Raw genomic sequence first — 64,280 nt, 5'->3', positions numbered from 1 at the left:
GTTGTTGTGTTGGTGCTGTGTAGGTGCTGTGTTGTTGTGTTGGTGCTGTGTAGGTGCTGTGTTGTTGTTGTGTAGGTGCTGTGTAGGTGCTGTGTTGTTGTTGTGTTGGTGCTGTGTTGTTGTGTAGGTGCTGTGTTGTTGTGTAGGTGCTGTGTTGTTGGTGTTGTGTTGGTGCTGTGTTGTTGTGTTGGTGCTGTGTTGTTGTGTAGGTGCTGTGTAGGTGCTGTGTTGTTGTTGTGTTGGTGCTGTGTTGTTGTGTAGTGTTGTTGTTGTAGTGCTGTGTGTTGTTGTGTAGGTGCTGTGTAGGTGCTGTGTTGTTGTTGTGTTGGTGCTGTGTAGGTGCTGTATGATACATTTTACAGGCTTTCTTTATGGTTTGTAGCCAAGAGTAAACAGGTTGGCCCTCTAATGATGAATCCTGTCGCTATGCGCTGACATTTACTTAAAGTGCCACAGCCCTAAACCCCTCAGGACTTTTTTGAACTTTAAGGAGAGCACAATCCTACCTGAGCGTGTTTGTGTTGCTGTGTCAGCTGGCTGTACTGTCTGCACCTGAAGAACTGTAATGGTATATAATATATGCTATTGGATAATATATAAACTGTAACATTATTAAACTGAATTTTACCAAGGGCCTCCCTTCAAGACAGGGCAAAATGACATTATTGATAAATCAAATAAGCTCTCAGTGCCACACAGTAAACCCTGGCCTTCAGGGTCTCCTGTGGGTCTGGGCCCCTGATGTTGGACCACCTGTCCACAAGGGGACATAACCAGGCTCAGATGGAACATGAACAAGCTCTGACAGATGCAAACAGTGTCTATGTGAGATCATTAATCTCATCCCTTTCCAGCAGACTTGAAATACATTTGACCACTTAAATCTCTCTTCATGATCAAAAGTTGAATCGCAGAGCTCTGGAGAAGTTCAGCGACTTGCATCGGGCCATGTGGAAAAGTACAACACAATAATAGATCTCAGATTTGTAAGGTTCTGTTACATTACATTACTCTCTTTCTGCTATTTTTCAGCCAGGATAGCAATCAGGTGTGTTTGTAGAGGTGTACCTGGGTCAGTGAGGGAGCAGCAAAACCAATTGGCTGATGTAGAGTGAAGTGTGTGTGGTTAACTCTGTCCTTGGTATGTTAGTCTGCATGCTTCAAATGGCATGCCGGTGAAAGTAGCTGCTGTCATTTTTGTGTGTTTCAGTACAGAGTTATGTGTGATGATGTAAGATGTTAGAGTATGGAGCTAATTTCCTGCCATAACTCCACAAACAAACTAAACAGGTTTTACAAATGCCTCATGATTCACTAACAACACAATGTGGTTTGCAAATACAAAACACCATCTACAAACCAATGCATTTAGTTTTGCAAAGAAAAAACGTATCTATCAAACAAACACATAAAATGTTTCTAATAAATCATGTTTCAGAGACAAATTCAGCATAGGTTTTACAAGTACAACACTTTTTTTTACAACTACAACACTTTTTTTTACAAGTACAAAACTTTTTTTTACAAGTACAAAACTTTTTTTTACAAGTACAAACTTTTTTTTACAACTACAAAACTTATTCTTCTCACGGCGGAATATTACTGCCAAAAGTCACGTGATTCACTCACGTGACTTTTGGCAGTAATATTCCGCCGTGGCTGGCTCATACACACTCACACATGCTCACTCACACATGCTCCACGGCAGCAGGGGGCGCTACTGAGTCCATTGGGAAGGCGGGAGGTTGAGCAGAGCATGGAACAGCCCTTGCTAGTCTGATGACAGCGGTGTTTCTAGCGATCCAGCGATCTGGGTCAGTGTTATATTGATAATATTATAAACAAGGTGAATTTAGCGATCACAACGAAAACAGCCAAGACACATATTGAGCCCAGAAAATGAATGTTATTAGGGCTGTAAATATAATAAGCCTTTGTCTAAAATGGACAACATTCTAAGGAGGTTTAAACTATACAGCGATTCTGCACTCGGTCAATCAGTCTAATTTAACGTCTACATCCTCTGTTATGCGCGATATCGGACATTGGAGAAAGAAGGGCGGAACCCCACATCACAGCCCCCAGAGAGGAGGAGCGAAGGGGAGATACAAGCGGGAAGAACCAACGTGACGTGTCTCAGCCTCTTCCCACCGGAACCACTGCGAGACAACAGCTGCTCTGTCTCCACTACTACTCATCTGTTTGTTTCATTACCACACTACTTAATTAAAGTACCAAATTGAACCTTTTCAGAGATTCCATCAGTCTCTTTATTTTAACTTCTCTCCTGGACACGAGAACAACGAACACAATTCAACAGTTCCCACTGCAGGACAAATCAGAGGGTCCCCTTAGTCATTCAAATGTATTCTCTGGGCACCCTGAGTATCTGTACCAAATTACTGGCCAACATCCGTCCAATAGTTGTCAAAACTAAATTGTCAACCCAAAATATCAGGCGGTCAAAAGAGTCAAATTGTCACGGCAGCCCTTCCAGTAGTTGTTGAATTATACAAACATTAAAACTGAATGATATGGCACCTCTCAAAAGTGTTCCCTGAAGGCTCTTTTTTGTTTTTCACATTGCAGTGAGGGGAGAAGGGTGTTTTAGTGATGATCTGTTGTCTGAGTAATTGTCTCAAAGAACTGAAAATGTAACAGATGTGACACTAAGACTTAATGTTGCCTCTATATTAGAAGTCCAGTATCAATAATGGTGCTATGGTAAGGTGACCAGATTTTCAAAATTAAATTTTGAAATGTTGAGTTTTGCGGTCAATATATCATTAACATATCCAATTTTCTTTACTGTTAAAGAAAAAGGGGGGACAATTCTGGTTCAATGTAATTCAAACATTTTAACTGCTGTAATAAACTGATGTTTACTAACTAATTACTATAAATGGTAACAACTAATTAATGAAACCTTTCAGAAAATCTGATTTCAATACCATGGTAAGTGAAGTTAGAGTAAAGTATTAACTCACTTATTGAGTGTTCCATAGTTAATAACAAAACATTTTCAAACTACATAGGTTATAGCCTCAAGTTTATTTGATAATTAACATATGTACAAGATATAGAGACAACAGACAAGTAACACTAGCAGAATTACACTTCAACAGAGAGACACAACTGTCAGACACACTGGGACAAAGAGATCAAACTGTTTGTTGAATTTTGGATAACCACCAGGACCTCAGCTGCAATTTCCTCTGCTGTTTCTCCTTTGAGTTCAACAAAATCGAGTAGTTTTGTTTCCACTGATGTGCTATCATTTATCTTACAATATCTTACTAATATTGGCAGCAGCTTTACATGTCCATGATTGGATGCATCAATGGACAGAGACACAAATTCCACCTGGTCTAGGTGGAATCTGTTAACTTTTTCTTCCCCTCCAAACTTTCTCCCTTTTCTTAACTTGTCTTTTCTTTCTTCCTTTCCTTGTCTTTCTCACTATTGTACAATCTCTTTGCTTCTTTATCTTTATTCCGGTTTTTCCCTTCTCATTCTGTTCTTCCTCTCTGATATTTAAAAATAGATAGTACATCATTAGATACACTTGGGTTAACAGTCACATTGTTTTCGTCAATGTATAAATTGACAGGCTCTGTAATTATATAATTACCATTACACTTCTATCCTTTCACATATCTTCCTAAAGTGTTTCTATCTTCTTACTCTCCACGCTACCTGTAAGGATAAGCAAAACTAAATCTTCTGACTGTATTTTATTTATTTTATGAACTGATCAAACCAAGGCCTGAAAACTGGCATTTTATATGGAAGTGACTCATATAAAAAACATTTTTAATATTGGATACAGTACTATCAAGCCTACAGTACTACACGAAATGGAAAGGCACATATAGTTTATCAAAGATGAAGTCTCCCAGTGAAGTAGCACAATGCAGAATTCCTACAATTAAGCGGGACAGTGAAGGCTGTGTTAGGGCGATCAAGAAAAGAGAGCGAGCGGCGCAGTTAAGAACTAGAGAATGCAATTCCTGAAAAAATTGCTAGTGGGAATGCTTTATGCTGAAAATCTGATGCTAAACTGCTATGCTGAAATGTAATGTGTAAGAAGAAAGTAAAGAATTTAGATTGAAATGATACATGAGATGTGAGATGTGATGAGAGAAGAAAAGAGAGTAAAAAGGCTTGGAAAAGCAGCAGAATATTTGAACTGCAAACCTTTGAACTAACTTGATGGTGAATGATCTGTCGCCATGCCAACAGCATTTGATGACATCCCATAATAAGCTTAGATGCGTTGATGGCTGCATCGTTACCAAACCTGTGAAGTTTTAGGCCATTTGGAGCATTTTCACTGAAGTTATGAGAAAACCGTGTTTCATGGCGGGCATTGTATTGCCATGGCAACGGCATGTCCCGTAGATGTCTTCACGGCTGGACTGTTAGCACACATGTGAAGTTTGAGCACTTTTTGAACATTTTCATAGGAGTTATAGCGACATCGTCTTTTATGGCGAGGGATGCGTTTCCATGGAAACGGCATATGGTGAGATCTCAGATTTGGTGTAGAGCTGTTGAGGCATGGACCGGTGATATACAAGTGAAGATTGGGGGACGATCGGACCGTGTCCATTGGACTTACAGCGACATCGTGCTTCATGGCGAGTGGTCTGTCACCATGGCAATGGCATTTGAAGAAACCCCATAATTGACGTAGAGCTGTTGAGGGCTGGACCGGTGATATACAAGCGAAGTTTGGGGGACGATCGGACCGTGTCCATTGGACTTACAGCGACATCGTGCTTCATGGCGAGTGGTCTGTCGCCATGGCAACCGCATTTGATGACATCCCATAATACGCTTAGATGCGTTAATGGCTGCATCGTTACCAAACCTGTCAATGTGACATCATCGTGTTCCATGACACAGGTGTTTATATTTGAGCTAACGACGACAGCTGTGTGTCACCAATAATGTATAAAATAGGTGGAACATGTTGAAGTCAGTATGAAGTCTCCATCAGACAGAAAATAATAGGCTCAGACAGTCTGTTAAACTCCAGTGACCACGTCGTTAGCTCAAACACGAACACCTGTGTGTTATGACATCATCGTGTTCCATGACACAGGTGTTTATATTTGAGCTAACGAGGTGTGTAGAGATCAAAGGTTTCCATTGTTCTGAATGAGAGATGAACCTCTTACATGTGAATGAACAGTTAGAACTGACTGCTGTCAGTTGGAGTGATGACATCATCGTGTTCCATTACACAGGTGTTTATAGTTGAGCTAACGAGCTCTGTAGAGATGAAAGGTTTGCATTGTTCTGAATGAGAGATGAACCTCTTACATGTGAACGTTTTGTGGAAGAACGATAACAGATATCTGTGAAATTTCAAAACGTGAAGCATGTCAAGGAAGTTGAGTATCTGAAGTGTAATTTTTGTGTACTTTCGGGTTAATAATGTGGCCTTTTTGGCAGTTTAACTAAAGGGGTGCGGCTGCTGCTGTGAGGAAATATCTTCCTGAAATTACAATGGGCTTTAATGGAGACATGTTGAACGTTTTTGTCACTTCATGCCCTCAAGAGACATTTTCTTTAATTATTTTTTGCTTAATTATTTGTCATTTTTCAAGCTACGAGATGTTTTCCTACGTTTGTCATGAAAAATGATGTCTCAAGAATGTAGGGTTTGGGAATTATGGCAGTTTTAAAAAAAAATATGAAGGCACATTTCAAGATTTCCTACCCTCTAGCTGTGACATCACGCACTCTAGTTAATGTTAAAATCTGAAGAAAACCTCTTTAACAAGGTCTGAACAATGTTTAATATCTCTAAAAGTAAGAATCAGATTTAAAAGTTGTGTTACACGAATAATGTCAGAAAGATGTGTAACATTTTAAAGTTGGAATGAGGTTTCTGAGTGAAAGTATGAATGAACAGTTAGCAGTTGAAGTCGCATGAAGATTTGTTGAAGTCTGAAGAATGTCTCCATTGACTTCCATGTTAAAAATTGGATGAATTATGAGATGTATCTCTGGAATTATGAAAGTTATGAATGATAAAGGTAATAGCCATCGATTCCCGACTGAACGTTTTGATGTTTGATGTTTGAACGGAGTTTCTGCGATGTTGAATGTGGGAGGAGAAGACGGACAAAATAACTGGACGGAATAATAATAAGAATTTTGTCCGTAGCATAACATATAGTTGGAATGCTGTATCAGCATTCCCACTAAATGAGAGAGTTTACGGAGCAGATCAAGAGAAACAGGAAGACAAAAGAAGAAGAAGAATAATGAGCAGTATACTCTGTTTACCCAGTGTTTCATGACATTAAACGTTTTATTTCACCTTGCTATGTGATTTTAAAGTATATTAAAAAACGGGGACATTTCCAGGGACAGTTTCAACCGGGGACAGGCCAATAAAAACGGGGACTGTCCCCGGAAAACGGGGACGTCTGGTCACCCTATGCTATGGGCCCTGGGACCTGAGACCTTCAGAGAGGCCCCTAAAGTCCCTTGTTAACTGAGAATCAGATGGTTTTGGTCATTTGAAAAGGCCCACGGGGTTTGGGAACACGCACAACTAAATCTAAATACTGTATACTGTAGAGAGCTGATTCCGAATAATGTTAGCATTGCTGTTGTTCTGGCTAGCAGGAGCTAACTGGCTACATTTGGTAGCAGTTGTTGAGCTTCCTAGCTTAAGATTGGCAGGGGGTACGTCAGTGGATGGAGCGTCATGATTTGGGGCTGCTTTGGTGACTCAGGGCCTGGACAGTTTACCATCATCAAAAGAAAATGAATTCTCAAGTTCATGGGCGGTGCCAGGATTTTTTTGCTGCAGTAGCTTAGCAGTTGCTATATGACAGCACGGCGTTGCTAGTTAATTTTCAAAATAAATAAACAAACAATACCAGTGGGCCAAGCACGAGCCTGTTCATATTGTAGCGTTCACCGCTATTCAAGATCACAGATCACAAGCCTTCAATGTCGAAAACGTTCTCTTTATTTTATGGTATTGACGGCCACAGCCACGCCTTACAGAGCCAATCAATAGTATAACACTCATTATGACTTTTCCCCACACTCGAACACAACTCCTACCGTCTCGTACTCCCTACACACACACCGGAAAACGCACACACACACCTGGAAGGGGCGGTCTCTCCCTAACTCCCACCAACAACATTGCCTAAATAACTTTACAAATGTACTAAACTGTGCACATCTGATAACTGAAATAACTATTAACTTGGACACGCAATATTATCATTAATATTTACATTAAAACATTCCTTTGACACTTATAACATTACTTTGCAAGGTAAGTACAACCAAAATAAGTTTGTAAAAGCAGAATTTGAACACTGTTTCTGTGCTCCTACAATATTTGTGTATAATACCATTACACCCTAAGCGTACACAATAGCGATCGTTCACTGTTTCAACTGGCATGCTGTGGCATTTAACCTCATCACCACACCGCAAACAGACAGACACACACACACAAACACACACACACACACACACACACACACACACACACACACACACACACACACACACACACAGGGTTGACCGGCTCCGTTGGAGATCGCGGCCGTTTACGCTGAGAAATCTTTCCATTTTCGATCTGTGTTCACATACTGAGAATTATAACAACATTAGCCAAGTAACAGTTTGCGCTTTAACTTACAATGACCCCTGATAGATCTCGCGAGAATGTGTATAAATATATATAGATACATTTTCATAACAAAACAATGGGGTTGCTAAGCCGTTGCTAGGCCAATTGTTGGAGTTGCTATAGCAACTCCAAGCTACCCCCTGGCGCCGCCCCTGCTCAAGTTCATTATGATATCCTGCAGGATAGTGAGGGACTGGATGTCCGCCAGCTGGAGCTCAGCAGAAGTTAGGTAGAGCAGCAGGACAATGACCCTAAATATCCAAGTTAATGTTATACAGATTGGCTTAGTACAAATAAATTGTGCCTTTTAGCGTGGTTTAGTCCGAGCCCAGACTTTATCCCATTAGAAAAACAGTGGAATGACCTCAAGAGGGCCGTCGACCCCAGACATCCTGAGAATATGGCTGAGCTGAAGCAGTTCTGTGTGGACGAATGGTCCAACATTTCTCCTGAACATCGTCCAGGTCTGATCTGGAGCTACCAAAGTGTTTGTTTGAGGTGATTACTGCAGAACTAGGTTTTACCAGTTATTAAATCCAAGGGTTCACTTTTTCCACCAGTGCTCTGAATGTTTAATGGGTGTGTTCAATAAAGACGTGAAAGATTATAAATGTTTGTGTGTGATTAGCTCAACATTGTGTTTCTCTATACTTTTTATGAACTAAAGAGTTCTCATGAACTAAGTTCTGATGAACCTTTGTGGGAAAAGTACTGCGGTGTGAAAGCGCCTATGGTGAGGTGTGTGTGGACGTACTGGAAACGCTGAGATGCTGACTTTAATGAAATGTATTATGTCAACAAATTTCACAAAGCTTATGTAAACAGATACATCGATTACATCTGTTGCATGGATAAAAGAGGTGTAATTTATAATCAGGAGGGTTAATCATTTTGATAATAGATACAGTAAGAGAAAGTAGAGAAACATTCAAGTGAAATCTATGCAAACTAGACCTGGGACTTGTCTTCTCCACATACACATGAGATTTGGGGTTTCCAGCAGCCTCCATCAGCACAGAGGTCAGTCACACTTAAAGGGTTCTGTTCTTTCAATTGTTTAATTTTAAGAGGAACCCTTTGTTGTTCGAGTACGAAACATTTTCATTAGGGCCTGAGCACGAAGTGCAAAGACCTATTGTTCACTTTGAAATCCATCATGCCAAATATTATTATTTTGTATAAAAAAGACAAGCTAATATTTTCTCTCCCTTTTTGATGGAAATGCATGTTAATGAATGTGTGTGAGGTGTATATATGATGGGATGTTCCGTTATTCTGAAGAAAGCCAACTTAACATTTACTAAATGTGTCTTTTTGTTAAATAAAGGTTAGTATCCTGACATCTGGAATACTACAGAAAAGAGATCAAGGTTACAGTTGACCACCGGGGTTATAAGGGTGTGAATTATTTCCATTTGATAATTTAAGGTGAACAACTACTGTATCCAGCCATCAGGAGAGCAGACAGCAGACAGCACCATGTTGAACAGTTTAGAAAGAGCTCTTTGAAAAAAGGCAGCATTTCCTTTATGATGCAATCTTAGTCACAAGCATTTTTTTTTATTAAAATGTTTCAGTGTGTTTCTTACCTCTGTTGTGTACTTGGTTAGTTTAAACAAAGGATTCTGGTATTCCTGATGCCTGATTATATTGTCTAACTTTGTTTTTGAATCAACTTGATTTACTTACTTTTGTAGAGGTCTTTAAAATACTTTTCCCCAATGACCCGTACTTGTTTTGCCTATTGTTGTGGCTTTGGAGTTTTCCACTTGTCCCAGAACTGACAGAACTGGTCTGCTGTGTTTTAAACGGAGCGCTTCGTTGGTGTGGGGGAATTTACTTTGTTTAATAGTCTCTGTGTCTTTTTTCTGCCCGTCTACCTTCCTCTCTCTGTCAGTGTGTCTATCTGACAAACTGTGAGTGTACCTTCCTGGTGAAATACTTTGGGTTGTTATCTCTTTTACCAGACTGAATCTTTTTCTAAAGATTATGAACCTGTACTTGTTTGCTCAGCTGGAAGTAGTACACCTTGTTTCTTAAACATGTTTCTTTAATGTGAACATCTGTTTCAGGTAGTGGGTGGCTGTGGGCGGCTGTGGCTCAGTGAATAGAGTGCTGGACTTCGAAACAGGGGGTAGCAAGTTCAAGTCCCACTGCAGTCAGCATGTCGTTGCTCCTGTGGGGATTGTCCACAGTACTGAATGTATGTAAGTCGCTTTGGATAAAAGCGTCTAACAAGTGAAATGTAAGGTAGTATACATTGATCCAAAAAACACACCAACTACTGCTTATAATAGATATAAGAGAGACAAATAATAATCAGACACAATATCTGAAGTATAATTAAGATGTCTCAGAAATAAAGAGCCGTCATTACACTTTGGGGACTTCATCCGCACAATACCAGCAAAACTGAGCAGATTTGTTGTTTAATAATACTTTTATCCATGAGCTGTGCCTAAAAAACTAAATATCAAGTAACTACACTGAATTGAAGCAGAGGGAGACGGGTTAAATAAATCCCAATCATTGCATGGGCTACAGCAGATAAGCCACGCCAAGGTCAGAGACAAACAGCACAGCCCTGACTGAGCCACACGTTCTGTTTCATTCAACAACATTTGAAAATAAAAAATACATTTTAGGGGCCATGAGTCTTATACGTTTTGTTGGCATTGACAGAATGAAGTCAAAAAGTCAAAAAGAAATAGAATAGTATTGTGCATGGCATTCAGTCACAGCAGGCTTTTGCTACATATCGCAGAATAAAATGTACTGTCATTGAAAAGTAAACATGTTTTTGCTTTACTGCACTTTGTACAGGGTGTACTGGGGGAGAGTGGGGTAAGATGAGCCAGTGGATAAGTTGACCCACCCCCTTTATCTAGGGAACTGTGCTCATTTGTTGTCATGTGACCATCAATTCAGGAAGCACGCATGATTTCTATTTAGCTGTGATGGAGAGAAGCACATGGTAAAGTGGTGTAAACTTTCAACATGTGACATGTAATTACTGTTATGTCAATGCAAATGTATCCAGCTCTGAAAATATGTATCATACATGTTGGTTATTTAGCAAGGTGTAAAGCCATGTCAATCATTTAGCTTAAAGGTAGGGTAGGTAAGTTTGAGAAACCGGCTCGAGATCGCTAGAATTTGAAAATACACGGCCGGAAAAAATCTGCCACTTCCTTACAGAGCCCCTCCTCCAACACACACGAACGCGCACATGACCAATGAGGGCACGAGATAAGTTTGTGCACAGATGGAAGGCTGACAGGCAGGTTGGCCATCCAGTTATTTTAGCCGGGCTGGCTGAAATGATTGGTCGTACTTTTTACAGTCCTACGGCTTCCACAGATGATATTTTTTTATGGATTTGTTGTCAAAGCACTTCAGATATTCATTGCTATCGGGATGTTAAGAGCATTCCATGGAATATAACAAAAAGTGTATCTCGAGCCGGTTTCTCAAACTTACCTACCCTACCTTTAAAGGTGGGGTAGGTAAGTTATTTCAGAAACACTTTTTGTTAATTCCATGGAATGCTCTTAACATCCCGATAGCAATGAATATATTAAATGCTTTGACAATAAATACATAAAGAAAATATCATCTGTGGAAGCCGTGGCGCTGTAAAAAGCACGACCAATCATCTGAGCCGGCCCGGCTAAAATAACTGGATGGCCTACCTGCCTGTCAGCCTTCCATCTGTGCACACTCTCCCCTACTGCATTTCAATCAGGAGAGACTTAGTTTGTTAGTTTGATAACATATGTATTGCTGTATGAACAAGGGGTAATATACATTTTGGAGATTAGACCCCATCATACTGTGGTGGATTTAGGGGGACCCCCCCGGGTCTAGACACTGGTGGTGGTGAAGTGCTGAAGAGAAATTAAAATCCTTAGTGATGTGGGTTCTTCTGGGCTTGGCCTGCATCTGATGAACTGGGTGAAGGAGGGTTGCATCGATTCTCCTGAACGATGCTGGCAGGGGAGAAAAAGAGCAGATTCAAACATTTGCCGGACCCTTGCTTATTGAAAGAAAGGGCGAGTGAGTGAGAGAGAATTTGTGAATGAGAGCGTGGGAAACAGTCTTCCTGTAAGAACTTGCGCTGAGCTTCATTGGATACTGTATCTTGCACATTTCACTTTGGTTTTCAAGCAGAGTGAATACTTTTCATACCCTTTGTCCCATCTGTCTACTACCAAACATGTGATCCTGCAGACTGCAGGGGGGCTGCAGTCAACATGTAGAAGTGTCCATGGGCAAGATACTGAACCCTAAATGGCTCCCGTCGGCACGCTTAGATAACAGCTGAATAACGTGTAATGTAATGTACAAAATATGTTCAAAAGTTGAAAGTTAGAGGCGACCGGAACTGAAGAGAAGGAGACAGGGAACATCTGGATTTGTGCGTGAACAGGAACTTTGTTGTTTACCATGGATGCCGGAGACCCATCAGCCCCCAGGTGAGCCACAAATACAGCCAACATGCACACAGTGGAGAGATCAGCCATCCCTCTGATATATGAGAGAGCAGGAAGCAACACGCTAATGCATACACTTCTCTCACTTGTGTGATACTGGCAGACCTGGAGGTGAAGGATGGACCAAGTTGTTTGAGGTCATCCTGAAGGATCCCAGCCTCCTCCCCTGAGGAGGGAGGTGTAGAACTCAGAAGAGGCTGGAGGCTGCTGAAGAGAGGAGGAAGGTGAGCAGATACAGTCATCACAGCATCTGATGAGGGAGCTGATAAACGTACTCAGTCTGATTCATCAGCATCGCCACTGAAGCTCATACACCTTCCTTCTTTCTTTCTCAGAGGACATTCATCTGTACGCTGTTTTGTACTGATAATGCAAAAGCTAAGATGTGTTTTCTTTACACACATTTATGCTTAAAATTCACTATTTACATTTGTAAATGTTATTTACACAATGATAGTGATATAAGAAATAGTAATGCTATGTAAACCTATTATTTCCTTCTATAGACACTTTCTGATGATTGTTCTATTTACGTCTTTATTATGGCCTTCACATTCTTACTTGATTTTCAACTAATTCTGATGTATCTTTGGAGAATATTTACTTTTGATAAAAATAGGTATGACATTTTAGCTAAATAAATGAGTTAACAATATTTTGACCAGCTCTTCTCTTCTCTCATCTGGAACAGAGCAGTGAGATAAAGTGCTCGGATAGACTAGGTAGTCTTATAAATACTAACAGTATAGTTAATAGTGTCCTCTGCACTGGGGATCCTCGGGACATGTCTCCACCTCCTATCATTTGTGGAAAAAGTTCTGAAAAATAGCGTGCACAAAGAAATGTTATAAAAGAGCACACTTTGTGAAAAGATGTATTTACACAAGAGAACATGTACGATCCGAGAACAGTTTGTCTGTTTACACTGGTTGGGTGAATTCAAAGTGGTGGAATTTGGACATGTGACACATTTATTTTAAGTAAACATTCAAATAGAATAGCACACATAGTTCCAGCTTTGCACAAGTTGTCCAAAAAAAGGATTGTAAGCTAAAAATACTTTTCCTTTAGCCAACTGATTCTAAAATGACCCACAAATGTGCAAGCACTGATTATAAACTTTACCAAGTTCTTGAAAAAGTGTCTTCTTGTCCAATTAGTCATTCTGTCTCTGAGAACATGAGGTCATGTTTGCAACATTGAAAAGTGAAGCCACTCTCCACTGTTGCTAACATATAGTTGCATGCATTGGCTGTGCAATACACTAGTTGTTTTTGTCATCTGAAAATAGTTAACAGTAATATTACTGTCCGGCAGTGGCTCAGTTAGTAGGGGCTTGGACTGGGAGTAGACCCAAATATGGAGTGTGGACTACTGCTTGGAGAGGTTCACCTCCTGGGCCCTGCCGTGGTGCCCTTGAGCAAGGCCCCCACTCCCCATTGCTCCCCGGCAATGTACAATAGCTGCCAACGGTTAAATGCAGAAGTCAAAAGTGTGCTGTGTGCATGTATGTGTGAAAATGAAAGAGGGTTGCATCCTCCAATTCTTAAAGAAGTTAACACATCATTTGAAATACATAGGTAGATTATGTACATGATATGGCAGGGCTGGCAGTGGAGGGATCCACACAGAAACAACTGAAGCGTTGACTTTAATTCAATGTATTATATCAACACATTTCACATAACTATTAGGTTAGTTGAAACAATGTTGAGCTGAACCTAATTTAAACTGGATATTATTGCTTTTAACTAACCTATTACAGTAATGTGTCATCTGTTGACATTGTTGACAGATTTAAGTGGCCGTGACAGTCCTCACCTAACTCTATGAAATGTACCATTGCTAAATAAATGTGTAATTGGCTTTAGTTTGGTTTAATGCAAAGTAAGTATTTATCAGAAATGTCTCACCAGACATCCGAAACCAGACTTGATGCCTACTGAACTTATGACGTCTCGATTTTGAGAAAGCCTAAGTTTCCTTTCAAATGTTCAGAATGGGGGGGCTTTGTGCTTTTGACACCTTGGCGGTTACAGTCGCGGCGGAGCCAGATGGCGAGAGAACGATGCACACAGGAAGAGAGTGAGCTGTGTACAGACATTATGATTTATGTTCTAACATCCGGGGCATCAGTTCTTAGTGATAGAAGTTGACAGTTTTAAAATGTTTAATACTGAAAAGAAATCAAATAAAAAAATAACGTTTCTTGTTTTCAATTGACTTAAAATAAGTTTATTTTCACATGTGACATTGTTTTAGCATACTGTTTTCACAGTTATTCTTGTATTCATGTTTTGTTCAAATTGATTATCATTCCTATAATCTTCATTTGTTTAATTTATATTTTATATTTGTAATTGTTAATTAGTCAAAGCTGAAACTATGTAAACTCCGTCTTGCTCAAAGACAGAAAAGGGCAAACCACCTGAATAGAGGGAGGAGGGGGGAAGGTTATAAAAGATGTTGTGAAGAAAATAGGGGCCTTCTTCGGGTCCTTGGCTTTTTGCTTCTTCAGGCTTGTTTTAGACCTTTTGGGGGCCTTTGCCTTTTTGGGTTTGACCTTATGCCTGACTTAAACTTTTGTATTTTCTTGTATATTTTTGGATCTTTTAATCCTCTATTTTTGTGAAAACCAATAAACCGGTTTGTCCTTTGTACATCTCGACCCAATTCCTGGTCTCCCTGGTGGTCTCTGAAGGTATCTGCTTGGTCTTGACAGGCTGACAGTAGTTCATCACTTGAATTTCCAATTGTATGGGAAGTAGAAACCATACTTAGGATAAGCTGTAGTTTCATATTGGTAACTGTGGCTGATTTGGTTTTGATTGATGCTGAAATATGATTTGTGCTTTGCTGGTATTATGATATCACACCTGTGATATCTGTGTGTTTGACTTTGGCTTATGCTCAGGTTTTAAATTATTAAAATTGGCATAATTACATTTCAAAAAGGGGGTTAGGGATTGTGGGTCCTGAAACTGCCCTAAACCGGGTAGTCTCTGCACCGTTTTGATACTGCTGGAGTTCTACCAGCCCAGCTGTGAGTGGCCTCCCTAAACAGATTACAGGGTCTTGTAGAGTTTGGGGGGTTCGTTCTAGGTCGGAGGAATTAGGACAGCCGTTTTCCGGTGCCGGATCAGCATCGGAGCTCGGTATCGGACACGACTTAGATATATGGTTATATCGAAGTTAGATATTTTTCAACATAATACACTTAAAGGTGGGGTAGGTAATTTTGAGAAACCGGCTCGAGTGCGCTAGAATTTGAAAATACACAGCCGGAAAAAATCTGCCACTTCCTTACAGAGCCCCTCCTCCAACACACACGAACGCGCACATGACCAATGAGGGCACGAGATAAGTTTGTGCACAGATGGAAGGCTGACAGGCAGGTAGGCCATCCAGTTATTTTAGCCGGGCCAGCTAAAATGATTGGTCGTACTTTTTACAGTACTACGGCTTCCACAGATGACATTTTTTATGGGTTTTTTTCAAAGCACTTAAGATATTCATTGCTATCAGGATGTTAAGAGCATTCCATGGAATATAACAAAAAGTGTATCTCGAGCCGGTTTCTCAAACTTACCTACCCTACCTTTAATTAATGTTAACGTTTCAATTTTTTCAGTGAATAAAAAGGTAAATAAAAAAAGGTAGACAACAGACTAATATCCATTTTCTTATCTCAGTGTGAAGGAAAGCATCATTCCCAACATGCTAAAATACTGTACTGTGGTAGAAAACACAGTCTGAGGAAATATTTGTGTTATTCAAATCATCTTAAACAGGTCCACACCCTGAGGAAGTTAAGGCATCTTCCATAGTTGAATGTATTGAGCCTGCAGTAACCTTGCTGTGCAGCTGTGTAACCTTGGCACTGTGTGGCACAGACAACACATTCATTGTGAATCCCTGAGCTTCAGTACTGGAGCAGACAGGAGTCCTCCAGCTCACCCTCTCAAAGACTGCAGTCAGGAGCTGTCCAGTTTTCTTCAGGGCCTGCATGCTCACAGGCTACACTTACCTTAACATGAAATATAACAACTTCATTTACACTAGCTTAAAATGTGTGAAATGCCGCATCTACTGCGTGTTTGGTTTGTCCTTTCTGGGCCACTGTAGAAACCTGACATTGCAACATGGAAGTAAAGAGGAACCCCTCCCTTTGAGTCATTTGCACAAAAACAAAATGATTCTTGGTGCAGCTGTGTAACCTTGACACTCTGTGCCGCAGACAACACATTTTCATTGTTAATCCCTTAACTTCATAACTTGACAAGACATGAGTCCTCCCAAAGACGTGTTAAGAAATATCTCTTCTATAGAAGTCTCTCTCAATCCTGTAAGCCAGGTGATGAGCCTCACATCCTGCTGACATTGTTTTAGCATACTGTTTTCACAGTTATTGTTGTATTCATGTTTTGTTCAAATTGATTATCATTCCTATAATCTTCATTTGTTTAATTTATATTTGTAATTGTTAATTAGTCAAAGCTGAAACTATGTAAACTCCGTCTTGCTCAAAGACAGAAAAGGGCAAACCACCTGAATAGAGGGAGGAGGGGGGAAGGTTATAAAAGATGTTGTGAAGAAAATAGGGGCCTTCTTCGGGTCCTTGGCTTTTTGCTTCTTCAGGCTTGTTTTAGACCTTTTGGGGGCCTTTGCCTTTTTGGGTTTGACCTTATGCCTGACTTAAACTTTTGTATTTTCTTGTATATTTTTGGGATCTTTTAATCCTCTATTTTTGTGAAAATCAATAAACCGGTTTGTCCTTTGTACATCTCGACCCAATTCCTGGTCTCCCTGGTGGTCTCTGAAGGTATCTGCTTGGTCCGTAAGGTAAGAACACCCTTCCTTGGAAAAGGCTGACAGTAGTTCATCATTTGAATTTCCAACCACAATGATTCTTGGTGCAGCTGTGTAACCTTGACACTGTGTGCCGCAGACAACACATTTTCATTGTTCATCCCTTAACTTCACAATTTGACAAGACATGAGTCCTCCCAAAGACGTGTTAAGAAATATCTCTTCTATAGAAGTCTCTCTCAATCCTGTAAGCCAGGTGATGAGCCTCACATCCTGCTGAGCAGGTTTGCTGAATGTACAGTATTTACCAGGCTTACTGTACATTAAGTACAATTCCAGACACTGTTGAGACTTTAAATGAGTGGCAGCCCAACCACCGCCTCTTCATCTAAAAGCAAGAGTTAACCTCATGATGTGTTTATGAAAAGCTCTTATCTGGCTCTAAAGGAAGACGGTGTCCTCCATCCGGCTTTCAGATCTGCTGTCGCCTAGTCTTCTACAACAGTATCCCCTCAGAATCATTTTTTAATGTCAAAATCGGAGTAAAAACTTGAAATCTGTCCTAGTATATTGGTCTAATTTGTAGTCAGAACATGTCTTTACACTTGAGATAAGACATAATAACTTCATAAGTAACAATGCAGTGAGATATGCGGTCCTGTTTTTAGACAATGCATCAAAGACTCTTTAAAACATGTTAATCTGCTGTGGTATCTGTGAAAGATGGATCATCTTGTTTCAAGAAATACATCTTACTTTATTTAACCCATTTTTATTGGAAAATCACAAACTAACATCAGAAACAGAAAACTTTGGAGCATTTCTGGCTTATTTTGTAACACATTTCCTGATTCTGGTAAAGTATAGTTCAGAATACATTTTCTCTGCTGATTACAATATCTAATTTATCTAAATATCCCATCTTACTTCCAGAAACCTTACCAAGCTAATGTGCACTTCTATTGGCATATTTTCTTACTCATTCCAAGCAAAAAACACCTTGATTTTTATTATACTTTGACTTGATTTTGGAGCAGCAATATAAAAGATGGTTGGAACACAATTTCACCTGGCACTAGGAAGTGTGCATTGGGTTGACAAAAGGGGTGTGCAGGACCACAGTTATGCAACACTGAACAGATTGTGCAGAACAAGTGAAGCCTGTTTGTTTCTCTGTGATCTGAAGAGAATCAGTGACTAGGCAGCAGATGAGCGGATGGGCGTGGGGGAGGGACTGTGCTGAAACCTCTGTGCTTTTATTTCAAAACCGCTCGAGCTATTAAGAGACTTTTGAAATGTGAACCGCTGCAGATGTATCACGGTTATTTTGGGTTACCCTGCAGTTAACGTCTTATTAGTTGTATCATTAAAGGAGATTCACTTCCTCTTGGGTCTACATGTTGTTGTTTTGGGGCTTTTATGAATCCCCAAGTGTCCTTTTATGTAGGAGAGGCTTCATTTCTAAATTGACATGTGCACAAGATAAATGAAATGTGAATACTCTCTAGCGATTAGACCAAATATTTTTTTTTTGGACATTTAACTAGTTATTTGAAGGGATTACATTTTTAAAGTTTCCCTCCCAAACCTGCTCCTAAGTGTCTGAGGACAAAAGGTCCAGCAAACTATGGACAGGGCAGAAGCAAAAACAGTGAGAGGTTCAGGCAATGAACAGTGCAAGAAGTCATGGAAACAAGGTGGCTGGAGACATGAACACTGACCATCTGATAACATGTTGAGGAAGACTGAGGCTGGAACAGGAATGCCGACTGGCTGGAAGAGCAGCTGATGGATCCCTGATGGCAGAGAGCAGTCTCCTCAGGAGACAGGCAGGGGACAGGTCAGGCTGAGACAAAACACACGTCTGGAAACAGAAACATTACCAGGAGCATCACGACTGCCTGAGATACTGAGTTTCTAAATCTTAACATTGTGTTTCTGGAAGAGCTCAGGGGTCCACCCTGTTTCTGGCCTTCAGAGATAAAAAACAACAAAACGTTGTGCCTTTAAGTTTTAAGTTTCCTCAGAAGTCCCACCTCCTGTTTTAGTCATTAAGTTTCATTTTGAATCATGTGCATGTGACATTTTATCACTTTTTTTCCAGGAAGAACAAGCTGTGAGGGTTCACAGGAACACACAGCTTCAGGCTGAAGATCATTTCTACACACAGTTTGGAAACCTTTTCAGTGTGTCAAAGTTAGCCTGTTTCCTGTTTTGTATTCTCCAACATCCTGCAGTGCCCTTTGACCACCCAACGTAGTTGTAAATCAGCATTAAATACTATTACTTATCTATCTCATTTTTGTTTAACCACACACATTTGGAAAGGCAGATACATGTTCTGATATGTCAAAGGTACAGCTGGAATCAACTCTGAGCCATAAAAAGCCGGTTTGGTGTATCTTGAAAATGTGTTGGGCAATATGTCTCTAATTGTTCAAAACATTCTAAAACTGCTTCAGTAAAGCAGCTTAACTGTCAAATATGCATATGTATAATAGTGGCCTGATGTTTGTACATCTCTTGTATGTTTGTAGACTGCAGCAAAGAGTCACTGAGAGAGGTTTGGTTTCTCTGTTCTGGGCTGCTTCAAAAGGAGACAGTGCAGCATGGAAGTAAAGAGGAACCCCTTTGTTTCAACCAAAACACAATGATTCATCATTTCACATGATTATACAGTAATACAAAGTTCCATGTAACGCATGAAGTCCATTGCAGTAGATAAATGCTGTATATGCTAATAGAAATGTGCTTGGATGCCAACTAACAACTATTGGATTTGAACGTGCTGATGTGCATCATCCAACAGTTGGCATATCAGAATCAGAATCAGGTGTATGCCCGGCCCGTTTACACAAACAAAGAACTTGCTTTGGTATCTGGTGGTGCTAACATAACAATCTAAGAAAATACGGGGTTTTTTGTACCTTATGTTATAATTATGCATAAGGATGTGCAGGCAGTACAAATGCTAACATGCTAACATTTAACATTAAAGTGTGACGAGGGATTCGTCGTGGCATCATGGATGTGTGCCTTCTTAGGACACTCTGCCACCAACACCATCACCTAATCATTTGAATGTATAGTTAATGATTTATTTTTCATTCAACTGATATTTGAATGGACCCAAGCCATGGAAGAACAAACCACTCTTTGTGTGTCTGAATGTTGTGCTGTGTGTGGTGAGTGTGATGTTAGCCTATTAGCCAGTGCCAAAGACACATTTCCATTGTATGTAAATGTAAAGACAATAAAGTCATCTGAATCTGAATTTCAGAGCAGGGAAGTAACTAAGTACATTTACTCAAGTACTGTTTTTAAGTACAATTTTGAGTACTTGAGTATTTCCATTTTATGCTATACTCCACTAAAGTTCAGAGGTAAATGGTGTACTTTTACTCAACTACATTTAATACCTTTAGTTACTTCACAGATGTGGATGAATGATGTGAAATATAATCAAGTGTTAAATCAGACTTTAGTTCCACCTGGAGTAAATCCACAAGCTACCCTGCAGTATACAAAGTCATTCAAACTAGCTGCACCTTTACCAGCTTTGAGAACACTTTCATGATCAATCATTATAAAACATATCATATATATTATTCTGAAATGGACCAATCTGCACAATCACTACTTTTACTCTCGCTACTTTAACTATATTTTGATGATCATACTTTTGTACTTTTACTTAAGTAACATTTGCAATGCACAACTTTTACCTGTAACAGAGTATTCCTACCCTCTGGTACTTCTACTTTTACTAAAGTACAAGATCTGAGTACTTCTCCCACTGTGTGATATCTTTTGAGAGTATGGGACAGATTATATAACAACCCTATCCTTTGAAAGCTCTAACTGTTTATCTGTGAAATGTCCTGCTGATGGGATCCTTGAGTCCAAAGACAGACACTGGTGTAGATAAAGATTCAGAGAGATTCAGGATGGTGGAAGAAATAATGGTGTCTTACGTAATGGAGAAAGTCAAGATCAAAAAGGAGAGCCTGAGACCTGAGACCATCCCATACTCCACTAATTAGACTGTTACTGGGATGAAAGAGAAGTATGCTACACACACACACACACGCACACACACACACACACACACACACACACACACACACACACACACACACACACACACACACACACACACACACACACACACACACACACACACACACACAGAGACATATAAGAAGGCGAAACAACTGATAAGAGATGTGTATGAGTCACTTCATGAACTGACTCATGTTTGCTGTACTTTGTTGAATCTTCAGTAAACTATATTCTATTGGAACTCTTTTGACTCTGTTGATTTTTTTGAATGTAAAATATGTGTTAACTTGGTGTTGTGAAGATCTCGAAAACATCCGGCTCAACTTCAGAGGTTTCTCCACAACACCGCCTCTGCTTATTTAATCTTATTTGCCAGTGCCAAAGACACATTTCCTGCAACACAGTATGCAGATTCACAAACTGTTGTTCACATGAGGAAGAGGAGTGATGCGCGTGCACAGAGCGCATGCCTGTCATCTGAAGCTGTGACGCAAAGCATGGGAAACGAAAGTTAAGTCTGCAGACAGAACACGGTCACCGAGAGAGACAGAACCCGGTCACCGCGAGAGGAGCTGCGGGAGGTGAGTGCATGCGATCATTGCGAACATTTACTTATTCATATTTCAATGAAGCGTTGAGAGAAATGATTTGAGATAACATGGAAGATCCTGCAAATACACACTTATGAGGAGCTGCCTAATTACGCTCATTACTATTATTATTGTTGTTGTTGTTGTCACTGCGATTATCATTGTGATTATCATATTTATTTATAGGAATAGTGGTAGTAGTAGTAGTAATAGTAGTAGTAGTAGTAGTAGTAGTAGTGGAAATCCCAGTAGTTGCAGTAATCCTGTTGAAATAAACTCGTCAGACAGTAAAGGACACATTTGTAGACATGTTTTTTTGAATCAGTAATAACTGAATCGTCTTTAGGGGCATATTTAAAGGCATATTTACCGGTAGAAAACCTACACCTCAAACCATTGTTTATTCTCTTGTCGCTGACATCATGCTGAGGGTGTGGAGGCGTGTGGCGCAGTGGATAGAGCGTTGGTGTTCGGATCAAGGGAGCACAGGTTCAAACCCCACAGTGCAGTCAGCATGTCGTTGTGTCCCTGAGACACTTCACCCCAAATTGCTCCTGTGGGGATTGTCCACAGTATTGAGTATGTAAGTCGCTTTGGATAAAAGCGTCTAACAAGTAACATGTCATGTAATGGTGTGCTGCACCAGGAACATGCTCAGCTGCGCCCTCTGGTGGACTGACGCTGGAAGCTCCATGCAGAGGCACCTCCTGACATTTAGAGGCAGAATACTGCTCATCAGACGAGGGAGTAACAGTAGAAGTACCCGGCCAGACCTTGTACTTCAGTAAAAGTAGAAGTACCAGAGTGTAGGAATACTCGGTTAGAATAAAAGTCCTGCATTCAAAATGTAACTCAAGGAAAAGTAGAACAATATCCGCATCAAATTATACTCAAAATTCCAATAGTAAAAGTGCAGATTGGTCCATTTCAGAATAATATATATGATATTTTTTATAATGATTGATCATGAAAGTGTTCTCAAAGCTGGTAAAGGTGCAGCTAGTTTGAATGACTTTGTATACTGCAGGGTAGCTTGTGGATTTACTCCAGGTGGAACTAAAGTCTGATTTAACACTTGATTAGATTTCACATCATTCATCCACATCCAAAGTAACTAAAGGTATTAAATACAATGTAGTAGAGTAAAAGTACAACATTTTCCTCTGAATCGTAGTCGGGTAGAAGTATGAAGTAGCATAAAATGGAAATACTATATATTTGAGGTAAGTCCCTCAAAATTGTACTTGAGTAAATGTATTTAGTTACTTCCCACCTTGTCAAAGTAGCAATGCTAAAGTATAAAAATACTCTGTTACAAGTGAAAGTACTCAATTTAAACAGTACTTAAGTAAAAGTACAAAATTGTCAGCATCAAAATATACTTCAAGTACCAAAAGTAACAGTACTCACCATGCAGAATGGCCAATTTAAGCACTATATGTTTTAAATTACTTTATCAAAATGATTGGTGCATTTATGTGTTATCACTTCAGTAAAAGTGGGGTTTATTTGAATGACTCCATCTACAACTAGGTAGCTGGACGTTTCATAATATAGGATAATGTATTAGTTGATTTATATTTTGTATTAAGAAGAACCTAAATCTGCAAAGCAACCAGGACATAAATATGTAACATAAATGCTCACAAAATATAGTGGAGTGTATAAAGTAGCATAAAATAAAATAAATAATTGAGTAAATGTACTTATTAACATTATACCACTGCTGCTAATAATATAGTGCTGTTAAATAGGAGTAATAATACAACATAATATGTGTTCCTAGAATAAAAAAATATATTATTTATTTACACTATTTTAAAGTGTTGTTATGGTGGATATTATTGAAATCAGTATATGTACAATTGTTTCTTTCTTTTCATTGTTGGTATGTTCGGCCTCTGTGGGTGACGATGGATTCCTACACTGAAGACTTGAAATTATCTTTTTATCGTTTTGGGTTGGAGCATGTTTATCATAAGTTTGTAGTTATTTTGCCGTGATATCTGAGGTCTTTGACCAGGATGATAGAGTACCCCACAGGAAGGCTCTCTGCATTATAAACTGCATTCTGACCTGTTGCCTATTGTTTTCCTCCACCTTGTCTGCATCATTTATCTGTCCTAATATTGAATTATTATATAAAAAACAATAAGCCTTCTATCTATTTTCCTCAATGGATAAAAACAAATATAAAGTGTAATGTGTGACCCCATTTACACCTGGCTTTAAGATGTAATCTGTACAGATATCCTATCAGGAGGACAGCCATGTAATGCAGGTGTAAATTCAAGCAGAACTCTTTGGATCGGAGCAATGAGAAGGTCTGGCCCATATTGTAATCAGAATTCAGACCACATTGCAAATGCCAAGAAAAGAAAATATTTGTTTCGTTCATTGGTGTCTAGACTTTAAATTTGAAAGCCAGACTATTTAAATGATTCAGCAGATAAACAGACTAAGTGGTTCTATAATATTTGCCGGAAATATACGTGACTAAATGGCTTTCTGAATTGAATTGAAGACATTGAGCGCTCTTCTCATCATGCTGTCTTCTCTTCTGTTTTATGTTTCAGACATATTCAAGCTCAGCTCCACATTTCTTCACTTTGGCCTTCGGTTTGACATTTATGAAGTTAATCCTCCCTCATTCTCTCAGAGGCCCGTTAGTGACTTTGTTAATCAGGTCTATTGGGACTGAATGCAACACACATGAAAACATAGAAATTGCTTAAACTCTGGGCATATTTCTACAATGTGCAAGGTCATGACACATGTTGACTGCAGCTGGTGACTCAGTGTATCACCATGTCAGCCGCCAACCTTGCTCCTCTTACAACAAAATATGACCTCAAACTTGTATGCACTAAATGCTCTGTCGAGGAGAAAGAAATTACCTACAGGTTAAAACCAGTTCAACACCAGTGTGCACGCAACCTCCTGCTCTGCAGAGCCAAATGTGGCAGCAAATGGAGGCCTGTGTCAAAGAGGCCCACGTTTCCCAACCCCGTTCGGTATGAGGTGTGTTACTTCTTTAAGGAGGGTCAAGGCTGCTCGTACCACAAGAATCGGTGCACCTTTGCCAGAAGTGATGAGGAAGCTGATGTTTGGACATTTGAGAAGTGTCACAGGATCAACCATGTGTCGCTCTGTAACCTTGTAGCTCAGTCTGAGGGAGGAGCGGATCCGCCTGATCACTCTGAGTCTCTGAGGGACCTGCCAGCTCTAGATCTGAAGGCTGTGTGTGATCTGTGTTCTGTCAAAGAGAAGGAAATATCATACACAGTTCAGTCAGTGAGTCACAAGTGCAGGAGAAATCTTCTTTTAGCCAAAGACAAAGCCTGTGACCTCTGGAGGCCTGTCTCTGAGCGGCCTACATGTGGTCGAAATGTCTTTTACCAAGTGTGTCAGTTCTTTGTGGAGGGCTCTGGGTGCACAAAGCACGGGCAGACATGCACCTATGCCAGAAGCGATGAGGAGGCCACTCTGTGGAACTATGTGAAGGACAAACACATTGGTAGAGAGGAGTTCATCCGACTTGTAGTTGAGTCTGAACCGATTTCAATCTCACCGGAGAGTACAGCTGAGAGGGTTCTCCAGCAGTTTCCAGGTGAATTCATCGAGCTCTGCAAACGCTGCTTCAATGACAAGCCACAACAACTAACAACCAAGAGATGGACTCCCTCTTGCTCAGCAGATGCAGCGCACCCCTGGGACCCAGTCCTAGTTCATCACCTGTCAGAGAATAAGAGGAAGCACGTCTACAGCCAGGTGCGCCCTCTCCCCCAGAACTGTCACTTTGAGTTCTGCAGTCATGTGACGGAGGGGAAGCCCTGCTGGCACCAGGCGGGCCGCTGCCAGGCTGCGCACAGCGAGGTGGAGATGGCCGTGTGGAGGGTGGAGCACGGCGGGGTCTCCGTGCGACCTTATGTCCTGCAGCTGAGCCGGCAGCAGCAGGCGGAGCAGCGGCAGGCGGAGCGGCTGAAGGAGCAGCTGACGGAGCAGCAGCTGACGGAGCAGCAGCTGACGGAGCAGCAGCTGACGGAGCAGCTGACGGAGCAGCAGCTGACGGAGCAGCAGCTGACGGAGCAGCAGCTGATGGAGCAGCTGACGGAGCAGCAGCTGACGGAGCAGCAGCTGACGGAGCAGCAGCTGACGGAGCAGCAGCTGACGGAGCAGCGGCCGGTCTCCATGTACTGCAGAGTGTGCCTGCTGGTGCTCTCCTCCCCAGAGAGCTTCTTCGAGCACTGCTCCTCTCTGGAGCACGCCCGGCTGCTCTCTGAGGACACCACCACCAGGTGGAGGGGCCGGCAGCCCCCACACAACCACCGGGCTGAGTTCTGGCTCTGCGAGAGGTAAACAAACACATGGTAGATCAGGGGTGTCACTGAGGGGAGGGTACGGGTAGTCTGGGTTTATTTGCACCTTGAGTTTTTTTTAATATGATTTATTTTCTAATCGTTTTTATTTAAGTTTAATTATATATATATTTACACAACTTTTTATGATTATTAGTTTTGTATTTTTTCTTAACCTATGTTTTTTATTATTATTATTATTATTTTGATATTATATATGATTTGTTAGTATTCCTGTCATGTCTGGTGTGTTTGTTTTATTTATTTTCTCCTTTTTTTGGTTGTTCTGTACGTCTTCTATGCTGGAAAAAAAGAGACACATGTTATCCATATAACTTTAGTTTGTGGTGTGTCAGGGTTACTACACAGATGTGGAAATGAGTGTAAAATCATTTCTAGATCTTGACAACATTTTGACAAGAGTTTTGATCATAAAGTAAATACTATATAGTTCAGTTCCAGATACCGGGGACTAAATGTTTTTGTACACTGTGATCTGTAAGCTGTAATGCACATGTGTAAATGATCATCTGAGGCATACAACTGTTCACATTACACTTTTTTGTCTTAAGAAATGTCAGGTTGTGTTAAACAATCAGAACTCATTTGTTTTAGCAAAAATGCCTTACATTACCAAAACTATTTATCGTTTTTTGGGGCTTTCCTACTTTTGTCTGTTTTATCCTGTAACAAATAAGTAACTATAATTCACATTAGTATAAACCTCCTGAGAAAAATGTGCAAAATATAGCCATATTCTTTTTATAGTACGATTAAAAAAAGTCAATTTCATCCTAGACCACAAACATGTGAGTACGGCACCAAGTGCCCCAAAGCTCACTCTGAGGAGGAGCTGAAGGAGTGGCTGATGCGAGCTGCAGAGGAGGAGGAGATCAGACAGAGCATCGGAGACCAGGGTCTCATGAACTATAACCTGGAGCTGCTGGAGGAATACAAAAACAGCAGTAATGAAGTACACATAGTGAGTATAAGTATTTGACACATTATCTAATTCTGTTCAGATTTTTTCAGTCATCTAAAAGTCTTTAAATCCAGCCTTTAATGCATTAATACAGACTGCCAGACTGTTGTACCTTTGCACATAAGACACAACACAGAAATAAACTGGACAGGATTAGGCGTTTCCTTCAAATGCTAAGGGAGAGATAACACAGGTCATACGCAGTCGGTGTCTGGTGCTTTACTGAATTTGAACCTGGTGCATTATGGGTATATATAGACCTGCCACAGACAGTAATCTAAGGGTATCATGTAATTATAGTGATGTGCGCTTCCCCAGGACTCGCACCACTGTAGAATGCTCCCTTTCATTTCAGGAACAGAGATGCCTAGACTTCATCCAGTTACAACAAACAGTTGTACAAATGAGTGACTTAGTAAGAAATAAGAAATGCAATTAGATAATTCACTTCATACATGTTTTGTATTTATTACTATATATTCTCAGTTCCTTAAATACCATATTTGTAATTCACCATCTCGAACGTTACAGTTATCAGAGCAAGTCAACGATGTCAGCATCTCTTGTGACGGAGATTTAACTGTGGAGTGTGAGCAGATCAATGAAACACTGCGATGGAACTTCCAAGTTGAAACAGAGGTCAGATGTTTACCATGTTTTTCAATGCATTGAGGTTGGTTTGTTTTCCTATGTGAAATGTCTGCTGCTTTATACAGACACAGCAAACTGTGTTTTTGTGCCCTTTACACATTTGCTGTAGTGTGTGTGCGTGTGTGTGCACTGTGCAAAATAATTAGTTGCATGGTATTATTAATATGTGAATTATCACGATGAATAATGAACTAACCGCCATGCAAAACAGTGTATATTCCTGAATGACACTGAGATAGCAGTGATCATTGGAATGCAGTAATGGGCTTGGAATAAAAGGTGTATGAGTGGAACAGGATGGTTCCAGTTTACATTGAAACCTCTATATATAGCAGTGGCGAACTGTGTCTATCACAACTGGACCTTCTGTAGACACACACACCCCCCGCCGCCGCCGCGGATATTCTACCCAGAGACCCAGAACAAGATCTGATTGGTTGCTTTGTTTTCTAACACAAAACCACTGAAATGCGTAATGCATGGTCCGAGAAGGACAAACAAATCAACGTAACACTGTGATATTACAGATCAACAACACAGATACGATTCTCATTTATTCATTTTATTACATTTTATTTATATAATTAAATCGATTTTTTGTTTGTTTTATCTGAGTGTTCCAGGGTATTCTCCGAATACCTTGAAGGCCCTGACGGTTCGCCACTGATATATAGTATATCTCTAAATTTAAACCTTGTGGTCCAGTTGAAAACTAATTATCAGGAACTACAGCCCATTGTGAGCTATAGCTATACAATATAATATATAAAAAGCCCTTAATCAGAATGCTGTGTTAAACTATTACCCTAGTTACTCTTCTTAGTATCTTTGTAGTATTCACATAATCTTTATCCTATAGAAATGTGTATTCCTTCATGTCTGAGAAATGTTGTTCGTAGTTTGCTTACTAGCCACTTTCTGTATGTACAGAGACAGCTCGTGCACGTGGCGCTGCTAAAGCAAGAACCAGGAGCTTCCTATACGCTCGGCGACATCAGCTCAGTGCCCTGCATCTACTCCCCCGGTGAACCCTTTCTCACTGACGACATGACCTATGACATCACCGTGTCTTTCACATCCATCAACCCAGGCCTGTACGACCAGTGGTTAGTACTAGATTTTGACATGAGACCAGTGCTCTTGAAGAAACTCCGGGTTAGAGTAGGCAAGCTGTCATTGGATGACGTTGAACAACCAACAGTGACGTTTGGATACACCTTTCAAACTGCTGAGCGCTGGCATCGAGGAAACCGGGTTATCATCCCATGTTCGTCCAGGACAGAAGAACAGGAGAAACTGTTAAAGAAGTACAAGCCTCCTCAGATTAGCTTTCTGTATAAATCCTCCTACAGCAGCCAAACACCTCTGAACAGTGACAACTACAAAGAAAGAATGCACCAGTTCCTGTACGATGAGGAACGGGCAGAGGACCAGATTGTTTCAAGGTAATGTGCTTTCCTGTAGAGCAGGGGTGGGGAACCTTTTTCCTCTCAAGGGCCATTTCAATTTTTTCAACATCCTCCGAGGGCCGTACAAATTATTGACCTCTGCTTAAAAATACTAAAATCACAGCCCATTCATTTCACCTTTCTTTCATGCTGTGCAAAGAAAAAGCAACCTCTTAATCCAGATATCTTACCATGACTCGCGCATGCATGCACGTGCACGGTGTGGCATGACCACCACAACAGAAAGATATGGACACAAGATGTGTGCAAATGTATTTAGTTTCCTATCCATGTGGACAAGATTTAAGTGGGGGGGGGACCTAACCTCCTCTAGGGGGGTCCGGGGGGCGTGCTCCCCCGGGAAGATTTTTTTTAAATGTTGAAGTTAAAAGCATCAATCTGGTGCACTTTGAGAGCAACATTAGGAGATCTATGGATACATCTCTCAACACCCATATGAAACAGAACTGTAAGCAGATTTTCTTTATGGATATTTTACAAATCACTCCCCTTTCAAACTGTATTCTTGTTTATTAATAACAACTTTGTTTTACTGTCATATAGTATTTTATACCGGTTTACTTTATTCTCTTATTTTTTTATAACTAATGATCATATATAGATGTGCCTTTACCTCACTGGTTGGAGAAAAAGCTTCTTATATTCGTTAGCATAGCTAGCTAACCAGATGCTAATAACAACAAAGTTATTGACTGTATGATCAGTATGACAGATGAACAGATCGCCACTGGGCTTTCAACTAAAGACACAGCCACGCACAAACTGCGGCATGTGTATGGCTTATGGGTACTGCAATTTTTGGAAGTGCCGGAGCGATGTTCTGGTGCTCTCCGTCAGAACTGCACCCCTGTCAGACCAGACATATATCACGTGATGACACGTTAGGCTCGTGTTGTGTTCAAGAACCCTGACCGTGGCCAGGAAAAACAGGCACTCGCTTGTTTAATTTTTTTGCGGTCTAGATTTCTTTAATTTTTTTCTTTTTTGTGTGTGTTTATAAATTACCTCGAGGGCCGTACCAAATGGTCTCGCGGGCCGTATACGGCCCGGGGGCCGGAGGTTCCCCACCCCTGCCGTAGAGAGTTCCTTTTATCATGTTTGGATTTTGCAACTATTTACAAATTCTAAGCTTGTTTTCTGATTTTCTTTAGGTTAAATGTTTGTGGAGAAATTACAACATCGGAGACGTTGAACAGTACAAAGTTTGGCATGATGGCTCCTCGGGGAGAACTGTTCTGTGCTGTCTCCATTCCTTGTAGGCTCACTCCAGACACCCCTGAGGGACTGGCACTGAAACGCAGCATCCAGTCTGCCCTGATAGCCCCTTTATCTGAAAGTAGTCAAAACTCCAAGGTCTATGAAGCCAGCATACTGAAAGACAAAACAAGTGAGAACACCATGTATTTGCAACTGTCTAAGAAGTGTTGCTCTGATCTTACACTCAGAAGCAATGAGTCGTATCAAATGGAGGTGCAGTTCCAGCTCAATCGCCACAGCTTCTGCACCATGCACAAGGCCATAGATCTCCTTCCTGATACAAAAATAGTGTTGCCAGACCTTAAACACTGTGGAGTTCCTGTGAATAACATCAAACATGAGAAGCTCAACCCAAAGCAGCAGTCAGCAGTTGACTTTATCACAGGAAGCTCCAATGTCCAGAAATATTCAGCACCACTCCTCATCTACGGACCATTTGGAACTGGGAAAACATTCACCCTTGCTTTAGCAGCCCGAGAGCTGTGTAAGCTGCCTCACAACAAAGTGCTTATTTGCACCCACACCAACAGGTAATGACAATTATTCTAAATGTTTGAATAATATACTGATTCCTTAATAAATTAAAACAGATTTTTGTGGACCTTTTATTACTTTCAAAGTGTTAATCGAGTCATGCTCATTGCTCTGAGCTGTACTGCCTAAAGTATGTTTTCAAAAAATAGCACCAACATTAACTTTTTTTTCCTTTCAGTTCTGCAGATCTGTACGTCAGAGATCACTTCCATCCATTCATCAACAAGAAAGATGATGGAACGAGACCAATTCGAATAAAAGTGAACAAACAAGGGAAAGCTTTGTTTGCCACAGATGAGATCACTTTGAAATACTGCTTGCTTTCGGAAGACAAACAGTCTTTTTTACCACCTACAAAAGCTGCTCTTGATCGCCACAAAATAGTTATAACAACCACAACAATGGCAAGACATTTTCATGACCTAAATCTCCCAGAGGGATATTTTACCCACATACTGATTGATGAAGCCTCTCAGATGCTTGAATGTGAAGCCTTGATGGCCCTTGGCCTTGCTGGTCCACAAACCAGAGTTGTTTTGGCTGGAGATCACATGCAAATGGGACCCAAGCTTTTCTCAGTTGATGATCATCACCGTGCAAATCACACACTCCTTAATCGCCTCTTCCACTACTATCAAGGCCAAAAGTGTGATGCTGCCCAGAATAGTAGAATCATTTTCAGTGAAAACTACCGCTCAACCAAAGAGATTGTGGAGTTTGTGTCCACCAATTTCTACGTCGGTAAGAATGACGTTATCAAAGCTAAAGGAAATGTTCCGCCTCCTGCAAATGGCAATGCCTTAAAGTTTCACCATGTCAGGGGAGAATGTCTCTTGGACACTGGGTCTATGTCTTGGTGTAACAAAGAAGAAGTTGTCAAAGTGGCTGAAGCAGTGAAAGAGGTTCTCGAACAGTGGCCATTGACATGGGGGCCAAAGGACCCAAGCTCAATCTGCATTCTATCAGACGGATGTCAGGTAACTTTTAAGATTGAGATGAATATATTGTTTACATAAAATATTTATCAAAGACTTCTGCATCAAGTAATATCTCAATGTATTTTTTCGTTGAGTTGTAATTATTTAATTATCTGACTTTTTTCATGTGATTCATAGGTCTGGCAAATGAGGAAAGCACTTTCAAAAAGAGGCCTCAATGAAGTCCATGTTGAGAATCTTGCAAATGTCCAAGGTAATTTAGTTTCGCTTTAAGAACTCCTGGATGATTATCCTTTTTTGTTAGACATTGATTGTGCCAACCCTGCACACCTGTTTGACCGTTATTATATACCGTATATATTTATATTACCCTTTCCATATCATTGTCATTTAACATAAAACACATCGTCTTCATGTGTTTACAGGTAAACAGTTCAGGGCAGTTATAATGACAGCTGTGCAAACACGTGACAGCCTGAAAACATCTCACCTACCTGGTCTGGAGCTGTTCAATGATGCACGTGTGTTGAACACTGCAATGACCAGAGCTCAGTCCCAGGTGGTTGTGGTTGGAGATGCTGCTGCCCTCTGTTGCTTTGGGAACTGCTCAAAGGTCTGGAAGAGCTACATAGATCATTGCATCAGCAACAACAGTGTCACACCAAAGCATTTCACCAAGGATTTCTTCATGAAAGATGTCATGGAAACTACAAGGTTTCAGAAGCCTGAACATGTTGATGAGAGCAGCACTCTCAGTGATGCAATTCTTCAAGAGTTGAAAGATGACTATGAACTCCTGAAAAAAGACAATTTGGATGAGGACAAGTGGAAATGTAAAGACTTCAACAACCATAGGTCAAGATCATCATACAATATCAGTGATGTTGATGCAGATCTTTTGAAATATCCAGGGATGTACAAGCACGGAAAGTTGGTCAGGGAGTCATATAACAAAGGTTATGTTGTACCATTTGACAAACCCCACCTCAAGAATACGCATCAAAGGAAGAGATAACATGGGTAAGACCTTCACTGGAGACGAAGTGGTCTTACAAACAGCGAAGGTGATCAGCATCACCAAGCAATCTGAATCAGCCCGCGTTCTTGTGTGTCTGCTTGAGGATGAGGATCACAGCAAACCAAGACAACATTCTGAACAAACATTTATCAAAAGAACGATGATACCTATTGCAAAATCTGCCCCTAAAATATGCATACTGATCAGCAAGAGAAAACGTAACTGCATTCCAATATGGGAGAAAATGAATGGTCAGTGGACGACTGCAGCATTTGAACATCTTGATGAAAAGCTCAAACAGAACAATGTATTTGTGGTGCAAATAATTGGATGGAAAGAAAATTGTTATATTCCATTAGGGAACGTCATAGATATTCTTCCTATTGGAAGTTCTTTGGTTGACGGACTACGGATCCTGAATGAAGAATTCAAAGTTGAACCCAATACATGTAATCCAGACGAGGGTCTCTTTTCACAAGATGAAGACGGGACACACAGAGAGGACTTAAGCCATATGATCACTTTCACGGTTGACCCCAAAGAAGCAAAAGACTTGGACGACGCCATCAGTGTTAGGGAGATTGGAGAGCATGAGTATGAGTTGGGAGTCCACATTGCAGATGTGGCAAGCTTTGTGATCCCAGGTTGTGAATTGGATAAGGAGGCAGAACAACGTGGTACTACATATTACTGCGGCAGTGTAGACCCTGTGCACATGTTCCCCAAAGAGTTCAGCACTGGAACCTTCAGTCTTCTGTCAGATGGCAAACAACGCAGGGTGGTATCATTAATGTTCAAAGTAAACAAGAAAACAAATGAGATCATTGGAAAGCACAAACTCCAGCTGTCAGGGATCAAGTCTAACAGGCAGTTGTCTTATGACGAGGCAGAGGCCATAATCACTGACCGGTATAGAGAGGGACCTGCATTTGACTCTGTAGAAGACTGTGTCACAGTGGCTTATCGTTTTGCAAAAGCTCGAAGGAAGGACAGACTGGGCTCAGATTGGGCTTATTCTCAACCTGATGATAAGAGATTGCCAGGAAAGCGTAAAGCCAATATGATGGTTGAAGAGCTGAGTGTGTTATTTAATACACTTGCATCAAAGGATTTGATTGACTCAAACAAAACCTTGGATTGCACACCCCTTCGCTGTCAGTTAAAACCTGATTGTGAAAAGATAGAAGATTTCAAGGCGAAATGCGGAGAACTAATTCCTCTATCCTTTCATGTGCGGCACAAAGTTGAAGGAGTTGACGAACAACCCTCAAACTGTGAAAACATTCGCATACTGACAGAAGTGTGGGAAGATATCCAGTCAGCTGCCAGAGCAGATGATATTGACAAGATGGTGGACCTTATTGCGGCAGATGACATCCATCCTCCTCTCCAACCAGTCGTTGATCAGTTCAGAAAATGTTTTAGTAAAGCTAAAGTCATATGTTCCAGCTCCCACTCCAGAGAAGTGTTTAGGCATTATGCTCTGAACGTAGATTCTTACACACAAGCAACCTCCCCAATACGGCGGTACATGGACCTCATCTCGCAGAGACTTTTGCACTCCGTCATACATGACCGGAGAGCGCAATACACTACTCCCGAGATTGCAACTTTGTGTAGTCAATCTGAGGACAACGTCAAGAATGCCAAGGAGTATGAACAAAAGGCAGAGCAGATCTCCTATGCAGTGAGCATGAAAAAACAAAGTGCTTCAAAGCTAGCCTTTGTTGGGAGTCCCAGCAGAGACAGTGTTCCAGTGGCATTTCCTTTTAACAAGAACATATTTAGAGAAAGTGTATCAGTTATGTACAAGGATTTACAATTGTGTGACCAACCCATTTTTGATGAAGAAAATGACTGTGTCACTCTTACATGGAAAAGGCGGGTCTATGCAGTTGACAACATGCAAATCCACAAAGAGTTGCAAATGACAGACTATGGTCCTTGCGTTGAGCTTCCACTGACAACATGGAAAGCCACTGTTGAAGCAATTGACCAAGGAAACTGGGATCATGCAAAGTCTCTCACAATGGAAGCTAATACTAAGCAGCTGGAAAAACAAATTATTCTGCCACAATCGTCTGAAATGCCACCTCCCAAATCAAAGTCATGTGACTCTGAGGAGCAGGAGGAACAAAGTGAGCATGAGGTCGACATCGCTTTGCGTTTGCAGAGAGGGGACACCCTTCAGATCCAAATGACCACTGAGGTAAGAAGAGGTTACAACTCGCCTGCTGTTCAGCTGGTGCGCATTAAACCAAGGTTTGAGATCTGTGTGGACCATGTGCACAGCGCTATCGCATGCTTCGCCAAATATGCAGAGGAACCATCAAAAATCTTGTATAGAGACACCAATGAGTATGTACAGATCTGGAAACCGTTATGTAAAATGGAATCTGCTTCCACTGCAGTGGATGACAGTGACAGCATAGTCATTGAGAACCTGGTGGTAAACTTCCGTCAAAAGCAGGAAGGTCGCCTAACAGGAAGCTTCTTCTTACCTATTGCATGCATCACTGAATGGGCCATTGAATGTAACCTTTCAAAGTGCTTACTGTGCATACGGAAAAGAGGTTTGACGCTACCTTCAACCCCGGAACATTCTGCTCTGGCGGACCCAAGAGTGTTCACATGGGTGGCCCACGGTGTCACAGTAAAAGCAGAACAAAAAAAAAAAACCTCCAAATGAAGGAAGTGAAGTGGAGTTCTATGTCCATCACCTGCCGATGAAGAACATTCCTGATTGTGTCTTTCAGAAAAACACTTCTTTCACAGTTGAAATAATCCCAAAGTCTCTGCCTGACATGTAAGTGTATTTCATTTTGACTTTATCTGTGTAACATGGCTTAGAGTTTGGCTTTTCATCTGTTATTTTCTTGCATTGACATTGCGGTTATATGCTGTTTGACAATTTCTTCAGCTTTAGATTAAACTGCTGACATACATTTTTATGTTTTCCTTTTGTAGCCGGAAAGAAGAGGCTGTGGAAAACATTCCGAATGCATGTGACCTTGTCAAGGCTATAGCACTTGGAAAACACATTCCAAAAGAGGGTATGTCCATGAAGAAGAAGAAGAATTGGGGAGGGATGAAACCCTCTTTAATGGTCACACATGCAGAGCACACACAGTGAAATTTGGCCTCTGCTTTTAACCCATCCTAGTACCAGGAGTCTAGCACTAGGAGCAGTGGGCAGCTATTGTACAGTGCCCGGGGAGCAATGGGAGTGAGGGGGGAAGGGGGATGTCCGGTGCCTTGCTCAAGGGCACCACGGCAGGGCAGGAGGTGAACTGGGACCTCTCCAAGTAGAAGTCCACACTCCACATTTTAGGTCTGGTCGGGGACTTGAACCGGCGACCCTACAGCTCCCAGTCCAAGCCCCTACTGACTGAGCCACTGCCGGACAATGAGTCAGCAGTACATAGTTGCATAGACTTTAACTATTTGTCTCAAGTCAACCATTAGAATAAATAAACTGAACACACATTATACTTTGCGAAAAAGTATAATTCAGTAGCTTCACTCGTGCTTGCTAAAAACAATTCATTACATTACATGTCACTTGTTAGACGCTTTTATCCAAAGCGACTTACATACTCATAATGTTGTCTTTGCAGTAAAACCAATGTGGAACCACCAGAGGAAAGAGCTACCGTATGGACTGCCGCAGTTTAACCAGAGTCAGCATATTGCTGTGGAGAAAGCTCTAAATAATACCTTCACAATTATACAGGGACCACCTGGTAAGAGCTGGAACTGATACTCACCCTGATGCTTCATCTTTTCTGTAAAGTGTTAAGCCATTTTCTCATTTGTCTCTTAGGGACGGGAAAGACAGTCGTTGGTGTGAAGATAGTGTTCGGTTTCTTTGAGCTGAACGCTAAGAGCCCACGGACTAATGTTGACCCAAGGGATGAGAAAAAGAAACAAGTTATTCTCTACTGCGGCCCATCCAACAAGTCTGTTGATGTTGTTGCAGGCAAGTTCCTTTGTTTCTCTGCTGATTTTTCAGCAAACATTTTCTGTTAACTTGAGCCATGTTTTTTCTACTGTTCCACAGAGTACCTACTGAGGTTTGGGGACAGACTAAGGCCCCTCAGGTTCTACAGCCAACAAGTGGAGATGCTTGATTACCCCTATCCAGACTGCGCTCTGCAGTTTTCCCGGAGGTCAACCCGCCAAGAGCGTGCCAAACCAGAGCTCAGGTATTGTAATCATACCAAAACATTTTACAAAAATAATCTATTACTAGTGACTAACAATGGCATATTTATATGGTTCTAGGAGCATCACTCTGCATCACCGCATGCGGGAGGACACTAACCCTTCTTCAGGTCAAATAAAAGATTTTGATCTACGCATTAAACTTGCCCTGGAAAAAGGAAAAAAGCTGCCTGCTGAAGAAGTGAAAGAGTAAGTTCAGATGAAGATTAGTTTCTCATATGAACAAGCCTGATTACTAACAAATATTTATATGAGTTAATATTAGTCAGAATATTAATTTTCTATAATATTAAATAGGGGTTGGTAGTTATTTAGTTGCATTAGCTCAAAAGCACATTAAGATGACTATCAGAAGAAATTGATAATCGTAAACATATTAAAACATTAAAATGAATACCTTGTACTGTATCTGAGGAAAATGATTAAAAACAGAGTAGCAATGCACTAACTGTATCTATTATTTTCCCTCCAAGATACAAAAAACTTCTGGTAAAGGCTCGGAAATATGAGTTTGAACAGCATGACATCATACTGTGTACATGCTCACAGTCTTCCACCCCGAATCTGACTAAGACCGTCAGTGCACGGCAGATCCTCATTGATGAATGTGCAATGGCCACTGAACCCCAGGCCTTGATTCCATTAGTCTGCAACCGGCCAGAGAAGGTGGGTTTTCATTTACATGTAACAATAATGATTCTGCTCTGGCTCTCCGCTTACACTGTCCTTAATGCTGTATGTATGATAATGATGAATGTGGCCTTGATTCATGAAACTGCCCTTAAATTACATGTCAAAAGACAATGTGTCTCACTTCACAAACAAAATGACAAACTACCAGGGCAGATTGAAACAAACGGAATAATATCATATATATAATATAAGGCTGAAGCTTAGACTCAGGTTATGGGGTTTTACAATACATATGTATACATACACATGTACCTATATTATATATACATACACAAATACACATATGTATATATTATATACTGTATATATACATACACATACATACACTCTAGTTCCCCCACCAGGTATTCCTCTTATCAAAATAAATTGGACAGATTTGAGCACACTCGTGCCCCCCTCAGCCCCAAGCCTTTCAATTTCGTGACACTAGTTATTCACTGTCAGATCTTCTCTTTCAGATTGTTTTGATCGGGGACCATAAACAGTTACGACCCATTGTGAAGAATGTGCATGTGAGGAGGCTGGGGATGGCCAAGTCTCTGTTTGAACGTTACCATACGATGCATAAGAAGAGCGCCGTGATGCTGGACACCCAGTACAGGATGGTGAGAACATTTATAAACACCAATACTGTACATGGGAAGTACAAATACACACAGCACCACAACAATCATTCATTCATTGGTTGAAAATAAGAATGTTTCCACCAGAAAATATAGTTAGCATCAAGCAACACACCCTGAACAACATGCAGGACCTCCAATCACCCTAACATTATGAGAAAGAAAACTTCTAATCTTGTTGCAGTTACATTATAACCAACATATGTATGCCCACCAGCAGTTATTAATGTGCGTCTGCCATGGGGAAACCACAATATGCCGTACAGTGGACTACTGTCAGCGCACCTAGATATTTTGCACCGTGCGTTCGTATGGTCTTGTTTTATGCAGGCTTTATGGACGTGGACAACAGTGAAAAATATATTCTTCAAGTGAAACTTGTTGTCACCCTCCGGTCCACACGTAATCATCCACATGATTGTTTGAAAGTATTTTAAAATCAATACAATTTTATTTATAAAAACGTTTTAGGCCTTCACATCTATAACTGTGTATATCACCAAGTTTCAAAGCTCCTTTCCTTTCCGGCAGTGGCTCAGTCAGTAGGGGCTTGGACTGTGAGCCGTAGGGTCGCCGGTTCAAGTCCCCGACCAGACCTAAAATATGGAGTGTGGACTTCTACTTGGAGAGGTCCCAGTTCACCTCCTGCCCTGCCGTGGTGCCCTTGAGCAAGGCACCGGACATCCCCCTTCCCCCCCTCACTCCCATTGCTCCCCGGGCGCTGTACAATAGCTGCCCACTGCTCCTAGTACTAGACTCCTGGTACTAGGATGGGTTAAAAGCAGAGAACAAATTTCACTGTGTGTGCTGTGTGCTCTGCATGTGTGACCATTAAAGAGGGTTTCATCCCTCCCTATTCTATTCTTTCATCTAGAGAATTCAAACAGCTCTTATCATGGCTGCCACTGAGGTACTTCCGGGTCATTTCACTCCGTCAGGAACCTTCCTAAACTAAACTGACAATACGACCGTAACCTAGATGTTTTTTAGCTTCCTCTGTCTCTTCCATTTTGGGTTTTATGACAGGTTGCAATCATTATTATTAATAAGGTGCATACGCCACCTACTGTAGAGGATAATATATTTTCCCAGGATAACTTTATATCTTTTGCGTCCTCCTCTACCCTATCCATCTCTTCATCCACTTATCACATGAGGTGACTTATTTAATACAGTTAGTATTAGCCCCATCCATAACCATGCCCCCTAGCTGTTGTAAAATCACCATAAATTACACTAACTATATGTACTTACTGTTTTATTACCCAACTTGAGTTTTTGTGTTATAAGTGGCAATCACCAACTAGCAATTATGTGCCTTTATAGCATAAGGAAATATGCGAGTTCCCGTCGCAAGAATTTTACGAGGGGAATCTGTTAACCGGAGTGGAGCAGCCGAGCAGCGTCCTGCGTGTTGACAATAAGACGATGCCGATCGTTTTTGGGGACATCAGAGGAAAGACCGTCAGCCTGGTGGTCAACACAGCTAAGGGCAACGAGAACTCCAAAGCCAACGAGGAAGAGAGAATCAAAGTGGTACTGTATTGGGCACCCCATGTTTCCCTGTTGATTTTAAACAGCAATATAAAGATATAAGGGTAAAAGTCACCTGATAGTAATAGTTAACATTATTTATTTTTGTTTTACTGGTTTCTTTTGCAGATTGACATTGCTGAAAAGCTGGTGACTAAAGCCAATATCGAACAGCAAAATATTGTGATTCTGTCCCCCTATAACGCGCAAGTGTCAGAAATCCGAGATGGGCTGAAGAAGAAGAAATTGGATGGAATCACCGCTACCACAATCACTAAAAGCCAAGGTGAGAGTCCCTTTAGTAGCTAAACCCCAATGAAGGATATTCCAGAGTCAATTCTGAAGAAGGTACTAACTGTAGAGTGTAACCAGTAACGATGGGTCTAACTACTTCCTGTCCTGATGGGTTGTTTGAAGCAGTGTCTCTTAATTTATGGCCATATCTGACATTTGAAATTTAAATCATAATGTGTAAAATATAAATACTATGACTGCCCTAGGATATTAAAGATTTTCCTGGTCGACCAGTCGTCATCAATTCAGGAGATTAGTCGACTACGTTTATGATACTGTGTATTATGATTATTATTTTAGGGCTGAGAAACAACATTATTAGTAACATCACAGTACGTTGTGATGAATATAAAAGATAAAATAAAATGGTAATAATGAGCCTTATAATTGAGAATAATTGACATATTACACGCGAAAAGCGCATGTGAGTGACAGCGCACGGACAGAGCGGTGATGATTCTTATTGTGTGTGTGTGTGTGTGTGTGTGTGTGTGTGTGTGTGTGTGTGTGTGTGTGTGTGTGTGTGTGTGTGTGTGTGTGTGTGTGCAGCGAGCACACACACTCAGCATTTAGTTCATTTATTCTCTCAACACAGTATAACATGACTTACACCATCACACACACAACTCTGTGGATGTGTAGATGTAACGGCAACAATAACAAATGGTTATTTAAAAAAAGGTGAAAATGAATATCGTTCTTTATATTTAAAAATAAATATAACAAAGAAAATTAACACTACACAGCAAACCGAAACACTCTTAAATATGCGCCTCAGCAAAAATACCTCCGCACATTACGCCCACATTGTGGAATTAAAGCTTTAATTTATCGTTTTCTGAGGTCAGAATTATTATATATTATAGGTCAGTGGCGAGCCGTGACTTTTATACCTAGGCCCCCCTTCCCTCGAAAAAAAAGAAGAGTTATTACGTCACAGCGTATACTTCAGCGGAATATCAAAACAACGGCCCGGGGTGCAAAACGCATCAATGACAGCGACCCTCTACCACACTAAACAACACCATTTATATAAACACCTATCATGACAGGGCACCCACAGCCAAGTAACAATTACAAATGAATTAAGTCGGCACGGGGGCCCACGTTGAAAATGACTTAGGCCTACCTTTGATGATCATATCACTTAAACACAAAGTCCATCCTCCAGTCCTTTTGGATGAAGCACTTGATGGCGGGGTCATGCAGCTGATCCTTTGCCACTCCAATTTATCATTGTAACTCAATCTTGAAAATGACTCGGTTAATAATTTCGCAACGATGTCATCACTATCACTGACATGAGCCATCATGAACGAACTTATGCTAATCATAAATCTATCGATCATAAATCTATCGATTAGATTTATGATTAGAAAATTATAAAAGTAGGGTAGACATGTGGATATTATCCGGCTGAACAAAACGTGCATTCATCTAACAGGTTCGTTTTCCACAGACCTTATTTCGAGCTATTTTCCAAAATCCTATGGAGAAATCCCATTGCTTTTTTGTCGATGGAACCCATGCGCAGCTTACTTCCGGGTTTTAGGACGCGTCACTGCAGCACTATAACTAGTCTTGTTGTGGAGGACAACAGTTGAAAATTAGCCTGCTCATTTACAGCAATGTGGATTAATGTGCACTGTCCTTTAAATAAATAAACAAACAAAATAACACACATGTATAAACCTCACAGCGGGCGGAACTTGTCATAAAGTCCGCGAAAATAAAGCCCACCCAAGATATGATTGGTCAATTGTACTGTCATTTGACATTACTCTCTCATTGAGTTACTATAGCTGGCCCTCTGTGAATGTACAGAGGGACCAACAAGCTCTCTTCACATAACTCGCAGAGACGGCATTTAACCCTTCACATTCCAACAGAAAGTGAACAGGCTGATTCGAAGGATTTATTTCTTTGGAAATGTTATTTTAAATACAATTAAATCAAGTTATTTTTGTAAAACGAATGAAAAATGTAACAACAACAAAAAATTAAAAAAAAAATTTTTTTTTTTTTAATGTTTTCAAATATTATTTTTTAGAATATCTTAGGCCCTCACAGAGGGCCTAGAGGGCCCTGACGGCTCGCCACTGTTATAGGTCTTATGAAGTCTGAGGGGATTCTGGCTGAAAGGACAGGCATTTTATTTCTCATTAGACTACAGACTTAAATAGACTAAAAGTTGCTCGACTAAAGACTTTTTTAGCCAACTAACGTTTTGGCGACTATATGGTATGCTATATGGTAGCTAGTAAACACAGACAAATGTATACAAATATTATATATTTCAGTTGAGAAGGACAGATTCAGATCTTTTTTCTGATATATAGAGACTGTTTTGGGCTTGCAGACGACAATCCCACAACTCGATCTGGTGTTCCAGTGCTGGACAGAAGAAACCAAACAACAACCTCTGTTGTTTACTGATGGCTCGACATGTCTTATTTGTCTTCTAGGAAGTGAATGGAGCTACGTCATCATATCTACAGTGTGCTCTCTGCCAAGCGAGGAGATTGAGGTAGAACAGGACGGAGGTTGGCTGTCCAGACATCTGGGCTTTGTGGCCGATCCCAACCAGATAAATGTGGGCATCACCAGGGCCAAGGAGGGACTGTGCATCATTGGTAAGTTAAAGATAAGATGAGAAATAAGTTAAGATATACTTTATTAATCCCGAGTTGGGAAATGTTTTCGTTACAACAGCATGTTAAAACAAGGCATTGCACATAATTAGAAATGAAAAAGACTAGAAATTAAACACATATAAAATATAAACTGGAACTAAAAATGGCATATTAAATTAAATATAAATGTAAAATGTACAGTCCAAGTTTCTGCTGCTCATGAATGAATTGTACTCCCTAAAGCTCCTCTGAAGCTTCTTAACTCCCATGTGTCCTCTCAAAGGGAACCAGGAGCTGCTGAACTGCGGGCGGACTTGGAAAAAGCTCCTGGACCATTTCAAGCGTCACAATGCAGTGACGGACGCAGACAAGATCTCAGTGTTGGCTTGCACATAGCTGAAGGCATCTATCCTCTGTCTGTACAAGCAGCGCAACAGAGCGCTGCAACAGCACAGCTTCACAACAAAAAAAGATTCTTAAATGTTGCAGCAACTTTTATGCAATCTTTTACACTTTTATAGCCTATTCTGAACTTTTAACATATTTGACAAGTTTTTGTTGGGCTCTGATTTACATAACGTTTTTTCTTCAACGTGTACGTGTAAAACTTATTTTATCAACTTTATCTATTTTTTTATTTTTAGGTGTGGCAATTTCATTTTCCAAGTTCAAAGACTGTCTGTTGTTTTTTTTTGTTTTTCCTTTTGTTACTTCAATGAAAGAAAGTGCATCTCAGTAACATTTCAGGCTACAATACCACATGCTAATGTTGACTCTGGGCAGAATGCAGAGAGTTCAGGTCATGTGGATGGATCTTTTAATGAATCTGCAGGTTTCAAATGTGTTCCACTCTATTAACCACGGTAAAATCATTGTTCCTGTCAAGAGAGTTGACATGTATGTTTTAATGCTGGTAAGTCCTATCACTGTCTCATCATTCAGGGAGAGTAGTCTGTCGTTCTTTTTACGTTAAACCTTCTGATATTGTTTTTGATACTTCAGATATTGTATATTCAGGGGTAAGCTTTGGCAACACAAAAGTGAACTAAACATTTTCAGATATGACTTGTAAGATGTTGCAAAAGAGCTATTTTTTTACTTTTACATTTGAAATATAAAATGCTATGTTGACTTTAAAGTTCATTTTTAGGAAATTATAGATTTTGTAAAATAATCAGTTTCTCTTTAAGACTTACTTCAGTGATATGTGTGTACAAATTTAAAAACAACATTAAAACATTTTCTATTCAGAATGTATCGTGCTTTTTTTCAGATATGCAAATCAGCGGTGGACAAACAAAATGAAAAAAGACAGCAATAAATAAAGGAAACAGACGATCCTCATGTGGGAGAAATCTAAGATTTAAACTAGGTCAGAGGATAGGTGAGTGAATTACTACAGACCACATGAAGCAAAATAAATAAAGATCAGGCGATGACCTTTGAATGATAATTACTTTTTGGAGGTCGACCCAGAAGTTAGCTTTGCAATAGCTTTCACAACAAAAAGCAAATGTGATGTTTCCTTTTTCCATCTGGAAAATGTACTCAAAGTATCAAAAGTAATCAATTCAGAGGAAATGTAACTGCAATTCTTTTTCAATATAGTTTTTTAAGGTTTGTAAAAAAAGTGAAAATATTGAGAAATGAAAACGAACCCAGTGCTCAAAGTGACAAGTGTTTTTTTTTAATGCAAATATAACTTTGAATTGCTCTTATAGGCAAATTCTTTGTATGTTTTCTGTGCAAAAATCTTAATTTTTAAAGTAACGAGTAACTAAAGTTGTTCGATAAATGATGCTTCGATTAAAGAGCAATATGTCCCTCTGAAGTGAAGTGGGTGCAAGTTCAAAGTGAGACCACAATTAAGTAAGTACCTCAAAATAGTACTTAAATACAGTACTTGAGTACATATGCTTTCTAGTTTCTGTAGTGCTGCTAATGAACACCAGGGGGCTGTGTCCCCTGCGAGAGAATGAGCAGCAACAGAAAAGATGATTTTCCAAGAAGAAGTAATGAATTTGAAAAAATGTGAGTTGTTGCAAGTGCATAAGATCATGTATGTTGTTAATAATATGGATTTGAATGTTTTCTATTAAAAGACACTCAAGCTAGTCGTTTGCGCCGCTGTGAGTGTTTCAGCCGCTCTCCTGTGTTTCTACTGCTTTTGTCTTTATTTTTTTCATCTTATTATACCTATTATAATATTACTATTATTATACCTTCTAATGTGACATATTTACTATTATTTTTCATCTCTCATATTTATTCTTATTATTCATCTGAACTCTTCTGTTGCTGCTTGAACACCTGAATTTCCCTACGGGGAGCCATAAAGGTCCATCTTATCTGATCTTATTAGAGAATGTGGTTTCGAGGGTCTCTTCACCCCAGCTGCGGCGTTATGGGTGGGACTACTGGGCCTAGGCCCACCCAATCTGGCACTGGGCCCACCCATTCATTGATCAAAAATGACTGGGCGAAAACATAGTTTCCAACATGTTTGATCAAAATTAACAATTAAATAATAAAATAAGAGCAAACATGTGTTTCCCTTTCAAAAAAGAATACAATTAAAAGCTACATTAAAGGTGGGGTAGGTAAGTTTGAGAAACCGGCTCGAGATCGCTATAATTTGAAAATACACAACCGGAGAAAATCTGCCACTTCCTTATAGAGCCCCTCCTCCAACACACACAAACACGCACATGACCAATGAGGGCACAAGATAAGTTTGTGCACAGATGGAAGGCTGAGAGGCAGGTAGGCCATCCAGTTATTTTAGCCGGGCCGGCTAAAATGATTGGTCGTGCTTTTTACAGTACTACGGCTTCCAGATGACATTTTTTTATGGATTTTTTGTCAAAGCACTTAAGATATTCATTGCTATCGGGATGTTAAGAGCATTCCATGGAATATAACAAAAAGTGTATCTCGAGCCGGTTTCTCAAACTTACCTACCCCACCTTTAACCGATAGGTTAAAACCAGCAGGCTTCTGCAGCGAGCCCTGCTGTCTACTAATCAACAGATTGGTGGCAGCTGGCTTAATTAGCGAACTCTGCAGTTTATTAACAGAGAGATTAAAAACTGCAGGCTTTTGCAACGAGCCCTGCTGCCTATAACCTATCGGTTAGTATACTAACCGATAGGTTATAGGCAGCTGGCTTACACAGAGTGGGGGGTGAGAAACACTTGATACTGATGACTCAGACAAAAAGTTGGAAAATGAACTCTCCTTTTATTTTCCACACAACCCCCCCCCCAGCACGTCAAAAACGGCTCTGCTTCCTCGGAGGCTCTGGTGGAGCAGACCAAGAGCGGGAGTGCCTCACTCCAATTGGGGGCTGTCCGGGATGATCTAGCGTTGCTGCCTGGTGAAGTTGGTGCTGAGACGACGTGAACCTGTGTCCAACGCTTCAGGGAAGACTGCAATCCAGTGTGTCATCCAGAGAGCGGAGGCCACCTGTGTAACATCATCATGGCCACTGTCACCCCACGGCGAACGCTGGTCTTCGAGATCCAAAAGAGACTTTCTGGTTTGAGTGCAAGTCAGCTATTGGCAGTTGCAAGTGCAATTAGTGACGGCAGCGAGACTTTGATGAGCTGAGTGAACCAGAACTGTATGACCTGATCATTGATCACATCAGAAGTGAGAAATTGAGAGTCCTGGAGAATGAAGGCATGGTTCAACTCCTCCTCCTCGACGACATGCTGAGTGACCTTCTGGCCAAAGACACCAGAGAGGTTGGAGCTAGCCAGGCTGCGTTCCTTGAGAGGGGAGATGAAACAACCCATCATCAGGGAGGATCCACTCCATCTCATCCTGACCCCGACCATCCAGATAGACATCCAACTACGTCAACCACAGACATTCCAACACAGCCATTGAATATGAACAGAGACATTCACATCCCGCCAGCACCGATGGGAAGACATCCTGGTATGCCAGCCAGTAACCTCACCACTTCTGCATCGGCCAAGTCACCCACAACAGGTGTGGGGAGTGCTCCCCGTGGTAGGGTGAGTCTATCTTCTAGTATGGGAGATCAGGTACTGAGGTTAAATGATGTGGCAGCTCTGCTCCCCTGCAGAGAGTTTAAGTTACATGGTGGACACATTTCTGATGTTGGTTCTGACATGTCATACAGCAGCCTTTGTAAGCAAATAGATGAAGGTTTGCAAGAAGGTTTTACTGAGTCAGAGGTAATCCGCACTGTGATTAAGATCATAAAACCTGGTACATTCAGGGAGATGTTCACTAACAAAAGTGATTTAACTGTTGATGAGCTGAAGCGGTTTCTCATCAGGGACAAAAACAGTACTGAACTTTTTCAAGAGTTAAGTAACACTAAACACCAAGACAAAGAGAGCCCACAGCAGTTTTTGTGCAAAATAATGTGTTTAAAGCAGCGTGTTCTATTTGAGTCACAACAGCCTGGTGCAGAGTTTAGCTATGATAAAAGGCTTGTTCAGGGTACTTTTCTCCACACGCTTTACCAAGGGTTAAATGAGAAAAACAACCATGTTCGACATGATCTCAAACCACTTCTCACAGATTTGCAGGTTAGTGATGACTTTCTCTTAGATCAAATCACTAAGTCTACCTCACTAATTGTGAGGAGGCAGAAAGACTAAGACGCTTTGGCACAGTGGCTAAAACCAGACCAGTGACTGTAAGCACAGCTCAGGTTGACAGTAGTGACTCAGCTAAGCAAGACCAAGTTGACACTGAGTTACAGGCTAACCGTGTTGCTATTAGAGAACTAACTGCACAGGTGTCCTCACTGACCAAACATATGGCTCAGATGGTGAAACCAACTGACAGTGCGACACCTGGGGACCCCATCTGTTGGAGTAGAACACTTCTGCTACGCGCCGTTCGTTGAATGAGGCTGGCCTCTATTAAATCAGAAAGGAATTGAAAACACCGGAATCAAAAGTTATAACAATTTTCTGAGTTTACTGGTAGGAAATAGAACAAGTATACAAGTTATACAGAGTACTCCGGGTACTCCGGGATTTCAGATTTGTGATGCGATTCGGATAAATGCATCGGGATCAAACCAACTCATCAAACCAAAAAGAAATTGGACTTCAGGTTTGTGATGCGATTCGGACACAGATATCGGGATCAAACCAACTCACCAAACCCAAAAGCATTTTTACACACACAAACATCAGTATTTCTATCTATTTTTGGGGCGGAGATTTGTCGAGTCTTCCTTCCCATTTTCCTCCCAAGCGAATTAGAGAGCCCCTGGGGAGGAGCTGTTTAAACTGACCACCTCCCCCAAGTGCCCTGATTGGCTGGATTCGCTTCTGGCCGAGGTCAATCAGAGTTCCGAACAGAGAGTGAGATCCCAAGCCACACCAGGTCAAAAGTCAATGTTTATCTTTACCTTATCTTACTTTACATTCCTTTCCCAGGGGATCTTTTCACCTAAACTATCCTCCTTCAGACATTTAAACTCTTCTCCACCTATTTAACGATGTCTTTAATGACTTAACAACCGCATCTGGCTTTTAGGGATGATAAGAAGGATGTTGGTGTGTGAGACACAGAATCTCTGGATCAGTGAGTTTGAAAGTAAGAATAACATTCCTATTCTAAGTGACTTATCAAAACCCGTTTGTGATTACCTAAAACAGTTCAAACAATACATGTTCACTAAAATACAGTGTAGAATCATATCTTTTTACTTCACATCTCACCAGCAGCCCGTCCTCAGGCAGGGCAAACTGCCCTCACTGCTTTGTTTGTGGCCAAGCTGGACATCGCGCCATCGGTTGTCTGAAAAGAGCGCACTCCCCGCCAAAAAAGGAGCACCGGATCATTTGAAAAAAGCGCATTTGCGCACCAACATTGAGAGAGAGAGAGAGAGAGAGAGAGAGAGAGAGAGAGAGAGAGAGAGAGAGAGAGAGAGAGAGAGAGAGAGAGAGAGAGAGAGAGAGAGAGAGAGAGAAGAGAGAGGAGAGAGAGAGATGAGAGAAGAGAGAGAAGTAGAAAGCGCTCCTCAGAGAGATCTACCCCCGAGACTCTCTTAAAAGAGAGCTGAGAGAGAGAGAAGATCTCTTCTGCTCTCTCGAGCGAGAGCAGAGAGGATATTTGCGAGTTGCATAAGAACTGGTAAGATAGCAGGGTTTCCCACACATAGACTTTACTTGGGCGGGCCGCCCAGGTATATTAACGGCCGCCAAAGTATAATTCACGAGCCATTTAGGTTTAATTTTTTTAATCCGTCCGCGAGCACGACGGCATCTGCGATCCCTCGCTCCACCCCTCGCTATCGCGTGAAGGGTCTGCTTTATGCGCTCTGCACAGTAACCCTGCTGCGAGGCACGGGCAAACAGTTCATGAGCGTGCTCACTAGCGCACCGCACCTCCCCCCCCCCCCCCCCCCCCCAGAGGGTCCGGTTTATTTCATTTTAAGGATGCGCACCAAGCAACATCTCCAGGTGCTCCTTTGAGAACCAGGGCAAAAAAGTTATGTGCATAGCACAACTAATTGGAAAGCTAACTAATTGGAAAGCTATCAACAAAGTCCCTCTTCAAATGTTGCTCGACCCCTAGATTCCACCGGGTCCGTCTGCGCCGCGGTTTTGGTCCGGCCTCCTCCAGCGTCATACCCTACCAGGCGCGTTTCAGAAGCATTTCAGAAGCGGAGAGTCTTGCCTGCCGGCTCGCAGTTTTTGTTGATTTGGGCATATTTCCTGGACAGGCTACTTTGTACAGACAAAGTTAATAATAACTGTAATATTCCAGTTATAAACGACATGAATCAAAGATGTGTTGCTGTATTTTAGTGGTAAAAAAAATGCATTCATCATCATAATTATTCTTTATATATAATTTACACAGTGCCTGTAAACCGGAGGAGAACGCTGGCATTGCTCCTCCTACTTGAAAGACTACGGAGGGATAGGGTCTGCAAAATTAGTTTGTGTGTGTGTATATATATAGGTCTATATAGCTCTGAACGTTCCACTTCCTGCCTGCCCGACCTTACGTTACGGCTGCGCCGCGACAAAAATAGGATTCGATCCTAATTTTAGAAAAGCACTGCGCCGAGCCGCTTCTGGGACGCTTCTGGGACGCGTCTGAGCCGTAACGCGCCGCGTGTGGTGGAATAGCACCCATTGACTAGAGTGGCCGCGATCACCTTGAGCACCGCGGCGCAGCCGTAACGCGTCCGTAACGCGTCCGTAACGCGTCCGTAACGCGTCCGTAACGCGTCCGTAACGCGTCCGTAACGCGTCCGTAACGCGTCCGTAACGCGCCGCAGACGGACCCGGTGGAATCTAGGGGTCAGCCCCTAGTTTTGCTGCTATAGGCTTACCCCTAGATTCCACCGGGTCCGTCTGTGGCGCATTACGGCCGCGTTACGGCCGCGTTACGGCTGCGCCGCAGCGCTCACGGCAATTGCGGCCACTCTAGTCAATGGATGCTATTCCACCACACGCGACGCGTTACGTCCCAGAAGCGTCCCAGAAGAGTCTCGGCGCAGGGCTCCTCTAAAATTAAGATGAATCCTATTTTTGACGCGACACAGCCGTAACGTAATGTCGGGCAGGCAGGAAGTGGAACGTTCAGAGCATATATAGCATATATATATATATATATATATATATATATATATACACACACACAAACTAATTTTGCAGACCCTATCCCTCCGTAGTCTTTCAAGTAGGAGGAGAAATGCCAGCGTTCTCCTCCGGTTTACAGGCACTGTGTAAATTATATATATAGAATAATTATGATGATGAATGCATTTCTTTACCACTAAAATACAGCAACACATCTTTGATTCATGTCGTTTATCACTGGAATATTACAGTTATTATTAACTTTGTCTGTACAAAGTAGCCTGTCCAGGAAATATGCCCAAATCAACAAAAACTGCGAGCCGGCAGGCAAGACGCTCCGCTTCTGAAATGCTTCTGAAAAGCGCCTGGTAGGGTATGACGCCGGAGGAGGCCGGACCAAAACCGTGGCGCAGCCGTAACGCGGCGCAGATGGACCCGGTGGAATCTAGGGGTTAGACTGTCGGGGGACACCTTACTTCTTCCTTCTCTCTGTCTGTACCTGTGTACTCTCATGTTCCGAATAACCCAGCTTCCCCAAATTTCTTTTTGGTGTCTATCTAAGCCGGGATCCTGAGTCGTGGCTGATCCTGTTGCTGTGGTCCTGAGTCCTGGATCGCGAGCCCTGTATCCTGAGTCGTGGCTGTGCCTGTTGCTGCGGTCCTGTGTCCTGGATCCTGAGTCTCTGCGGTCCTGCCTGACTCTCATCATACTACTTCCCTGATGGCTCCCACAGGATTGTTGATATCCTCGTTGATTAATCTTCTTATTATAGACACATGCATTTCCAAACATGTGGTCTACCTATGCTGTAAATGTATTATCTTTTCAATTTACACACGGCATCTATTGCACGTGTGTCCGTCCTGGGAGAGGGATCCCTCCTCTGTTGCTCTCCCTGAGGTTTCTCCCATGTTCCCCTTTAAACTGTGGGGTTTCTCTGGAAGTTTTTCCTTGTACGATGTGAGGGTCTAAGGACAGAGGGTGTCGTATTGTCATACTGATATTCTGTACAAACTGTGAAGCCCACTGAGACAAATTTGTGATATTGGGCTATATAAATAAACATTGATTGATTGATTGAATGGTGGGGAGAGCATGGATAGAAAAGACACTTCCGAACCTCCAAATCCAGCCACTCCAAACCCTCCCTTGATACCCCCCTTTGGAGATTTCTGCAGCGAATGGCACAGATGTTCCCTCTGATGCATCCATCAGAGTTCAACATCGGCAGAGGTTGAACTCCGCGTCCGTAGTGAGAATTATGGACATGTCGCAATACAAGTGCCAGTATTAATCAGCAAAAACGTCTTAACTGTCCTATTTTCGGCAGTAATGTCATAGCTGAGATAATCAACACAAATCAAGAACAGAAAGGTGAGGCTGATATTTCTGCTTTACTTAAAGAAGCTTTAAGTATCAGTGACAGTGCAGTGGAAGCCCTAGTTTCTGCTCTGCAGATTTTGACCCCCGATGAGACCGCCCCTGAGTGCAGTGTGAGAACAGGGAAGAAAGGTGTCCCTATTCCAGCAGGACAGATCTGTGAGGTTAGGTGTAGAGTCAGGGAATGGCCAAGGGGCGGGACAATGCTCTTTCAACCCGACCTAGTGAGTAACTGTTCTGAGGGTTTAGAGCTGTTTCCAGCTTTAGTAGATGTTCCAAGTGGGTCCACTAAAATGGTAAAAAATCCTATTCAGAACCCCACTAAACATGATATCTACCTCACAAAGAGAACAGTTCTAGGCACATTGGAGGAAGTTCTTGAAGTGAAACCAGTGAACTGTTTTCCAGATGGTGGAGAGCCAAAGTCCCATGCCACTGTGAACACATACTCAGCTCAGCTAAGCACAGACAAGCCGAGAGAAACAAGTGACAAACAGGAGAAAAAGGAAATGGAAAAACTAAAATAGCACCCGCCTGTTGATGTCTCACACCTGCAAGAGGATGAACAAAAGATAGTGAGAGACATGTTGTATGAAGAGTCAGATGTCTTTGCTAAGGACGATTCTGACATTGGTTGCATTCCAAACTTGCAGCTAAAGATCCACCTAAAAGACGAAACACCAGTCCAAGCAGCCTACAATTCAGTTCCTAAGCCTTTGTACAAAGAGGTGAAGGAATATGTCCAGAACCTGCTCGACCATGGCTGGATCAAAAAGTCCATCTCGTCTCCTGTGGTCTGCGTCAGAAAAAAAGATAAGAGTTTACGCCTGTGTGTTGACTTTCGGGGCTTGAACCGCAAAACCGTCCGTGATCGCCACCCTCTTCCACGCATCCAAGATCTGTTGGATAACCTGGGGGCTATTCATGGTTCTCAATACTCGACCAAGGCAGTGCTTACCACCAGGGCTTTGTTGAGGAGAGTTCAAGACACCTGACCACCTTTAGCACGCCTTGGGGGCTGTACGAGTGGACCCGCCTCCCATTTGGCCTTACCAACGCCCCAGCGGCATTTCAAAGGTGCATGGAGGGAGTCCTTGGCGAGGCTCTCTTTAACACATTTGGAGGGCATTGGGTCAAGTGTGCAGGTGGAGTTAATTCCAGTCATGAAGTGGGACAGTTGCACGGGGGTCACAGGGGAGAAGTGGGACAGGGGCTGTCAGGTGAAGGGGGGGAGCCAGGAGGGGAGGTGGGGGGTGCTGATATGGGGGTCAGATTGCTGTAAATGTTGTTGATTTTGGTTTGGAAAAGCGAGAGGAAGGAGTTGCACCGGTAGCGTAGGCAGAAATGTACTTTATAAAGTAAAAAATATAAAATAGGGTGGGTATAAATAGGTATAAAATAGGTATATATAAATATATATATATAAAGGTATATATAAATATATAAAGGTATATATAAATAGGTATAAAATAGGGTAGGCCAGCAAAAATGACTTTAAGGTAGGCCTGGCCCATAATAATAATATATAATAATGCCCATTGCCAAGCATCGTTATGTAACTCTTTTATTGCACTATGGTAACAGCAACAATAGGTTGGAACAGATGGAATGACTGTAAATTAATAAATATAATCATTCTATGAACAGCTCATTCAAGGCAAAGCTAGTAGAGAGCCCCCTAAGAGCTAAGCATGGAAAGTGATACGCGTGCTGATAACATATGATTGTATGTAAAATGTAAATGCTCAATATGTTGTGTAACAGTTGTACTAGGGTTTAAACTTTGTACAGTAGGGATGTTAAGATTCACCGATTCGCATCGGTGCACCGGCATAAACGTTCAAGATGCGAGTGCACCGGTTGAAAGAGTGCACATCGGCTACAGCTTGGGTTGAACTCGCGATGCATCGATTGTAGCGTCTTTGCATTGGTAACGATTCATTCATCCACTTACATATCACACAAACAGTACAGCTATAGCCTACAATCTCAACATTACATCACTCTGTCCGTCCCCTCAGTTCGCACGGTGCTTGGGAAAAAAGCCATATCATACTCTGCCCCCTCGACCTGGAACACACTTCAGCAGGAACTTAAGCTGACCAGTTTGATACCCATCACGGATTTTAAACTAATTTTAAAAAAGCTGGAGAAATCATCTGTGGGTGTTTGCACCTGCTATATCTGAATACTTTATATGGATTTCAATGACTACTTTTTTTACGATGTTGTATTTTCTTGTTGCCTCTGTGTTTAGTGTCCTGTCTGTCTGTAACTTTGTGTGGTAGTGTTACCACTGACAGGTCTCTCTTGCAAATGAGACCTTGTGTCTCAATGAGATTTTACACCTGTATTAATAAAGGCTAAATAAAAAAAATAAAAAATAAAATCATATAATATCCTCTCATCCTGTCAGCACTCAGCAGAGACGATCTTTGATCTTTGCTTCGCACTACGGAGGCCGAGAGTCTCAGTTATCAACACACATGGAAGTCGAGGAGAAAGAGAAACTCAGGGTGTTTCTCAATCACGAGTAAAGCTGCTCCAGAGCCACTATTTCAAGCATACTCCGTCATCGAGTGCCGCCGAAGTACTGTTCCAATCTCCAGCATACTTGGAAATCTACCGAGCCCGGCGTACTTCGTTAGGAGAAATTTAGAGGCTGCACATGTGTAGACTCCGCGGTCTTAAAATCCCCACAATGCTTTGCGCACGGACCAATTTCCCCAAATCTGTGGCGGAAAATGTAAGGCAGGGCCTCTCATATGACGCACACCTGCACACTTGCTCGCCTGTTCCACTCTTTGTTTTCCGAATGCCAGGAAGTATTCTTGCCTCGCTTCTGAAGCAAGATGCTCGGCAGACATGTGCTACCAAGCAAGCGTACTCGCGATTGAGAAACACCCAGGGCATACCGAAAAATACCTACAAATCAAACGTTTGGCAACACTTCGGATTTTTCAAGAAAGACGGTCAACTTGAAAAATCGCTCGCAAATTGTAAACGATGCCGTGCCGCTTTAAAGTACACAAGTAGTACGAGGAACTTAGCGACGCACATAAAGAGGCGAGATGGGGTCTGCGGCTGAAAAGAGAAACCTGAAAGTTAGACATATGAGTTAAATCACTCAGTGAGGTGTTCTGTCAGAGAGAGTGGTGTTTAGTTTACAACAGCCTGTGACCAATAATAATAGTTTAAATGTCTTCCTTACAATTGTAAGCAGTTATGAAATACCTGTTTGTGAAAGGTTATTTGTATTCTTTATTGTTCCTATAGAGACCACTGCTTTCTGCTCACTGGTGAGTTAGCCTATGGATGAGTGTTAAGCACTCATCCATAGGCACACCAGTGTGAGCTGGCAGCTGTATGGGCATTGCACTATGGTAGTTGTTATTTGCACATTGCAAATTGTTAATCCTGGGCAATGCATCCTTAAATTGTTTAACTTTGAGGTGTTATACAATTGTACTGTACTCTGGAGAGTTTTTTAAAGGACACCTATCATGCTATATTTAAATGATATATTGTAGGGCCATACCTATATAAGGTATATTTATACGTTTCTGTTTTCAAAATACCAAACAGATCATGCATTTTAGCCATGCCTCATTTCGCTCTATGTGCTGTTCTCCAGCACTGTTTTTGCAGGGGGCTGATTCTGTGAGCTGCAGCTGACCACGCCCCCCTGCAGGAGAGGGGAGCACGCTCTGAACAGCTGCTGGGCAGCTGGCGGCCGGCACCGGAGGATTAAGAGGCCGGAGCCAGAGTCTCGATCTCTCTCCCCGCAGAGGACCGGACCTCGGAGAGCAGCCACATCGTGTATTCTTTTTTGCCTTGCCCTTTTGTTTGTCTTTGGCCACATTGAGTTTTGCCAAGTAAATACCTTTTTCATATATATTCTTGTCCTTCCCACGCTTTTTGTTATGGCCAAGAGCCAGGCCATGACAGATGGGGGCTCGTCCGCTTCTCTTATCTGTACTACAGCAACAGATATGTAAGATTTGTGTTAGGAGTGGTGCGTGTGTGTAAAGTGTGTTGGGAGCGCATGCAGTGCGGCCGGTTTCTGTGTTTCGGCTCATTAGACCGCATGTGGGAAGGACATTATATTTCAGATCGTTGTTTGGGGACTGATTAAATTACTTTGTGAGGCTTTGATTTGTTTGGTATTATATTTCGGGAGAGTGGTTGCTAGTTGTTCTTAGCCGTGGTCAGCTGTTTGTTTTTTTCCCTTTCTCTCTCGTTGTGGGTTTGTTGGTGCGTTGTATGTGGAGCAGTGCGGAGTTTTCCCTGGCAGGTTAAGCGGCGGTTCCCTTGGGATTGTTGAGCGGGGTGTGTAGTGTTGCGGAGAAAGTGGTTGAAGCTTCGGGTTGGGAGCATGGCCGTGGTCTCAGTAGTGTTGCTAGCCTGCTAGTCACTTTTCTGGACCAGCGGTCTCCAGTGCATAAATACCCACCACAAGTAACTGCATGAAGACTAGGGAGGAGATTAGTCAGTGGGATGGTAAATAGTTAGTGGGGAAACTCCAATCAAGAAGTTAGTATTTTTCCACTAGGTACGTATAATAAATGCTGTGGTGTCTGTTTAGTTTAGTTTTGTTTTTGCTTTTCTCTCGGCTTAAAGGTCCGGTGTTGTGTTCCAGTGAGGGGTTGTTGCAATATAGTATGGCTGACGTAGAGGCATTCATTAAAGCTCCGTCTCAGGAGTCTCTTGGCACTTTTTCAAAAGAGCAGCTGCTCTTGATTGCTGAGCATTTCTCTGTGTCTATTGCCGGTGATAAAAGGGTGATAGAGAACATAAAAGACTCTATAGTGTCAACATTACGAGAGACAGGAGTGTTTGCTGCAAAGGAAGAGGGGGTTTTGTTAAAACCTCTTTTTCAGGCTAGTGCACTTTCGTTTGAGCAGCAGAAAGAAATGTTGTTGTTGCAGCAGGAACATGAAAAAATAAAGTAGGAACATGACAGAGTAAAGTATGAACATGACTGGGAACATGACAGAATAAAGTGTGAGTTGGGAATTGAAAAGGAAATAGCAGTGGAGCGGATGCGTCAAGAATCTGAGAAAGCCAAGCTAGAGATGGAGGGACATCGTCTGTCTATTCTCAGAGATGGCACGTTGTCCGGTGAGGGGCAGGGTGGACAGGTGCCCAGGTCTCCTCATCGTTTCGATGTTAATAACTTGCGCTTGTTACCTCACTTTAATGAAAGTGATCCTGACACGTTTTTTTTGTTATTTGAACGTGTAGCCAGAGCTAGAGATTGGCCTGATGCAGACTGTGCTCTGATGCTTCAGTGTGTTCTCACAGGAAGAGCACAGTCCGCATATTCCTCTTTATGTCTAGAAGATAGCTCTAGCTATATTAAAATAAAATCGGCGGTGCTTAGAGCATATGAACTCGTGCCAGAGGCCTATCGACAGCGTTTTAGGTCCTTTGAGCAGAAGCAAGGTCAAACATATGTGGAGATGGCGAGGGATTTGTCTGTTCATTTTAAGCGTTGGTTAACTGCTCTTGATATCGCTTCCTTTGACGATTTATGTGACCTGATGATTTTGGAGCAGTTCAGAAATGTTCTTCCTGATTGCATTGCAACATATGTCACTGAACGAAAGGTCATTTCCGCGGCTGAAGCTGCTGTGGCAGCTGATGAGTTTGTGTTGCTTCATAAGAGCAGGTTCGGAGGGCGCTCTGGGGCCCTAACTGTTTTTGAAGGAAGTAGAAAGGCTGTTGATGTTGGTTTGTTTGGGATGGATCCAAGGAAATTGGGTTTGGTCAAATCTGAGGTGGACAACATGGATAACATTGATAATTGCCACTACTGTCGTGAAAAAGGCCATTGGACGGCAGAATGTCCTGCCCTTAGAGCAAAATCGGAGGGAGGAAAATATTTTGTTGGGCCTGTTGCATTGGCTGCTCCTGTGAAAAGCTGCTGTGTTGCCGATGTGCTTACATCCCACTCATGTGGATCTGAGGTTTTGGCATCTTATGCTCCATTTATACGAGGCGGCTTGGTGTCATTGGTAGGTAGTGATGTCAGAGTTCCAATCAAAATCTTGCGGGACACAGCGGCTTTTGTCTCCTATATTGTTGACTCTGTTTTGCCTTTGTCTGATGAAAGTGACACAGGTGACACAGTTCTGAGTTGGGGGATGGGATTGAAAGTTCTTCCTATTCCTGTTCATAAGATGTATGTTGACTGTGACCTTGTTAAGGGTGAAGTAGCTGTCGGTGTACGTCCAGCTTTGCCAATCGAGGGGATACATTTCATTCTGGGCAACGGTTTGACAGGTAGCAGAGTCTGGACTGATGTTCCCCCTGCGCTCTTAGTGACTGGTGGCCTGATTGAGTCTGGGTTTGAGGAGAGCTCTACAGTGGTGCCAGGGGTCACGTCCTCCTGCGGGGTCATACGTGCTATGGCCAAAACTATGTTGTTTAGAAACCAGAAGGCTAAGCATTGCTCCACTGGTCAAAGTGGTCGTGGTGGCGGCGGCTGCTTTGATGGTGGTCGTGGCGGCGGCGGCGGCGGCAGGGGTCGAGGACGAGGCAAGGAAGAGCTCCACGCTTGTGAACTGTGAACAGGAGGGCGGGGAAGCAGTGTGTGGACCTCTTTCTTTCAGCACAACTTACATGATGCCATTTAAACAAATGTAAATCATTGGTTTAAACCAGGCATGGGCAAACTAAGGCCCGCGGGCCATATACGGCCCGCCGAATATTGGTACAACATTTTCCAAATTATAGTAAAGAGCGCATTCATTTAGACTTTTTCCTGCAATACCCGGCATTTCAGTCGATCCCACTAGATGGCGCACTCTAGACACAATTGACCTTTGCTGTAGTCTGGTCTATTCAGCAGGCCCCACTCGGCAACCCGGCAAGATCTAAGAACCAAATAGGTCACGCTTACGTCGGAGGGGGGCGAGATTAACCTGAGCCATAACAGTTCATGGCGAGTACGGCAAATACAAGTTGTAACAAGCAGTAGCGCTGAGCAAACCACACACTTGTAAAAAAAACACACTTTATAAAGTCAGGCAACACTAACCAGGCTTCGTGTGATTCTGTTTATTTGTACCTTACTTTGACCATCCGTTCGCTGTTATTGATCATTGTGGAGAGCAGGCAGACGTTTTGTTTTGTATTATTGCAGCTATCGGATGGAATCAATACATGGGCTACATGTGGCTATCACAAGTAAAATCATAACGAAAACTACGCCGGTAAAATATGCGTTTAGAAAACGGCTTATGCCACAATATGATAGCAACAAGTAGTCAAGATAGTCTGATTAGCTTCGGTTGCTATGCTAACATCACCTGTAGAATGCCAGAGAAACTTTCATAACAGCGTTGTGATGCCAAACAGCGTCAATTCAGACGACTGACACACATTCACTTATGGGGAATTGGGGATATTTATCAGCTGCTTGTGTGACAGTCAGACAGTGAATACTTTAGAGCGGCCGCTGCCGTGAGTTAACAGGAGAATAAACTCCGGTGGACGAGCAGCGCTGCAGCGGGCGGTAATGCCGCTGAACCACATTAATAAACAATGCACCACGGCACTCAGGAGAAAATTATAAAGTTGGAGAAGTAGTTCTTTAATTTAATCTGGCTTTGTATGATTAAAAACTACCCGACGTAGTTCTCTATTGATGTTGTTGTGAGCGGTGTTTCGGAGAAAATCAGCGACGTAAAACGCTGTGTGGGTCATAAGAAGACACGTAAACGGTTACGTCATGATGCAAACGATGATGCAATGACGCAATAATTCACCTTTGAACCTAATTCACCTTTGAACCTGCATCTGTAACAATGAGTGGACCAAAGAAAAGAAAAGTCGACAATGAGTGCTGAGTGTTTAATGAGGAGTGGACAGCTAAATATTTTTTCACCGATCTGCTACTGGCCCGGCCCGTCTGTCAAATTTTAAAACTCATAGTGGCCCCCGAGCCAAAAGGTTTGCCCACCCCTGGTTTAAACGGCATAATAATAAGGACGACCGTCCGTTCTGTGATTCTCCAGAACACACAGATGGCCAGTCCGCCCCTGTGTAGCATATTATTTTGTTGAGAGATGAGCAGATCGCCACTGGGCTTTCAATGTTTATTTATATAGCCCAATATCACAAATGTTACATTTGTCTCAGTGGACTTCACAGTTTGTACAGAATATCAGTATGACAATACGACACCCTCTGTCCTTAGACCCTCACATCGTACAAGGAAAAACTTCCAGAGAAAAACCCCACAGTTTAAAGGGGAAAATGGGAGAAACCTCAGGGAGAGCAACAGAGGAGGGATCCCTCTCCCAGGACGGACACACGTGCAATAGATGCCGTGTGTAAATCGAAGAGTTAATACATTTTACAGCATAGGAAATGCATGTGTCTATAATAAGAGGATGAATCCATGAGGATGTCAACAATCATGTGGGAGCCATCAGGGAAGTAGTACAATGAGAGTCAGGCAGGACCACAGTGATAGGTTCAGCCACGACTCGAAGTCCAGGACTCAAATCCAGAACTCAGGATAGAGGATCCAGGACACAGGACCACAGCAACAGGATAAGCCACGACTCAGGATCCCGGCGTAGATATAGACACCAAAAAGACATTTGGGTGAAGCTGGGTTATTCGGAACATGAGAGTACACAGGTACAGACAGACAGAAGGAAGAAGTAAGGTGTCCCCCGACAGTCTAAGCCTATAGCAGCAAAACTAACGTGTCTACGTACATGGGCTCCCTTAGGATAGAAAGTCGCCTGGAGTTAAAGAGAGCGGGGCTGCGTTGCGTGCATGGCTTCCTTCTGCAACGGGGAGACGCGTTCTGGCTGCGGTCTCGTTCAGGATCCGAAAATAAAATGTAAATATTTTGCACACTTATTCCACTTATTCCTACTGTGCCACTGGTTATGGTGCCGCGTGCCAATGGTGGCTACGCCACTGAGTTGCACTGTTCGGTGGTGAAGGATGAGGTGGCGTTGTCACAGGGTTTGAGAAGTTTGCTGATGGTGGAGAACAGACGCTTGGGGTTGCTGGAGCCAGACTGAATGAGTTGTGAGTAGTAATTAGACCGGGCTGATTTGAGTGCGTTACTGTACTGCTGGAGATAGTCTTTGAAGATTTGTAGATGGACTGTTAGTGTGGTTTTCTTGTGTTGGCGTTCCAGTTGACGTTTCCTTGATTTCATTTGTACCAGAGGGTAGGAATACTCTGTTAAAAGTAAAAGTCCTGCCTGTCTCTTTTTCCTCTCTTCTGACAGCGTCAGTGTCTGTCTCATGCAGCAGCTGATCCTGTAATGAGTGACCCGACAGTAAAAATGAACATATTTATAACTAGTTTAGGTAGTTTGAGAGGTAATTAAAATAGCTAAGGGTGATGATCTGACTTGAAGTGTGTGCTGCATCACAGCGGCAGGAGCTGCGTGTCTCCGTCCTGTCAGATTAGACTTCACTCGCGTTTATGTCCATATCGAGATAAAGATAAATAATCTGAATTCAAGGAGGAGCTCCTGTAGATGTTGCACAAAGAACTGTAGCATGGTCAGTAGCGACTGGAGCACGATAGCAACCCTGCGGGGGAGAGGTGGGGAGAGGCGGGGCTATGAAAACGAATGACCGTATAGGCGACTCCACGGCCCCGTTGGACCCCCCAGAGCGCTCCGTTCCCAGATCTATCCACCTTTGGACCCGTTGTCGTTTGCGGGGTCTGTTTCTACGTTTCCCTTACGCCGTCGTCGAGCTTAGAGGGCTATACGCATGAGAAATATGCGGATTCAACCCGTTTTCGTCCTCGTGGAGCCGGGGCCTAAATGAAAGGAAAGGAGGTTTCAAACTTCCTTTATAACCCCCTTTAGCTTAGGAACCACTGGACCTCCCTAACCGAAAGGAGAGGAGACAATGCTGCCCCACAATGCCTTGCGGCCGCGGCATTTGCCGTCACACAACAGTCGGCCGTTCACGGAAACAACCAATTATGAACGAGAAATGATATCATGAAAGTTACGGTTCAAAACGTATGTGGTAAGTTGCCAAAGTGCTTTGTTTTGAACGTTCATCAGTATTATAATCAAAAAGAGAAATATGAACGTTAGTTTTTACTGAAATCATCAAATAAAGTCAACATTTCACAGTCTTTACTGAGCTGTGTGGGGTTTGTTCAACTTTTAAAAGATGTTTGAATGGTGATATACACAGTGATAGATGTTAAGGACTAACGTTTATAATAAATACATTTGTATTGCTTTTAAGATCTTTTCATAGTTCATACAATCATACGTATTGGGATCATTTGTATTAATGTGGACCGGAGGGAGAGGGTGACGAGCATAAGTTTCACTTTCCTTTTTTATTTCAATTCCAACTTTGGTCATGAAGAATATGTTTCTCTGTTGTCCCCGTTCATAAAGCATAAAACAACAGCATCAGAGCACGGTGCAGAGTTTACAGTAGTCCCTCGTTCTTATTAAACATCCCTGTTGTAGTCCGCTGTATAGAAAACTGTAGTTTCCATAGTTTCCCCACAGCAGCAGGCGCATATTTATGACCTCTGCTGGTGCATCATAAACACGTCGGATAGTGAAAGTGCAGTCGGATTCTCTAAAGTACCGCAGTCTCTTCTCCTAAATCCTTTTGAATTCTCCTATCCACTATCCCTTAACCCCGTGACGTTTCACTCAGAGGTAAAGGAATAGACGATAGGGTTAGAACTTAGGAGCTGATTTTTGGACTATTCGACCGCAACCCTGGTCTCAACCCTGATTCCCTCAATAACTACCGGCCCATCTCTAACCTCCCATTCCTGTCAAACATTCTGGAGCGAACTGTTACCTCCCAACTAAAATCCCATCTGGACTGCAATAACCTTCATGAACCTTTTCAATCTGGTTTCCGTACTCGCCACAGCACAGAATCTGCCCTACTCAAGGTGACCAACGACATTCTCCTCTCTGCTGACTCTGGTTCCCTCTCAATTCTCATTCTCCTTGACCTAACAGCCGCATTTGACACGATCAACCATTCCATCCTCATCAACCGCCTCCAGTCTTCCATTGGCATTACCGGTACTGCCCTCTCCTGGTTTAAATCCTATCTCTCTGACAGACATCAATTCATCTCCATTAACAACTCCAAATCCCCCACAGCCCCCGTAAATCATGGCGTCCCTCAGGGTTCTGTACTTGGTCCCCTTCTGTTCATCATCTACATCCTCCCAATTGGACAAATCCTCCGTCAACACCAACTCCAGTTCCACTGTTATACTGATGACACACAGCTCTACCTCTCAACAAAAACAATTTCTCCAACCACACACTCCCAGCTCAGCACCTGCCTCACTGACATGAAAATTTGGATGCAAAACAATTTTCTAAAACTTAACTGTGACAAATCGGAACTTATACAGTAATCATTGGCCCAAACTCACTTACCCGCTCAACCCAAGATTTTTCTCTTACCATCGATGGCTCCATTGTCAACCCCTCCACTCACATCCGTAACCTTGGCATCATCCTCGACCCCACCCTCAGTTTCCTCCCTCACGTCAACCAGGTCACAAAAAACACTTTCTTCCATTTAAAGAACATTGCCCGCATCAGACCCTCCCTCTCATCGACCACTGCTGAAACTCTGATCCATGCCTTTATCAAGGTTCAAGGTTCAAGGTTCAAGGTTCTTTATTGTCAATCTGACATAGTTACAGAGTAATTATGTAGTTGAAAATCTTATGTCACAGGCTTCTCCAACAATGCAACATAATAACATAATAACAGTAAGAGCAAGATGCAACATATAACATAACATATAACATCCCGACTGGATTACTGCAACAGCATACTTTTTGGATCAACTGCATTCATACTAAAAACGATATGTCCAAAACTCAGCTTCCCGCTTGCTCACCTCCACCCGACGCTCCGACCACATCACCCCTATCCTCCATGACCTACACTGGCTCCCCATCAAACACCGCATTGACTTTAAAAAATTACTTTTCACTTTCAAAGCCCTCAACCCGTCGCCTCAGGTCTGCTGAAGCTAACCTACTGCAGCCCTTCAGGACAAAGCTCTGGACCTGGGGTGACAGGGCATTCGCAGCAGCCTCCCCCACACTCTGGAACTCCCTCCCCAGCCACGTCAGATCCGCCAACACTCTCACATCATTCAAACAATCCCTCAAAACTCACCTTTTCACTCTTGCCTTCAACTCCTAATCAACTAACCCCTTGTCCTTATTCCACCTAGCTTAGCACTTTGTACTTTTGTTGTTATTTTGTTTTACTTGCTTGTAAGCGCTTTGAGCACCAGGAAAAGCGCTTTATAAATGTAATGTATTATTATTATTATTATTATTATTATTATAATGATTGATCATTAAAGTGTTCTCAAAGCTGGTAAAGGTGCAGCTAGTTTGAATGACTTTGTATACTGCAGGGTAGCTTGTGAATTTACTCCAGGTGGAACTAAAGTCTGATTTAAGG

General features: G+C 42.0%; 1 protein-coding gene across 1 annotated transcript; it reads left to right on the top strand.

Annotated features, from left to right (window-relative positions):
• Nucleotides 1–24,410: 24,410 nt before the first annotated feature.
• Nucleotides 24,411–44,089, top strand: LOC117493348 (helicase with zinc finger domain 2-like; the record flags this gene model as incomplete). Its single annotated transcript, XM_034143862.1, is given in 21 exon segments — nucleotides 24,411–25,984; nucleotides 26,786–26,969; nucleotides 27,501–27,608; nucleotides 28,551–29,065; nucleotides 30,241–30,876; nucleotides 31,059–31,857; nucleotides 31,996–32,071; nucleotides 32,244–32,794; nucleotides 32,796–35,521; nucleotides 35,523–35,642; nucleotides 35,804–35,889; nucleotides 36,454–36,579; nucleotides 36,660–36,815; nucleotides 36,897–37,041; nucleotides 37,121–37,249; nucleotides 37,534–37,726; nucleotides 38,212–38,358; nucleotides 39,703–39,912; nucleotides 40,039–40,195; nucleotides 42,669–42,836; nucleotides 43,120–44,089. Coding segments are annotated over 21 exon segments (8,919 nt in total), but the record flags the coding sequence as incomplete, so codon positions are not given.
• Between the last annotated feature and the right edge of the window lie 20,191 nt (nucleotides 44,090–64,280).

Source organism: Trematomus bernacchii, unplaced genomic scaffold, assembly GCF_902827165.1.
Source record: "Trematomus bernacchii unplaced genomic scaffold, fTreBer1.1, whole genome shotgun sequence".
Classification (NCBI taxonomy): Eukaryota; Metazoa; Chordata; class Actinopteri; order Perciformes; family Nototheniidae; genus Trematomus; species Trematomus bernacchii.
The sequence above is the reverse complement of the archived record's forward strand: the minus strand, read 5'-3'. Positions and strand labels throughout refer to the sequence as shown.